Source organism: Hyperoodon ampullatus (assembly GCF_949752795.1).
Source record: "Hyperoodon ampullatus genome assembly, chromosome: 4".
Taxonomy (NCBI): domain Eukaryota; kingdom Metazoa; phylum Chordata; class Mammalia; order Artiodactyla; family Ziphiidae; genus Hyperoodon; species Hyperoodon ampullatus.
The window spans coordinates 9,592,532-9,664,620 of NC_136917.1; positions in this window are offsets into that span (position 1 = coordinate 9,592,532).

The window sequence follows — 72,089 nt, forward strand, 5'->3', positions numbered from 1 at the left end:
GTGCTTCCACCTTGGTCTTTGGGAGCGCTTTCATTTGGCTCCTGTGTACTATGACATACCCCTCCCTATTATGGTGGTCTGTTTGTCTGCCTACCTGCCTTCCTCCTTATGTTCCACTATGATATATGGCAAATTTTCTGATGCAGTCCTAGAATCAGCCATTTCTTTAAGGATCCCTGGTTCCTTTTGTTGGACAATGGTATCTGGAGCCAAGATTTGGGCAATAGGTGTACTTGTTGCTGCTGAGGTGTCATTACATCTATACCCGCTTGTCTGACAGAACAAGGAACTATATCAATATGTGTGTATACAAACCTGTGTGTGTGTGTGTGTGTATATATATATGTGTGTGTGTGTGTGCATGTATAAATATTTCCATGTATAACCAGCTTTATCTATAGTAAGCTAGACATGAGTTAGTGTGGCTGTTTCGAACTCTGTCACCACATGAATCTTTCTTTTTCCCCTTGCTTATTTGTAAATTCTTAGTTCAGTAATAGGAAACCTGGCTTCCACCGTCTGCCATCCATTTACCTAAGTGTTTCACTCTAGAATACATACATAGGAGTATCAGAATTGTAACCCTAGTAGAAACAACATCATCAATTCTACTTAATGTACTTTTTTTTTTTTTTTTTTGCCTTTAGTTTTACAGGTTCTACTTTTTTCAAAGTTACTTGGGTCAGCACCTTTCCCCCACCTAGTCCAGTGAGATGGTTTCATAAAATGTTAATAGAATTAGCTTCTTTCGTTATAGTCTACATTACCTCCTGGGAACCCTTGATATCCTAAATGGCTTTTTGAATGTTGCACATATTAAGGTTCGATCTTTGTGCTGTAAAGTTCAATGTATTTTGACAAATGTGTAGTATCCACCATCATAGTCTCATACAAAACAGTTTCACTGCCCTAAAAAATCCCGTTCTTCACCTATTCAACCCTCCTCTCTTGTTCCATCTTCTATCAACCACTAATCTTTTTTACTGCCTCTGTAATCTTGCCTCTCCCATAATGTAGTATAATTGGAATAATACAGTATGTAGCCATTTCAAACTAGCTTCTTTCACTTAGCAGTAAGCATTTAAAATTTATTCATATCATTTGTGGCTTGATAGCTCACTCTGGCAATCTCTGTCTTTAATTAGCGTATGTGAACCATTCACATTTAAAGTAATTCTTGATATATTTGTAACTATTTTCTACTCACCCTGCTTGTCCTTTGTTTCCTGCCTCCCCTTTTATCCTTTCTCAGGTTTTAACTAAGCATTTTATATAATTCAGTTTACATAAAGCTCACTTATTCTCCTTCTGCCATGTCCAGTTATACTGATAAGCCCAACAAAGGCATACTTTCTTTTTGTTGCAGTGTTTGAAATTTCTACATTACCTTTTGATACTTTCTTAGAGTTTTTATATCTGTTTATTTTACACATCTGTTCTTATATGTCATATACTTTTTCCCATTAGAGCCCTTAACATAGTAATCATAGTTATTTTAAGTTACCTATTTAAGAATTTCAACATCCATGTCATATCTGACTCTGGTTCTGATGCTTATTTTGTATTTTCAAACCATTTTTTCCCTTGCCTTTATCATAACATATTTTGTTGAAATCCTGACATAATGTATGACATACAGGAACTGAGGTAAATAGGTCTTTTGTGTGAGGTTTTAGATTAGTCTGACTAGGAGTTGTGTTGTGTTTAATGTTTACTGTAGCTGTTGGTATCAAAAGCTTCAAATTCCTCTAGTGTTGTTGATATTTTGTTTCTCCTATTTTCTTCCAGTTTCCATAAGAACTCTGTTCCAGTCAGTATCTTGCAGATCTCTCAGCTTTAATCCACTGTTATTGATCTGGAGCTCTTTTGTTTTAATTGAAAAGAGTAGAGGAGGGGATTCATTTTATAATTTTATGATTAAATCTCAGCCTTTTAATAGGCCTGTGTTCCTTGTCTGTGTGTGACCTGCACAGGTGTTTCTTAGTTTTTTTCCCACCTAGGTGAAGGACTGTGAGGCCTAGTTTGGGGGAAGTCCCTTCCCCGAGCTCAGACCACAACCTGGTAAAACCTTTTCCAGTGAAGATTAAGCCTTATTTTATGAAATGCTCTGCATATATTTCTAAATGGTTACTTTTCCTCTCCACCCTCCAAAGCCCCAAAGTCTTTTTTTCTTGGCTTTTTACTATGAGAACCTGGTGGGATTCTTTGAGGTAAACTCTTGAATTTGTGGGGATCCCCTAAAATTGTGCCCCCTCAGACTCTATCTTATACTATTTCATACTTAGCCTGCAGCAGTTTATCAAAATTACTATTTAAGTTTATGTTTCCAGCAGCCTCTGCTCCAGGTAACCAGATCTTGGCTATGATACTTTGGACTCACCTGCCATTCTAGATTTCAGGATAAAGATTTGCTGTCTGCCTTCTCGTCTCCAATGGGCCTGAGAAAAGTCATTGATTTCAGTTTATTCAACATTTTCCTTGTTGTAAGAGTGGAAGTGATGACTTCTAAATCTTTACATGGAAATCATTCACTTCTTTTTTACTATCAAATATTGATTCAAGGCGAACAGTATTAGCTTGAGTATATAAAGGCCTAACACAATGCTAGGCACAGAGTAGTTAATCATTAAATGTTAATTCCCTCTTCCTTCCATTTTCTCCTATGTAGGTTATGAGGTAAGGTTCAATTTGTGATGTAGTAATATAGTATATTCTGTTCTCTCTCTCTCCCACCCCTGGTCTTTCTCCCTCTCTCTTTCTCTGAATAATTATTATAGTATTTTGTAATATTATTGCTGTAAAAGTCTCCCAAGCCCAATATTTAAGTATTAGTCATAATGTATAGGTACTGTTAAGAGCTATTGCCACAATAAGTGATTTTAGGTGCTAAAAAGTGTCAAAATTAAATTGCAGTAATAGGAAAGCTTTATTCCAGACTGAAGAAACAAAGTAATAAAATCTAGATTCCTAAAAATGATATCTCCATTTTTTTTCCTGCTCATCTGTGATTACAGGTGAATTTCCAATTCTTTTAACTATTTTTCCCACAATAAACATTGGTTCTCAAATAATAATCTAACCTATTCAGTAGTAATTGAGAGGCAGAAATACTCTAGAGATTCCCAGCTCCAAAGCTGGGATCCTTTATGAAGCTGCAATCAAGTTGTAGGCTTTGGCTGTAGGATTGACTGGGGAAGGATCCACTTCCAAGCTCTTTCAGACTGTTGGCAGAATGTATCTCTTTTTAGCTTTAGGACTAAAGGCAACTTGATTCTTTGAAAGCAGCTACAGAGAGTGAGAGAAATTCTAGTAATACAAGACTTCGATGGCTTAACATGATCACGGGAATGACGCCCCATCACCTTTGCTGCATTCCAATGATTAGAAACAAGTTATAGGTTCCACCCACACTCAAGGGGAGAGTTTTATGCAAAGCATGAACAAAGGGACACAGAAATCATTGGGAGATACCTTAATGTTGTCCACCACAGAGTGCTAGTCATAACCCGGTTAACATTCAGAATATATAAAGTCTAGAAATTGCCATTACAATTGGAGAAAAGTCAAAATTGTGCAGAAAAATATGATCTTTAATTACATAATTTTATTTTCTTTAATTTATATAACTATTGTAAAATTAATAACATATTGAATATTAAATAAAGGAAAATTTATTTACAATTCTGGATATTTGCTTGATGAAAAATTCTCATACAGGTAATTATTACATGAGAGAAAAATTATAAAGTGAAAATAGTTAAACTATTTTACTATTCAGAGACCTCACAGATTAGGCATTATAATACACCATAAGCCATAAAATAAGTTAAACAAATTATTTGTAGAATTAAGTAAATGCACATGTACGTTGGTTAACAAAAATGTATTATTGTGCAAAATTATACCAGTATTATCTTAATCATAAAATATTAAATACCCAAGATAATATCATGAATCAATATATATTTTAATACCATTGAGGATGTCCATAACAGCTTCAGTGATCCTTCAAGACTCTTGGACAGTTGTCTATTATGCTAAAAAAAGAAACTTCTGGAATCTCCTAAGCAGGGTGTGGTACAAAGAATTTCAGAAGAGGAAATCAGAGACATGGGCCCTGCTGAGAACTGACTCAAATTTTAGATATATCATTCAAGTCTTCATTTTGCAAAAGGAGCTGGTTGGAAGTTATGGTTTTTAACTGAACTGTAGAAGTCATTTCTACTTCTACTTTCTGTTTCTAAACCTAAATCAAGTACCGATTAGGCTTCTCAAATGGGATCATTAGAAAATGAACAAATGATCAGGACTTCGTTGTAAGAGGTGAAAAACACCTTCTTGGAAAGGTTCAAAAAACTCATGCAAGGTTAGGCAGGAAAAGAGAGTTAAAGGAAAAGAATCACCCTTTAGATAAAACACAATACATTGAAAAACAAAACATACATACTTTTGTGAAAAAGTAATCCATAGTTTTATTTAATTCACTGTGTATTCAAATGTTAAACCCTTATTAAATTTAGAAGCAGATAAAGATACTTACAATAGAGGTCAATGTGTATGATATTTAATTCAAATATAGATTCCCTTTCCCTTATTTCTACCTATGTATCATTTGCATTTTCTACTTTTTAAGAAAAAAAATTCTCCTTATATTTATTGTTACTGAGTAATGATCATTTCATTTGTGAAGGTGCAGGTCAGCATGCAAAACAGGTTTAAAAATTTGTTTCAGGTCCCGTCTGACTTGGTATTCTAGATAGGTGACATTGATATTTATATATAGAGGATCATGGAGATCTGTACTACAAATAGAAAGCAAAGCTTTATTATTGTCAACTCATTCGCAATCAGTATTAAAGATTGTTAAATACAGAATGAGCCTGATCTTTGCATTCAGAGCCGTTTGGTTTAGAATCCCGGTTGTCACCAACAGTGCAAAGTCATGGACAAGTTATCTCTCATACTGTACCTTCATTTTTCAATTGTATGTTACCATTCCAACATCAGCAACTGGTTGTAATGATTAAATAAGATAACTTAAGTAAATAAGCCACCTACAGTGGTTTTGGCACTCAGGAATGAATAATACATGACTCATATTATTTTAATGGCAATAATTATAATTATGATACCTTTCACTCTACAGTTGAAAATTGTATAATCGATGCATTAAACTATTTCTGCTCCTGTCTCAGTAGAGTGGACACACTCACATAAATCTTCTCATGAAATTCAAAATATGGTTTCAGAGAAAGAATGAAAGAGCATAGAACAATTCAGTTTTTCTTACGTGTGCATCGTTGGTGAAACATTTAAAATATTATGCTATTATAATATTTTGCAACACTGGAGCTGAGAGATTATTTACTCTATCTCCACCATTCAAAAGATGAAAAAAATGAGGTCATTCACCATTAGTTTAAAAAATATTATTGAGCACTCAGTGAGATGCTTGGGATTCATTGGAGATGAATGAATGAATGAATGTGTGCATGCTATGTAAATGAATAAAAGATTGAATACTAAATAAATGAATAAACAAACAGATGACTCTACTCTTACACTCAAATAGCTTCTACACCGGTGAAATAGAGATTAATCAATACAGTCTACAAATAACTAGTTCATGGAAGTTGTGATATTTTTCATGGTTGTAAAGTTTGAAGACTAAAACCCAGTGTTTCTCACTTTAAGGCAATGCCCAGAAATAATTTATTGCACAGAGCATATGTTCTAAATTTTTTTTTTCCTGATAAGAGTTTGACATTTTCCCCTATAATTTAAATTTTATAGCTTAAATACATTATGCTAATCAAATGATATGTCACTACCATTTATCATATTTGCTGGATTCTATCACATGATGAATTATGTACCCTAAAATTTTTCAACATAATTATTGGTGCATTTGCAATTGAATCATTACAGTAATCCAGATGACATCTTTTGCAGCTTTGGTGTTTAGCAAAGCTTGCATGAACATATAACTTTGTTTAGTATGTTGTGTGTATTGTTAGTTTACATGATACATAAAAATCAGAGACTTGTTCTGACATAAATCAAGAGTTAAATAGGGAGGGGATATGGGGATATATGTATACATATAGCTGATTCATTTTGTTGTACAGCAGAAACTAACACAACATTGTAAAGCAATTATACTCCAATAAAGATGAAAAAAAAGTTAAATAGTACATTTACTCTTAAACACACTTTCTAATTCAAGTTAGTAGATAATCACATGGTTATTCTTGATACATTCTAACAAAATAGAATGCTCTAGAAAAAATGGTTACTGTCATAACATACCTTCATTCATTTATTCAGCAGTGTGTTTCTATGTGTCCAGCCCTAGCTTAGCACTTTACATTTATTACCTCATTTAATTTCCACCTCGGCATTTGAAGTATATACAATTATTAGTTTCATTTTACACATGAAGAAAATGAAACAGAGAGTGTAAATAACCTAGCCCAGATCATATTTCTAATCAGAATGCTATGCAAAATATATGATAGGTGATAGATCTATTATACAGATAGTAAGGGTTACAGGCATTCAGAAGGAGTGATCGTGGAAGTGGGAAGATGAAAAAAATTTTCATTGGGTCTTTGCCCTAGCATCACACCATGAAAAGCCCAGTGTTCAGATGAGGGTAGATTTGTGTTGCTGAACTATGAGTAAAATAAATGTTGGCAGACTATTATTTGTGTGAAACCATGAGGAGAAAATCAAGATGAAATCCATGATCCATAGGGTGATGGCTAGAAACGTTCCTGGAATGGTAGATTGGTTTAATTTCAAAGGATTTTAAAAGACATGGAAGAGAAAATGCAAAGAACTTTCTTTTTGTCTGTAAGAGATATTTGCAGCTCTCTATCTCAGCTTGTAAAGGAACTTTGCCTATGTTGGATACTGTTTGAAACTAGAAAATTGTCTCTTGGACTGGTGATCTGTACTGGAGCCTAGGAGAATATAGTCCAGTACTCTCTTATGACAGTGGGAAGAATGAGACTGCCTTGGTTACTGGTATGTGGTGGTACTCTCAGTGCTGGTATCACAGATCTACCTGAGGCTTAAAAATAAAATAACATTGATACGTATTGATGCTCCACAAAAGGTACAAATAGGGGAGCCGGAGGAAGATGGCGGAAGAGTAAGACGCGGAGATCACCTTCCTCCCCACAGATACATCAGAAATTCATCTACACGTGGAACAACTCCAACAGAACACCTACTGAACGCTGACAGAAGACCTCAGACCCCCCAAAAGGCAAGAAACTCCCCACATACCTGGGTAGGTCAAAAGAAAAAAAGAATAAACAGAGACAATAGGATATGGACGGGACCTGTACCAGTGGGAGGGAGCCGTGAAGGAGGGAAGGTTTCTACACACTACAAGCCCCTTCGAGGGCGGAGACTGCAGGTGGCGGAGGGGGAAAGCTTCGGAGTAGCGGAGGAGAGCACAGCAACAGGGGTGTGGAGGGCAAAGCAGAGAGATTTTGGCACAGAGGATCGGTGCCCTCAGGCACACACCAGCCCGAGAGACTTGTCTGCTCGGCCGCCAGAGCGGGCGGGGCTGGGAGCTGAGGCTCGGGTATCGGCTTTCAGTCGGAGCGCAGGGAGAGGTCTGGGGCTGGCGGCAGGAAGAGACCCTGAAGGGGTTAGTGCTAGCCCGGAGGGAGTCCGGGGAAAGGGTCTGGAGCTACCGGAGAGGCAAGAGACTTTTTTCCCTTTTGTTGCCTGGTGCGCGAGGAGAGGGCATTCCCCTCCCTCCCCTCTGCCTGAGTGAGCCAGAGCCCCCGAATCAGCGGCTCCTTTAAACCCGTCCTGTCTGAGCGAAGAACGGACGCCCTCCGGCGACCTACGCGCAGAGGCGGGGCCAGGTCCAAGGCTGAGACCCGGGAGCTGTGAGAGCAGAGACAGGGAAATCTCTCTGTGCAGCCTCCGAGGCAGCGGATTAAAGCTCCACGGTCCATTTGATGTGCCCTGCGTCTGTGGAGTGCATGAATGGACAGCGAATCATCCCAAATTGAGGAAGTGGACCTTGAGGACAAGATTTAAGACTTTCCCCCCCCCCTTTTTTTTCCCTCTTTTTACAACGAATTATCTCAAATTAAGGAGGTGGACTTAGCAAGATTTCAGACTTTTCGCCCTTTTCCTCTTTTTACAACGAATTATCCCAAATCGAGGAGGTGGACTTGGAGAGCAAGATTTTTGATTTTTTCCCCTGCTCTCTTTTTGTGAATGTGTATGTGTAATCTTCTGTGTAAGGTTCTCTCTGTATAGCTTTGCTTCCACCATATGTCCCAGGGTTCTTTCGGTCCGTGTTTTTTTTCAATAATTACTTTTTAATTTTAATAACGCTACTATATTTCATACTTTATTCTATTTTACTTTACCTGCTCTTTCTTTTTTTCCTCCCTTCCCTTCCTCCCTCCCTCCCTCCGCTCCTCCTTTCCTTCTTTCTTTTTCTTTCCTTCCTCCCTCCCTCCCTCCCTCCTGTCTTTCTTTCTTTCTTTCCTTCCTCCCTCCCTCCCTCTCTTCTTCCATTCACTCTTCCTTTTGCTTTCATTCCTCCCTCCCTCCCTCCTTTCTTTGCTTTCTTTCCATCCTTCCTCCCTCCCTCCTTTCTTTCTTTCTTCCTTCCTTCCTTCCTTACTTCCCTTCTTCCTTTCTTTCAATCTCTCTTTCTTTCTTCTACTAATTCTTTCTTTCTACTTTTTCTCACTGTTATTCTGAGCCGGGTGGATGAAAGGCTCTTGGTGCTGCAGCCAGGAGTTAGTGCTGTGCCTCTGAAGTGGGAGAGCCAACTTCAGGACACGGGTCCACAAGAGACCTCCCAGCTCCACATAATATCAAGCAGCGAAAATCTCCCAGGGATCTCCATCTCAACACCAGCACCCAGCTTCAGTCAACGACCAGCAAGCTACAGTGCTGGTCACCCTATGCCAAGCAACTAGCAAGGCAGGAACACAACCCCACCCATTAGCAGAGAGGATACCTAAAAACATAATAAGGCCACAGGCACCCCAAAACACACCACCAGACGTGGACCTGTCCACCAGAAAGACAAGATCGAGCTTCAACCACCAGAACACAGGCATTAGTCCCCCCCACCAGGAAGCCTACACAACCTACTGAAACAACCTTAGCCACGGGGGACAGACACCAAAAACAACGGGAACTACGAATCTGCAGCCTGCAAAAAGGAGACCCCAAACACAGTAACATAAGCAAAATGAAAAAGCAGAAAAACACACAGCAGGTGAAGGAGCAAGATAAAAACCTACCAGACCTAACAAATGAAGAGGTAATAGGCAGTCTACCTGAAAAAGAATTCAGAATAATGATAGTAAAGCTGATCCAAGATTCTATTTCCCAGATCCAAAATCTTGGAAATAGAATAGACAATATGCAAGAAACAGTTAACAAGGACCTAAAAGAACTAAAGATGAATCAAGCATCGATTAAAAACACAATAAATGAAATGAAAAATACTCTAGATGGGATCAATAGCAGAATAACTGAGGCAGAAGAACGGATAAGTGAGGTGGAAGATAAAATAGTGGAAATAACTGATGCAGAGCAAAATAAAGAAAAAAGAATGAAAAGAACAGAGGACAGTCTCAGAGACCTCTGGGACAACATTAAACGCACCAACATTCGAATTATAGGGGTTCCAGAAGAAGAAGAGAAAAAGAAAGGGACTGAGAAAATATTTGAAGAGATTATAGTTGAAAACTTCCCTAATATGGGAAAGGAAATAGTTAATCAAGTCCAGGAGGCACAGAGAGTCCCATACAGAATAAATCCAAGAAGAAATACGCCAAGACACATATTAATCAAACTGTCAAAAATTAAACACAAAGAAATCATATTAAAAGCAGCAAGGGAAAAACAACAAATAACACACAAGGGAATCCCCATCAGGTTAACAGCTGATCTCTCAGCAGAAACTCTACAAGCCAGAAGGGAGTGGCAGGACATAATTAAAGTGATGAAGGAGGGAAACCTGCAACCAAGATTACTCTACCCAGCAAGGATCTCATTCAGATTTGATGGAGAAATTAAAACCTTTACAGACAAGCAAAAGCTGAGAGAGTTCAGCACCACCAAACCAGCTTTACAACAAATGCTAAAGGAACTTCTCTAGGCAAGAAACACAACAGAAGGACTATACCTACAATAACGAACCCAAAGCCATTAAGGAAATGGGAATAGGAACATACATATCAATAATTACCTTAAATGTAAATGGACTAAATGCTCCCACCAAAAGACACAGAGTGGCTGAATGGATACAAAAACAAGACCCATATATATGCTGTCTACAAGAGACCCACTTCAGACCTAGAGACACATACAGATTGAAAGTAAGGGGATGGAAAAAGATATTCCATGCAAATGGAAATCAAAAGAAAGCTGGAGTAGCAATTCTTATATCAGACAAAATAGACTTTAAAATAAAGACTATTAGAAGAGACAAAGAAGGACACTACATAACGATAAAGGGATCGATCCAAGAAGAAGATATAACAATTGTAAATATTTATGCACCCAACATAGGAGCACCTCAATACATAAGGCAAATACTAACAGCCATAAAAGGGGAAATCGACAGTAACACAATCATAGTAGGGGACTTTAACACCCCACTTTCACCAATGGACAGATCATCCAAAATGAAAATAAATAAGGAAACACAAGCTTTAAATGATACATTAAACAAGATGGACTTAATTGATATTTATAGGACATTCCACCCAAAAACAACAGAATACACATTTTTCTCAAGTGCTCATGGAACATTCTCCAGGATAGATCATATCTTGGGTCACAAATCAAGCCTTGGTAAATTTAAGAAAATTGAAATTGTATCAAGTATCTTTTCCGACCACAATGCTATGAGACTAGACATCAATTACAGGAAAAGATCTGTAAAAAATACAAACACATGGAGGCTAAACAATACACTACTCAATAATGAAGTGATCACTGAAGAAATCAAAGAGGAAATTAAGAAATACTTAGAAACAAATGACAATGGAGACACGACGACCCAAAACCTATGGGACGCAGCAAAAGCAGTTCTAAGGGGGAAGTTTATAGCAATACAATCCCACCTTAAGAAACAGGAAACATTTCGAGTAAACAACCTGACCCTGCACCTAAAGCAATTAGAGAAAGAAGAACAAAAAACCCCCAAAGTTAGCAGAAGGAAAGAAATCATACAGATCAGATCAGAAATAAATGAAAAAGAAATGAAGGAAACGATAGCAAAGATCAACCAAACTAAAAGCTGGTTCTTTGAGAAGATAAACAAAATTGACAAACCATTAGCCAGACTCATCAAGAAAAGAAGGGAGAAGACTCAAATCAGTAGAATTAGAAATGAAAAAGGAGAAGTAACAACTGACACTGCAGAAATACAAAAGATCATGAGAGATTACGATAAGCAACTCTATGCCAATAAAATGGACAACCTGGAAGAAATGGACAAATTCTTAGAAATGCACAACCTACCAAGACTGACTCAGGAAGAAATAGAAAATATGAATAGACCAATCACAAGCACTGAAATTGAAACTGTGATTAAAAATCTTCCATCAAACAAAAGCCCAGGACCAGATGGCTTCACAGGCGAATTCTATCAAACATTTAGAGAAGAGCTAACACCCATCCTTCTCAAACTCTTCCAAACAATATCGGAGGAAGGAACACTCCCAAACTCATTCTACGAGGCCACCATCACCTTGATACCAAAACCAGGCAAGGATGTCACAAAGAAAGAAAACTACAGGCCAATATCACTGATGAACATAGATGCAAAAATCCTCAACAAAATACTAGCAAACAGAATCCAACAGCACATTAAAAGGATCATACACCATGATCAAGTGGGGTTTATTCCAGGAATGCAAGGATTCTTCAATATACGCAAATCAATCAATGTGATACACCATATTAACAAGTTGAAGGAGAAAAACCATATGATCATCTCAATAGATGCAGAGAAAGCTTTCGACAAAATTCAACACCCATTTATGATAAAAACCCTGCAGAAAGTAGGCATAGAGGGAACTTTCCTCAACATAATAAAGGCCATATATGACAAACCCACAGCCAACATTGTCCTCAATGGTGAAAAACTGAAACCATTTCCACTAAGATCAGGAACAAGACAAGGCTGCCCACTCTCACCACTCTTATTCAACCTAGTTTTGGAAGTTTTAGCCACAGCAATCAGAGAAGAAAAGGAAATAAAAGGAATCCAAATTGGAAAAGAAGAAGTAAAGCTGTCACTGTTTGCAGATGACATGATACTATACATAGAGAATCCTAAAGATGCTACCGAAAAACTACTAGAGCTAATCAATGAATTTGGTAAAGTAGCAGGATACAAAATTAATGCACAGAAATCTCTGGCATTCCTGTACACTAATGATGAAAAATCTGAAAATGAAATCAAGAAAACACTCCCATTTACCATTGCAACAAAAAGAATAAAATATCTAGGAATAAACCTACCTAAGGAGACAAAAGACCTGTATGCAGAAAATTATAAGACACTGATGAAAGAAATTAAAGATGATATAAATAGATGGAGAGATATACCATGCTCCTGGATTGGAAGAATCAATATTGTGAAAATGACTCTACTACCCAAAGCAATCTACAGATTCAATGCAATCCCTATCAAACTACCACTGGCATTTTTCACAGAAGTAGAACAAAAAATTTCAAAATTTGTTTGGAAAAACAAAAGACCCCGAATAGCCAAAGCAATCTTGAGAACGAAAAACGGAGCTGGAGGAATCAGGCTGCCTGACTTCAGACTATACTACAAAGCTACAGTAATTAAGACAGTGTGGTACTGGCATAAAAACAGAAAGATAGATCAGTGGATCAGGATAGAAAGCCCAGAGATAAACCCACGCACATATGGCCAACTTATCTTTGATAAAGGAGGCAGGAATGTACAGTGGAGAAAGGACAGCCTCTTCAATAAGTGGTGCTGGGAAAACTGGACAGGGACATGTAAAAGTATGAGATTAGATCATTCCCTAACACCATACACAAAAATAAGCTCAAAATGGATTAAAGACCTAAATGTAAGGCCAGAAACTATCAAACTCTTAGAGGAAAACATAGGTAGAACACTCTATGACATAAATCACAGCAAGATCCTTTTGGACCCACCTCCTAGAGAAATGGAAATAAAAACAAAGATAAACAAATGGGACCTAATGAAACTTCAAAGCTTTTGCACAGCAAAGGAAACCATAAACAAGACCAAAAGACAACCCTCAGAATGGGAGAAAATATTTGCAAATGAAGCAACTGACAAAGGATTAATCTCCAAAATTTATAAACAGCTCATGCAGCTCAATAGCAAAAAAACAAACAACCCAATCCAAAAATGGGCAGAAGACTTAAATAGGCATTTCTCCAAAGAAGATATACAGACTGCCAACAAACACATGAAAGAATGCTCAACATCATTAATCATTAGAGAAATGCAAATCAAAACTACAATGAGATATCATCTCACACCAGTCAGAATGGCCATCATCAAGAAATCTAGAAACAATAAATGCTGGAGAGGGTGTGGAGAAAAGGGAACACTCTTGCACTGCTGGTGGGAATGTGAATTGGTACAGCCACTATGGAGAACAGTATGGAGGTTCCTTAAAAAACTAAAAATAGAACTACCATATGACCCAGCAATCCCACTACTAGGCATATACCCTGAGAAAACCATAATTCAAAAAGAGACATGTACCAAAATGTTCATTGCAGCTCTATTCACAATAGCCCGGAGCTGGAAACAACCTAAGTGTCCATCATCGGATGAATGGATAAAGAAGATGTGGCACATATATACAATGGAATATTACTCAGCCATAAAAAGAAACGAAACTGAGCTATTTGTAATGAGGTGGATAGACCTAGAGTCTGTCATACAGAGTGAAGTAAGTCAGAAAGAGAAAGACAAATACCGTATGCTAATACATATATATGGAATTTAAAAAAAAAAAAATGTCATGAAGAACCTAGGGGTAAAACGGGAATAAAGACACAGACCTACTTGAGAATGGACTTGAGGATATGGGGAAGGGGAAGGGTAAGCTGTGACAAAGGGAAAGAGAGGCATGGACATATATACACTACCAAACGTAAGGTAGATAGATAGTGGGAAGCAGCCGCAGAGCACAGGGAGATCAGCTCGGTGCTTTGTGACCGCCTGGAGGGGTGGGATGGGGAGGGTGGGAGGGAGGGAGATGCATGAGGGAGGGGATGTGGGAACAGATGTATATGTATGACTGATTCACTTTGTTATAAAGCAGAAACTAATAATAAAAAAAAAAAAAAAAAAGGTACAAATAACATAGAGTAAATCAGAACTCTTTTTCATCTTAAGTTATTAAGACAGTTTCATAGATTTCATATTTGAGCTTACCTTCATTAACCTCAACAACAACAACAAAAATAGCCTGTGGTTTTGGGTTTCTGTTTTACCAGCAAAATGGGTTTATTCCGGAATAACAGCAAATTGCAAATTGGGACAGGCAAGCGAAGGTGAATTGTAGGCAAGTCCGAAGAGACAAAGGGAAGGGCAGGCTTTATTAGGTTTTAGGAAGAAACTGGGCAGGAGTGTTTTGAATAAAAGCTCACTGGAGAGGAACAAGAGTTTGAAATTGTGGCATTTTTTTTCTTGTTTGCCAGCACTGGTTAGTACATTGCTATTGCGGCAAGGAGGGATCTTCCATCCTTGTCTTAAAAGCAGGAGAAGGAATTCTCTGTGAAAAATGTCCTCCCTTGTACCAGAGAAAAGTAACTTATTATCATGGATAAGAAGTTGAGACTGAGAGAATTTTATACAAAGAATTCTATGTAAACAGACCTTAAAATAATTATTTTTTCTTCCTACTGGTTATGCAGACTGCAAGGAGAAGTACATGTGTGAAACCTCTCCCGTTAGGGCTTTCTGACTCCATTTTAATTGATGTTTTCCTTTATTTATTTTCATACCTTCAAGATAAATAAGTTACCAATACTTTCCACCCAGTCCAATATCAAGAACTTTACAAGTGTGATACAAAGGAAATGAGTAAAATAATGGAGAGATGGGACAAATAATTTGAATCCATATCCTTACCTTTATACTATATTCATTCGAAATTCTTCTGGCTATACCAAGTTGTGGATATTGAGAAAAAAACACTTACTGGTTTTCATTGATTTTGATTAATTCAATCAAATCTACTGTTACCTTAGCAAGATAAACTTTGTGTTAAGAGTGTCTCATCAAAAGTAAAAACTGCACAAATCCTTAATCATCTCATTTTCTGTGTTTTCTTAGTCCTTTACATTTTAACTCATTCCTTACCTTTTTACTGCAGGGCAATACAAACTGACATGCTTCTTTAGATGAAAGCAAGTATCCTATTCTATATGGTGGTCATACAGAAGCCAAAGTGTTGGTACTGTAACTTATCAGCCTCCTAATATTTCTTAGGTTTCTATTTTCCTTCTTCATTTGTTATTCAGTACATTTTCAGTGTGCTTCCTTGGATTCTTGTGCTTAATATAACTGGAAATTACTCTTATTCTTCCTAGGAATGTGAGATATAAAAGGATAGTTATGAAAACTGCAGAATATAAAGTGAAACTTAAATACTTAATAATTCTGTATCTCAGAGAAATAAAAGAGGACTTCAAGCACATACTTCCAAGTGAATTATCTTCTCTGTCTAGAGATTTCTAAATAGATGGCACCTTTGAATTCCTACTGAGCTGGAGAGAAACCAAACCATTACATAAAACATTAGTGTAGAAGTCATAGTATAAATAACAATAAAACAACAGCAACAAGAAAGCAAGAACAACAATAAAGCATCACTATCTAAGTTGAATGGAATTGTGAAATATTTAAATATATACAAAAAGCATTTTACTTTAAAAAGTTATTGTATTTACTTGACACATTTTCTTTGGAAAGTGAGAGCTATTATTCTGAGGAGACTTGACATTAATGTTTGAGAACAGTAATTTAGAAACATGTATAACATAAAGAAATATGATATGAAAAGCTAAAATAGCAGGCATGATTTTCCTAGCCTGTGAGAGTTGGTAACTGAAACTGGAGCACTGTGGGGCACTTCAGGAAGGAAGGAAGTTGAAGGAAGACAGGAGAAAAAAAAATAGCTTAAATGGTCACAAGATAAACAACAGCCATGCTAATTAAAAACAAAGCATAATTATTATAAGCCTTTTTGAACCTCCACGTACAATCTGATTTATAACATAGGAGCTATTTTATTGCTCTGTGATAAATTGTCAATATAGCAAAAATGCTAAGTTAATCTAGTCTATACTCTTATAAATAAACTTCTCAGGGAAGAAAAACATAATTTCTTTAGTAAAAAAATCTCTATTCTACTTTATTTCCTTTAATTTGAAGGAAAAATATAAACTTCCTGTCTTCCTTTTAAAATTCAATATTTTGTTAAGGAACATTTCATAAAATATCTTGCATAGTCCTTTGAACACTATAAATTCATTCTGCTGTTCTTATTTATACCACAGAAAAGGTATGAGTACATTGTGGTAGATCAGTAATTTGGCTAATGAGACAAAGAAAGGAAAATGCAAGCAATTAATACCTAATGGATGGTTTTAATAACAGCAGCTTTTAATAGTAAAGAAAAAATAGGATCATATTCTTGTACACTGACTACCATTCACACAAGTATTACTATGCTATCATTATATTTCATTAGAAATAATGTATGCTTTAATAGTCAGATGAAAATATCCTGTTTGATGTATTTACAAAAGGAAGCCAAATTATTGGACCCAGCAAAATAAACTGAGTACATTAAAATATTTCTTATTTCTCTAACATATATTGAAGTGATAAAAGAAGAGATTTAGAATCATAAAAGGAATAGTAATAAAGGTGAAGTCCTAATTTACTTCCCAGTTTTATTTCAACTTAGTTCTTCATTGCTGTAAGGCATAAAAGTTATTGAATTTTACCACATTCACCTCACACTGGTTTCCTATCAAACAGAATATCAGTGGAACACCTCCGCTGAGCTCCCTACATGAAATTGTCCTTTTGTACATCTCGTAATCGGTGGCGATGTGGCCAAGCATCTGGCGGTGACAAGCAGACGTCTTTGATTTATTGGCTAATATCACTGCTTGTTAGTGGATGGTTGAGCAGGAGACTAAAAGAGCATAAAATCAGAGAGAATAAATTATGAAGGCACCGAACTGTGCCATTATAAACCCTTCCTTGTCACAGCTGTGACATCTCTTAGGAAATGGAGGATGACAGCAGCGTTCATTCTTCAAAGGGCTAATACCGTCTACTTGTGATCCTGACCATAAATAAATAAATAAAGCAAACAAACCATATAAGCAAGACGGAGCTCAAACAGGAAATGCTTTCCCCTCAATAGAGCACTTGGGTTCCAGTTTTCTTCTTCTACTTGAAAGTTGAGCAGAACAAAGCTGACTTCGATTAGAAGCATACACTAGGAGAGCTCTAGGATATTAAGTACAATTCTCATGCACAGTAGAACCTGAAAACCCAAGAGGTTGACTTGCCCCACATTGCTCTTCTTTTTAGTCATCCTGAAAAGATTACTTTTATTTAAATTGGTTACTGAAATACTATATTAGTGAGTGAATTTAGCCAATCCATTCATGCTATAAACCTCTACCCAAGAAATGATTTTAAGGCTACCCAGCTTTAGTTAGTATTTGCTAAAACAATGTTCCAGAATAATTTAAAATTTGAATTGGCTTTTTAAGTTAGTTTAATCTGTCAAAATAATTAAAACACATGTGAGAATAAAGATTTGTTTAAAATACATGATAGTAAGAAAATATGCAGTAGTGGAGAGAATGTACATCTTGGAACTTGGAATCATTTCTTAGATATTTGTCTTCTAATATGCTACAATATCTTAAAATTTAATTGAGTTTCTTTGAAGTATAACATTTACTTTATTCATTGTTTTAATATCTTATAAATTTTTGAATTTAAGTAATATTAAATCAAAGAAAAGTACAGCTGCATATTTTCACTGATTCTTTCCTGGAGCCATGAAAGGATGATTTTTGAGATCAGTCCTAACCATGTGACTTACAGGGAAATGACAGTGGTAAAGTATTGTGAGATGAGGTTCAGCATTGTCAAAATTGTGAAGAACTATAAAAAAAGGGGAGATCTTCTGTGCTCATCAAGTTGTATTTATTTAATGTGGACAGTAATTTTATATGTCAATCATACCTCAATAAAGTAGTTTTTAAAAATCAGTGTGGGTAGAGAAAGAATGAATGAGAAGGAGTGGTGAGAGGAAGGCTAAAGAGAGAAGTTGGGGCCATACTGTGAAAGGATTTCTCTGCCATGAAATACATTAAATCATTTATTAATTCATAGTCTGCTTTACTTTAGAAAGAGTTTACTACTAATTACAAAGACACACAAAATACAGCAAAATACCCTAAATTAGGCTTAAAAATGATAATAAATATAAAAATGAAGCCAAGAATAAACCTAATACTAAAATATAAACCATAGGCCTCTTTAGTATTCTAAGGATGGTTCATAATTTTTGCTCAAAGCTTTTTATCAACCACCATGAAAAGAGAAATTGGGTCAATATCCTCTCAATACTGAAATAGAAAAAAAAAAGTCACATTTGTAGGACAATTTTGATATATTCTTATATCACACAAAAAAGTTGAATTGAGACAAAGCCATTCCATTGGAATAGGCTGCAGTGGATGATTAAAATATTGACTACATATGTAGAAAAGATGATTGTCCTACTGTAGTCAGCCCTATTTCCTTGAATAGAGCCAAGGTTTACTTCTAAGGAAGTCTAAGAATTTTTCAAAATATTTCCAAATTTATTTTACAAATTAATCTTTCTACCTATTTTAAATGTATTTTCCACATTTGTGCAATATAACTGGACAGGTTTTTACTCAAGTTGGAGGATACATTTGACACATAATGGCACAATGTAATAATGGATATACGATCATGTAGCAAATGAAAAACTCACTTTGGGGTGTACTATAGGATCCTTCTAAAAATGTTCATCTTCCATAGAAGCTGAAGCTGAAGTTAAATTATAGGCCACTGTAACTTCTGATTAAGAGGAAAGTGTGCATTAAAATCCTGTGGTTAAAAACACCACAAATGCTCCTAATCAAAGAGTGCAAGTGCTGATTCTCCTAATTGCAGGTATTGGTTTGGAATAAAACTGCTGCTCATATGGCAACACCTTGTAGCTTGATCCAGGGGCAGTGAGGAGCAGGACTTTTAGTTTCAGTGTGATGGATAATACTTCTATTATGTAAAGCCAGTAAGTGCAACTGTTCTATTATAGGTGCGAGTCTGAATCCTCAGAGTTCTGCTCTTAAAAAAAAGGAAGTTACACTCCTTAAAAGATCTTGGAAGATTTTGAAGATAAAACTTTCAAAGTATGTTATCTCTAACGTAAGGGAATCTTGAATTGATACATGGTTGACTTTGAGCTTGATGCAAGCACTGCCAGGATGTTTGCCATGGAATGCACACTTCGTGGCACACTCAAGTAAAAAGAATTCTGGAGAACCAAAAGGCAATAGGCTATGGTAAAGAAAAAATATAAGAACACAAAATACATTGGGAGCCACAATAGTTGGAATGGAGTCTTAGCTCCATCTTGAAATTGCCTTCTAAATTCAGGCAAGATTATTGAGCTGCATGAGCTGTTTGTAAATTTTTGAGACTAATTCCTTGTCGTTCGCTTCATTTGCAAATATTTTCTCCCATTCTGTGGGTTGTCTTTTGTTTTGTTTATGGTTTTCTTTGCTGTGCAAAAGCTTTTGAGTTTAATTAGGTCCCATTTGTTTAGTTTTGTTTTTATTTCAATTACTCTAGGAGACGGATCCAAAAAGATATTGCTGCAATTTATGTCAAAGAGTGTTCCGCCTATGTTTTCCTCTAAGACTTTTATAGTATCCGGTCTTATATTTAGGTCCTTAATCCATTTTGAATTTACTTTTGTGTATGATGTTAAAGAATATTCTAATTTAATTTTTTTTACATGTAGTTGTCCAGTTTCCCAATACAATTTATTGAAGAGACTGTCTTTTCTCCATTGTATATAGTCTTGCCTCCTTTGTCATAGATTAATTGACCATAGGAGCATGGGCTTATTTCTAGGATTTTTATCCTGTTCCATTGATCTATATTTCTGTTTTTGTCTCACTACCACACTGTTTTTATGACTGTAGCTTTGTAGTACAGTCTGAAGTCAGGGAGCCTCATTATCCAGCTCCATTTTTCTTTCTCAAGGTTGCTTTGGCTATATGAGGTCTTTTGTGTCTCCATACAAATTTTAAGGTTTTTTGTTCTAGTTCTGGGAAAAATGCCATTGGTAATTTGATAGGGATTGCGTTGAATCTGTAGATTGCCTTGGGTAGTATAGTCATTTTGAAAATTTTGATTCTTCTAATCTAAGAACATGGTATATCTTTCCATCTGTTTGTGTCATCTTCAATTTCTTTTATCATTATCATATAGTTTTCAGAGTACAGGTCTTCTGTCTCCGTAAGTAGGTTTATTCCTAGGTATTTTATTCTTTTTGATGCGATGGTAAATGGGATTGTTTCTTTAATTTCTTCTTCTGATCTTTCATTGTTAGTGTATAGAAATGCAACAGATTTCTGTGTATTAATTTTGTATTCTGCAACTTTACCAAATTCATTGATGAGCTCTTGTAGTTTTCTGGTGGCATCTTTAGGATTTTCTATGTATAGTATCATGTCATCTGCAAACAGTGACAGTTTTACTTCTTCTTTTCCAATTTGGATTCCTTTTATTTCTTTTTCTTCTTTGATTGCCATGGCTAGGACTTCCAAAACTATGTTGAATAGGAGTGGCGAGACTGGACATCCTTGTCTTGTTCTTGATCTTAGAGGAAATGCTTTCAGGTTTTCACCATTGTGTATGATGTTAGCTGTGGGTTTGTTGTATCTGGCCTTTATTATGTTCAGGTAGGTTCCCTCTATGCCCACTTTCTGGAGTGTTTTTATCATACATGGGTGTTGAATTTTGTCAAAAGCTTTTTCTGCATCTATTGCAATGATCATATGGATTTTATTCTTCAATTTGTTGATATGGTGTATCACACTGATTGATTTGTGGATATTGAAAAATCCTTGTATCCTTGGGATAAATCCCACTTGATCATGGTGTATGTTCCTTTTAATGTATTACAACCCAACCAAAAAATGGGCAGAAGACCTAAATAGACATCGCTCCACAGAAGATATACAGATTGCCAACAAATACATGAAAGGATGCACAACATCATTAATCATTAGGGAAATGCAAATCAAAACTACAATGAGATATCATCTCACACCAGTCAGAATGGCCATCATCGAAAAATCTACAAACAAAAACAAAACAAAAAAATCTACAAACAATAAATGCTGGAGAGGGTGTGGAGAAAAGGGAACCCTCTTGCACTGTTGGTGGGAATGTAAATTGATACAGTCACTATGCAGAACAGTATGGAGGTTCCTTAAAAAACTAAAAATAGAACTACCATACAACCCAGCAATCCCACTACTGGGCATATACCCTGAGAAAACCATAATTTGAAAAGAGTCATGTACCAAAATGTTCATTGCAACTCTATTTACAATAGCCAGGACATGGAAGCAACCTAAGTGTCCATTAACAACAGATGAATGGATAAAGAAGATGTGGCATATATACACAATGGAATATTACTCAGCCATAAAAAGGAACAAAACTGAGTTATTTGTAGTGAGGTGGATGGACCTAGAGACTGTCATACAGAGTGAAGTAAGTCAGAAAACGAAAAACAAATACTGTATGCTAACACATATGTATGGAATCTAAAAAAAAAAAAAAAGGTCAGAAGAACCTAGGGGCAAGATGGGAATAAAGATGCAGACCTACTAGAGAATGTACTTGAGGATATGGGGAGGGGGAAAGGTAAGCTGGGACAAAGTGAGAGAGTGGCATGGGCATATATACACTACCAAACGTAAAGTAGACAGCTAGTGGGAAGCAGCTGCATAGCACAGGGAGATCAGCTCGGTGCTTTGTGACCACCTAGAGGGGTGGGATAGGGAGGGTGGGAGGGAGGGAGTTGCAAGAGGGAAGAGATATGGGGACATATGTATATGTGTAACTGATTCACTTTGTTGCAAAGCAGAAACTGACACACAATTATAAAGCAATTATACTCCAATAAAGATGTTAAAATATATATATATGTATATATATACACCTTCAAATAACATGATGCTTTGCATTGAAGGAAACAGCAGTAATGACATGGACTACTTTCCTATCGGGCTTAACTTCTTTGGTTTGAGGTAGCACTGCAATTAAAACATTACTGAGATGAATTCTCAGTGGCACAGCACTAGACACTTCTTACACACTTGAGTGGGTACAAGTATAGCCACGTGCAGCCATGTGTGGTAAATCTGTCAGATCGAACAGCAGCAGCTCCGATAAGAGTCCTCTATCAGTAAGTCTGCTTGGTAGTTCAAGGTCTTTGAATTGTTATTATAACCAGTACCCAATAGTGAGGCCAGTATTAAGGGTCTGTTCATATTTCTCCAGTATGTATTTCTGAACTTTCCATAGGCTTATTCTATTTTGGACATTGAGATCATGTTGGAGTTTAAATTTAAGCATAGCCATGGTCAGAACTTAAGTACTTTTTTCCCCCTTGATGAGAGAGAGAGAGAGAGAGAGAGAGAGAGAGAAGGAGTGTACAGGAAACTGTTTTCCAAATAGAGTAGCATGTTTTGTGAGGATAAAAAACAATTAGGAGATTTTACTACATTCCCATTCGTGTTAGGTAGTCATAACACACAGGCTCATATTTTAGAAGAAGCATTTAAGTTACAAATTCCTGATGCTAAGGAACTGATTATTGATAGTTACTTATTCATAATTTTTATCATGGCCTGACATCATGGGCTGTTTTCTGCAATTTTGTGCAAAAGTGATGCATCTTTTCTCACTAGTTCCATGATTTTTTTAATTTATTTTTTTAGAAGATGTTGGGTGTAGGAGTTCATTAATTAATGAATTAATTTTTGCTGTGTTGGGTCTTCATTTCTGTGCGAGGGCTTTCTCTAGTTGTGGCAGGCGGGGGCCACTCTTCATCGTGGTGCGCGGGCCTCTCACTATCGCGGCCTCTCTTGTTGCGGAGCACAGGCTCCAGAAGCACAGGCTCAGTACTTGTGGCTCACGGGCCTAGTTGCTCCGCAGCACGTGGGATCCTCCCAGACCAGGGCTCGAACCCCTGTCCCCTGCATGAGCAGTCAGATTCTCAACCAGTGCGCCACCAGGGAAGCCCCTAGTTCCATGATTTTAAATAACTAGCATATTTTCAAATTAAGCTTGCACAGTACAGAGATTATTTTTAATGGTCATCCAATATGTCCATAGTTTGTTTCAAAAATAATTATTTAATCCAACTGTACCTAAGTGCATGATACATTATTTCAAAATCTGTGTGTGTATATGGTGGGTGAATTTATTGCAATATCTCACTTACGTAGTTTTGCAGTCAGAGCAATTATGCAAAAGCTTCCAGGGACCAGGTAGGTAAAATAAATGAGTGAAGCAGACCAAGTGTTCAAAAAGAAATAGTGCAAGCTTGAACTTAAGTGGCAACAGCTATAAGCTTTTATGTTGGGAAGTAATAGGGAGTGGAGGGGACTGTGGAGAATTGAAGAGTATATGCCCTATTCAAAGTGGCTCAGTGTTACTCAACTCTGAGGGTTTGTAGCCATGTGATGATGCACGCTCAGATCAGCCTTACCTTCCAGTGTTGTTTATAGAGAATGTGGAAATCTGGATTTACATGTGAAATTTCACAGTTTTTTTCTATGTTGGCAAATAATTCACTGCATAGAAAACATGCAACACATTTATTGTTGAACTCAGACTAGTTCTCAAGCTATTTGTAAATTCTAAGTATTTCATATATTTGAGGGGAGGTTCTGGAATTAAGGGGGTAATAAAAAAAGGAACGTTTTTAAAAGAATCTGGGAAATAGTTATCTACTGTTACTAATACCATCTTAGTTCATTAATATTAGACATAACTTAAAACATATGTAATAATATGCTATTTCAAGAATGTCCCAACTTGTAAGAAAGGAGTATAAAGGACATGAAGAAACATTTGAAGGAGATGAATACATTTATTATAATTATACTTAATTGTATATATTTATTGATTGTGATACGTCAAAGCTTATGAAATTGTACACTTTAAATACATACAGTTTATTGTATGTCACTTATACCTCAGTAAAGCTATTAAAAAACAGCAGTGGTATATCCCTCTTTAAATGAATCTAAGATAATATAAATACCACAGCATTTTCTTAATTGTGAGAAAATTTAAACTCATTGATATGTTTGAAATTTTGCCTCACAGTATGATGAGTTTTGATAAATGTACACACCAACATAACCAACATCCCATTCAAGATAGAGAACATACCGTCAACTGAAAAGATTTCCTCATGTTACTTTCCAGTCAAACCCAACCCACCATAGGCAGGCACTGGTTTGATTTCTATCACCTTAGATTAGTTTCTTCTGTGATAGAATATTATATAAATGAGTTCTCTGGTCTGTATTCTTTTGTGTCTGGCTTCTTTCAGTTGACAGTGTTTTCGGGATCATCAAGGTTGTTATGTATGTTAGTAGTTTTGTTCATATTTTTTTACTGAGTAGGGCTCCTTCATTTGTTTATGCTTTCACCTGTTGATGGACATTTGGGTTGTTTTCAGTTTTTGGCTGTTATGAATGAAGGGGCTATAAGCATTCATATACCAGAAAAAAAAATGCACCAATTTTTTGATGTCTGAATATAATGATCAAAGATTTCATAAATATTTCTCGTACTGTATTTGTTCTCCCAGTCTAAAAGGAGCACAAAGAATATTTGAGTAGAAAGTAAGGGGAAAGATTTGGGGGTAGAACATCTATACTGTATTTTTAGATCTATCACTTGTTAGTTATATAACGTTGCATAAGTCCAATGATCTTTCCAGACTTCAAGGTTTTTTGTTTTGTTTTATTTTGTGGTTGTTTTTTGCAATTGTGCGGCATTGGTTTAGATTGGTTATTTGGTAAAATAAGGACATTGCATTAGATGGATTATAGAGTCCCTTAAAAGAGTGGAATGTTAACATTGTAGGTGAAATGATGACAACATCATTTGGAAAATTATGTGACCTTCACAATTCACTTACTGTTTATGGAATGTTTTAAATAGAGGGGGTTGAATTAAACCTCCCAAAGCTCTGATATTATGTGGCCTTATGAGTTAATAGGAATAAATTGGGTTTTTTATGTTATATCACTTTAGAGTCATAATGAGAAAGAAGCTTCACTTTTGAAATCAACAGATGATTTCAGTTGTTTCCCCTATGCATAGCATTATTTGGTTTCCATCTTTAAAATGTGGTATGGGCAATGCATAGTAGATGGAGTGTCTCCAGTTTTAATCATTTCACTTTTCATTTGAAAAGTAATTCATCATGAGAAGTCAGTGGGGTATAGAGAGCACTAATTGCAGCAAAATGTAAAGGACAGTTTTCCCTTGTCTTAATTAAACATTAATGAGTAAAGTTATTTGCAAATGCATGCTTCAGGGATGGACTTGTCTATCTACGTTTGGTAAACACTGACACTAGGTGTCAAAATAAAGCATCTTAATTGATTTATACAGGAATAGTTTAAAAAGATTGAACCTCTTGTGACATTTCCTTAGGTTTTTATAGAGTAGTTTCTGATAAATTATTTATAAAGAATTTTTTTCTGACCTATCCTAAAAACAGGCGTGATTTTTTTTTCAAACTCATCAATTTTGTATAAATTTCACTTTTCTTCTCGGTTTTGCTATCAACTACAGGAATTCCATAGTAGATGATATGGAATCAGGTTGCTTTATACTTCAGAAGGAATATGCAAGCAAGTCACTTTTCCCCTGATTATTGGAAGTGTATAGTAAGATTTTAGATAACTTAATTTTTTGAATTAATATTTATATATGAATGTATTCATTTTATTTCATATATTTTTGAACAACAGCAAAACACTTGCTTTTACTGCATTTGTCTTATTTACAAAATAGTTGTAAACATTTCAAACACTACGGGGTTTTAGAAAGTAAAAGTGTGGTTTTCTTTTTTCTTTCTTTCCCAATCTTAGCAGTTTTGTTTTATACTTATATTCTTTTATTTATTTATTAATTTTTAACATCTTCATTGGAGTATAATTGCTTTACAATGGTGTGTTAGTTGCTGCTCTATAACAAAGTGAATCAGCTATGTGTATACATATATCCCCATATCCCCTCCCTCTTGCGTCTCCCTCCCACCCTCCATATCCCACCCCTCTAGGTGGTCACAAAGCATGGAGCTAATCTCCCTTTGCTATGCAGCTGCTTTCCACTAGCTATCTATTTTACATTTGGTAGTGTATGTATGTCAGTGCTACTCTCTCACTTCATCCCAACTTACCCTCCCCACCCACAGTGTCCTTAAGTCCATTCTCTATGTCTGCATCTTTATTCCCGTCCTGCCCCTACATTCATCAGAACCTTTTTTTTTTTTTTTGAATTCCATATATACATGTGTTAGCATATGGTATTTGTTTTTCTCTTTCTGACTTACTTCACTCTGTATGACAGACTCTAGGTCTATCCACCCCACTACAAATAACTCAGTTTCATTTCTTTTTATGGCTGAGTTAATATTCCATTGTATGTATCTGCCACATCTTCTTTATTCATTCATTTGTCAATGGACTCTTAGGTTGCTTCCATATCCTGACTATTTTAAATAGTGCTGCAATGAACATTGTGGTACATGACTCTTTGAATTATGGTTTTCTCAAGGTATATGCCCAGTAGTGGGACTGCTGGGTCATATGACGGTTCTATGTTTAGTTTTTTAAGGAACCTCCATACTGTTCTCCATAGTGGCTGTATCAATTTACATTCCCACCACCACTGCAGGAGGGTTCCCTTTTCTCCACACCCTCTCCAGCATTTGTTGTTTGTAGACAGATTTTTTGATGATGACTATTCTGACCAGTGTGAGGTGATACCTCATTGTCGTATTGATTTGCATTTCTCTCATGATTAGTGATGTTGAACATACTTTCATGTATTTGTTGGCAATCTGTATATCTTCTTTGGAGAAATGTCTATTTAGGTCTTCTGCCCATTTTTGCATTGGGTGGTTTGTTATTTTGATATTGAGCTGCATGAGCTGCTTGTATATTTTGTAGATTAATCCTTTGTCAGTTGGTGTGTTTGCAAATATGTTCTCCCATTCTGAAGGCTGTCTTTTAGTCTTGTTTATGGTTTCCGTTGCTGTGCAAAAGCTTTTAAGTTACATTAGGTCCCATTCATTTATTTTTGTTTTTATTTCCATTACTCTGGGAGGTGGGTCAAAAGGGTTTTGCTGTCATGTTTGTCATAGAGTGTTCTGCCTATAAGAGTTTTATAGTGTCTGGTCTTACATTTAGATCTTTAATCCATTTTAAGTTTATTTTTGTGTATGGTGTTAGGAAGTGTTCTAATTTCATTGTTTTACATGTAACTGTCCAGTTTTACCAGCACCACTTATGAAGAGACTGTCTCTTCTCCACTGTATATTCTTGCCTCCTTTGTCAAACATCAGGTGACCATATGTGCGTGGGTTTATCTCTGGGTTTTCTATCCTGTTCCATTGGTCTATATTGCCGTTTATGTGCCTGTACCATACTGGCTTGATTACTGTAGCTTTGTCGTATAGTCTAAAGTCAGGGAGCCTGATTCCTTCAGCTCTGTTTTTCTTTCTCAAGATTGCTTTGCCTATTCAGGGTCTTTTGTGTTTCCATACATATTGTAAAATTTTTTGTTCTAGTTCTGTGAAGAATGCCATTGGTAATTTGATAGGGATTGCACTGAATCTGTAGGTTGCTTTGGGTAGTATAGTCATTTTCACAATATTGATTCTTCCAATCCAAAAACATGCTGTATCTCTCCATCTGTTTGTATCATCTTTAATTTCTTTCATCAGTGTCTTATAGTTTTCTGCATACAGATCTTTTGTCTCCTTAGGTAGGTTTATTCCTCGGTATTTTATTCTTTTTGTTGCAGTGGTAAATGGGAGTGTTTCCTTAATTTCTCTTTCAGATTTTTTGTCATTAGTGTATAGGAATGCCAGAGATTTCTGTGCATTAATTTTGTATCATGCTACTTTACCAAATTCATTAATTAACTCTAGTAGTTTTCAAGTTGCATCTTTAGGATTCTCTAAGTATGTTATCATGTCATCTGCAAACAGTGACAGTATAACTTCTTTTCCAGTTGGATTCTTTTTATTTCTTTTTCTTCTCTGATTGCCATGACTCAACTTCCAAAACTAAGTTGAATAATAGTTGTGAGAGTGGGCAACCTTGTCTTGCTCCTGATCTTAGAGGAAATGGTTTCAGTTTTTCACCATTGAGAACGATATTGGCTGTGGGTTTGTCATATATGGCCTTTATGATATTGAGGTAGCTTCCCTCTATGCCCACTCTCTGTAGAGATTTTATCATAAATTGGTGTTGAATTTTGTCAAAAGCTTTCTCTGCATCTATTGAGATGATCATATGGTTTTTATCCTTCAATTTGTTAATATGGTGTATCACATTGATTGATTTGCATTTACTGAAGAATCTTTGCATTCCTGAGGTAAACCCCAGTTGATCAAGGTGTATGATCCTTTTAATGTGTGGTTGGATTCTGATTGCTAGTATTTTGTTGAGGATTTTTGCATCTATATTCATCAGTGATATTGGCCTGTAGTTTTCTTTTTTTGGAACATCTTTGTCTGGTTTTGGTATCAGGATGATAGTGGCCTCGGAGAATGAGTTTGGGAGTGTTCCTCCCTCTGCTATATTTTGGAAGAGTCTGAGAATGATAGGTGTTAGCTCTTCTCTAAATGTTTGGTAGAATTCACCTGTGATGCCATATGGTCCTGGGCTTTTGTTTGTTGGAAAATTTTTAATCAGTTTCAATTTCAGTGTTTGTGATTGGTTTGTTCATATTTTCTATTTCTTCCTGGTTCAGTCTTGGAAGGTTGTACTTTTCTAAGAATTTGTCCATTTCTTCCAGGTTTTCCATTTTATTGGCATATGGTTGCTCGTAGTAGTCTCTCATGATCCTATGTATTTCTGCAGTGTCAGTTGTTACTTCTCCTTTTTCATTTCTAATTCTGTTGATTTGACTCTTCTCCCTTTTTTTCTTGATGAGTCTGGCTAATGGTTTATCAATTTTATTTATCTTCTCAAAGAACCGGCTTTTAGTTTTATTGATCTTTGCTATTGTTTCCTTCATTTCTTTTTCATTGATTTCTGATCTCATCTTTATGATTTCTTTCCTTCTACTAACTTTGGGATTTTTTGTTCTTCTTCCTCTAACTGCATTAGGTGTAAATTTAAGTTGTTATTTGAGATTTTTCTTGTTTCTCTTGGTAGGATTGTATTTCCATAAACTTCCCTCCTAGAACTTCCTTCGCTGCATCCCATAGGTTGTGCATCATTGTGCTTTCACTGTCATGTGTTTTTAGGTGTTTTTTGATTTCCACTTTGACTTCTTCAGTGATCTCTTGTTTATTTAGTATTGTTTTACCTTCATGTGTTTGTATATTTTACAGTTTTTTTTTTTTATTTTTTTTTTACTGTAGTTGTTATCTATCCTCATAGCGTTGTGGTCGAAAAAGATACTTGATACGATTTCAATTTGCTTAAATTTACTGAGCCTTGGTTTGTGACCCAAGGTATGATCTACCCTGGAGGATGATCCATGACCACTTGAGAAGAAAGTGTATTCTGTTGTTTTTGGATGGTATGTCCTATAAATATCAATTTAGTCCATCTGGTCTGAGGTGTCATTTAAAGCTTGTATTTCCTTATTTATTTTCAATTTGGATGATCTGTCCATTGGTGAAAGTGGGGTGTTAAAGTCCCCTACTATTATTGTGTTACTGTCGATTCCCCCTTTTATGGCAGCTATCATTTGCCTTATGTATTGAGGTGCTCCTATGTTGGGTGCATAAATATTTACAATTGTTATGTCTTCTTCTTGGATTGATCCCTTGATCATTATGTAATTTCTTTCTTTGTCTCTTGTAATAGTCTTTATTTTAAAGTCTATTTTATCTGATATGAGAATTGTTACTCCAGCTTTCTTTTGATTTCCATTTGCATGGAATATCTGTTTTCCATCCTTTCACCTTCAGTCTGTATGTGTCCCTCAGTCTGAGTTGGGTCTCTTGTAGACAGCATATATACAGATCTTGTTTTTGTATCCATTCAGCCAGTCTGTGTCTTTTGGTTGGAGCATTTAACCCATTTACATTTAAGGTAATTATCGATATGTATTTTCCTATTACCATTTTCTTAATTGTTTTGGGTTTGTTTTTGTTGGTCTTTTCCTTCCCTTGTGCTTCCTGCCTAGAGAATTCCTTTAGCATTTGTTGTGGAGCTGGTTTGTTGGTTCTGAATTCTCTTGGCTTTTGCTTGTCTATGAAGGTTTTAATTTCCCTGTCGAATCTGAATGAGATCCTTGCTGGGTAGAGTCATCTTGGTTGTAGGTTTTTCCCTTTCATCACTTTAAATATGTCCTGCCACTCTCTTCTGGCTTGCAGAGTTTCTGCTGAAAGATCAGCTTTTAACCTTATGGGGATTCCCTTTTATGTTTTTAGTTGCTTTTACCTTACTGCTTTTAATATTTTTTCTTTGTATTTAATTTTTAATAGTTTGATTAATATATGTCTTGGTGTGTTTCTCCTTGGATTTATGTTGTATGTGTCTCTCCATTCTTACTGGACTTGATTGACTATTTCCTTTCCCGTGTTAGGGAAGTTTTCGACTATAATCTCTTCAAATATTTTCTGAAATCCTTTCTTTCTGTCTTCTTCTGGGACCCCTATAATTCAAATGTTGGTGCATTTAATATTGTCCCAGAGGTCTCGGAGGCTGTCCTCGATTCTTTTCATTCTTTTCTCTTTATTCTGCGCTGTGGCAGTTATTTCCACTATTGTATCTTCCAGGTCACTTATCTGTTCTTCTGCCTCAGTTATTCTGCTATTGATTCCTTCTAGAGTATTCTAAGTTTCATTTATTGTGTTGTTCATCATTGTTTGTTTGCTCTTTAGTTTTTCTAGGTTCCTGTTAAACGTTTCTTGCGTTTTCTCCATTCTTCTTCTGAGATTTTGGATCATTTTTACTATCATTAGTCTGAATTCTTTTTCAGGTAGACTGCATATTTCCTCTTCATTTGTTTGGTCTCGTGGGTTTTTACCTTGCTCTTTCATCTCCTGCATATTTCTCTTTCTTCTCATTTTGTTTAACTTACTGTGTTTGGGGTTTCCTTTTCCCAGGCTGCAGGTTTGTAGTTCCTATTATCTTTGGTGTCTGCCCCCAGTGGGTGAGGTTGGTTCGGTGGCTTGTGTAGGCTTCCTGGTGCGGGGAACTGGTGCCTGTGTTCTGGTGAATTAGACTGGATCTTGTCCTTCTAGTGGGCAGGGCCTTGTCTGGTGGTGTGTTTTGTGGTGGCTGTGAACTTAGTATCACTTTAGGCAGCCTCTCTGCTAATGGGTGGGGTTGTGTTCTGTTCTTGCTAGTTTTTTGGTGTGAGGGTCCAGAACTGGAGCTTGCTGGCTGTTGGGTGGAGCTGGGTCTTAGTGTTGTGATGGAGATCTCTTGGAGACCTTTCACTGTTTCTTATTACGTGGGGCTGGGAGGTCTCTGGTGGTCCAGTGTCCTGGATTCAGCTCTCCAACCTCGGAGGCTCAAGCCCAACACTCTGCCACCCACACGGCTCAGTAGAAAAGAAAGGAAGGAAATAAAAAACGAACAGATAGAACCCCAAAACATATGGTAAAAGCAAAAGTAAACAGACAATATCACACAAAGAAACATACACACAATCATAAAAAGAAAAAAACAAACAAAAAACCCCCAAAAAGCTAAAAGAACAAAAAACAAAAAACAGAAGCCTAGGACAAATGGTAAAGGCAAACCTAAATAGAAAAAATCACACATACACACACACTCAGAAAAAGAGAAAAAAGGAAAAATCAAAGGAATAAAGCAACCAACACAATAAACAATTCCACCAATGATAACCAGCACTAAAAATTAAACTAAGATAAACATAAGAGCAAAAACAAATCATATGCAGAAAGCAAACCCCAAGTCTACAGTTGCTCCCAAAGTCCACTGCCTCAATTTTGGGAACATTCGTTGTCTATTCAGGTATTACACAGATGCAGGGTTTATCAAGTTGATTGCCGAGATTTAATCTGCTGGGCCTGATGCTGCACAGAGAAATTTCCCGTTCTCTTCTTTGTTTGCACAGCTCCTGGGGTTCAGCTTTGAATTTGGCCCTGCCTCTGCGTATAGGCCACCCTTAGGCATCTATTCCCCACCCAGACAGGAGGGGCTTACAGCAGCAGCTGATTAGGGCTTTCTTGCTCCCTCAGGCTTGGGATAGGGAGCGGTATGGTAGTAGTAATTGGAATGTGGGGCGAGCCTGAGGAGGCAGAGGCCGGCGTGACGTTGCACCAGCCTGATGCGTGCCGTGTGTTCTCCTGGGGAAGTTGTCCCTGGATCATGGGACCCTAGCAGTGGTGCGCTGCACAGGCTCCCGGGGGAGTGTGGGTAGTGACTGGTACTTGCACACAGTTTTTTGGGGGGCGGCAGCAGCAGCATTAGCATTCCATGTCTGTCTCTGGGGTCCAAGCTGATAGCTGCAGCTCGCGCCTGTCTCTGGAACTCATTTAGGCAGTGCTCTGCCTTCTGTGGGCAGACAGGGAAGGAATCCCCCCTCCTCGTGCACCCGGAAACAATGGTCTCTTGCCTCTTAGGCAGGTGCAGACTTTTTCCTGGACTCCCTACAGCCTAGCTGTGGCGCACTAGCCCGCTTCAGGCTCTATTCATGCAGGCAACCCCAGTCCTCTCCCTGAAATCTGACCTCCGAAGCCCGAGCCTCAGCTCCCAGCCCCTACCCACCCCAGTGGGTGAGCAGACAAATGTCTCAGGCTGGTGAGTGCTGGTCGGCACCGATCCTCTGTGCGGGAATCTCTGCTTTGCCCTCTGTACCCCTGTGGCTGTGCTCTCCTCTGTGGCTCCAAAGCTTACCCCGCCCCCCATCCCCGCTAGTGAAGGGCCTTCCTAGTGTGTGGAAACTTTTCCTCCTTCACAGCTCCCTCCCAGAGTTACAGGTCCCATTCCTATTCTTTTGTCTCTGTATTTTCTTTTTTCTTTTGCCCTACCAGATATGTGGGGATTTTCTTGCCTTTTGGGAAGTCTGAGGTCTTCTGCCAGTGTTCAGTAGGTGTTCTGTAGGAGTTGTTCCACATGTAGATGTATTTTGGGAAAGGAAGATGATCTCCACGTCTTACTCCTCCGCCATCTTGAAGGTCTGAGCTTATTTCATATATTTATTAATTTAAATACTTTACTTGAGTTATATTCCAAAAACCTTAAATAAAATTAAAAGCCTAAGGAGTGCATTTAACTCCAACTTCAAATCTTAAAATACTGTTCTAAGTAACATTGCCTTGGATACTTCAGAGTGCACATAATAAGTTAATACACTAAGAAAAGGCATAAAATAGGGCTTCCCTGGTGGCGCAGTGGTTGAGAGTCCGCCTGCCGATGCAGGGGACACGGGTTCGTGCCCCGGTCCGGGAAGATCCCACATGCCGCGGAGCAGCTGGGCCCGTGAGCCATGGCCGCTGAGCCTGCGCGTCCGGAGCCTGTGCTCCGCAACGGGAGAGGCCACAACAGTGAGAGGCCCGCACACCGCAAAAAAAAAAAAAAAAAAAAGAAAAGGCATAAAATAAAACTTTTTGGCTCTCATATTAAGTTCATCTGTAGATATCAAACAAGAATTTCCCTAGATAACCTTTAGATTAGTTGATATGTAATTTTTCCTTGATTTCCTCTTACTCCTCTCTGAATGATTCCCCAGTATGTTTGTTTTGATATGTAAAATTGAGTAATAATTCTGAAACCTTAAAAGTTACAATGAACATTTTAAAATAATTAACTATACATTCCATTAAGTGCTTCTAGTTTCTTACATAGGAAGTTACCCATAATGCAGTCTAAACCTTACAACAAAATTTTCTGTAGATAAACGTAGCAATGGAGCAATTTTCCCTAAATGACAGAAACACTGTGGGTACAGTTTTAAAGTGTCAGTATGATAGTATATTTTTAAGGGGATTAAAAAAAAAATAAAATCCTGCTGTATCTTATAATGCCTTATAAACTCCTCAGTTTACTCTGTTTTCAGATAGTACTGTTAAATTTCACTCTGGATTCTCATGAAACTCCCCGTTTCCCAAACCATATGGCTCGATGCAGATAAAACTGGCTTATGGCAAGTAGTGTAAACACACTTCACATTTTTCCACCTGTGAAAGTACTGAAGTGTTATGGTGTACATTTTTAAGGTTATTAGTACCAGATTTTCAGTGGGTCTTTATTTTCAGACTCTTTTTGTCCTTCTGGACAACTTCATTGCCATATTTGAAAACAACAAATTGGCCCTTGCCTTCATCTTATGAAGCTCAGACCTAAGAATAATTTTATTTTCAATTTGAGATTAAAATCAATATAAGGGACATTTTATAAGTGTTTTTAAAAACCTTTAGAGTAGGAATTCCTATTTTTTAAATGTAAATTAAATACACATATTCTCTTTCACCCAAAAGTAAGGAAAAACAAGAGATATCTGAAAGCATGAAACAGAAAACAGGAGTCAGGTCTTACAAAAGCAATGATGGTCAGTAATGATGATGATGTTTTGATATGTTCTAGCTAAAGGACACTCTTGTCTGCAGTTATCCAAAAAAAGCCACACAAACACAAATTTAAATCCTGACAGACCCTGTAATAGAGAACCAATTATTTATTTGCAACATTGGCATTGGGGTTCTAAGGTTAATGGTAGGAGTTTGACTGGATTTGTTTTAATTCCAAGCACAAGCACAGAGGCAGGGCACTGAACAAGGAATCACAAAGATAAGACTTATTTGTAAAAAAAAAAATCTATTGATGGTAGAAGCGAGGAAAGAAACATTGTGAACAGACAGGTGAGAGGAGACCTTACACTCATTATTGTTAATAATAAAACTTTCTACTTGTTTGGGGTATGGACATAGCTCATCCCTCACATGTAAAAGATGAGTAATGAAAAAGCAGCACACATGAATAGTTCACAAATATAGTGCATATATATTGAGAAAGAGAGAGAGAGAAGGAGAGAGAGAGAAAAGAAAAAAGAATAAAAAAGGAAAAGAAGAAGGAAGGGAAGGAGGAAGGAGGGAGGGAGGGGAAGGGAGGGGAGAGGAGAGGAGGGGGAGGGGAGGAGAGGGGAGGGGAGGGGAGGGGAGGGGAGGAAAATGACCTATAAAAACACTAACCAGAAAAATGTTCTCGTGGAAAAAATAAATATTGTAACCACATTAATTTCAGTGAATTAAAACAAAACAAAGCCACTTTCAATGCATAATGGCTTCACTGGTTTGATGTCTCATAATGATGCAGTTATGTACCGTATTTCCATATGCATTGGGTCTCTGTCTAAATTTCCTGTTTTGTTCCATTAGACTGTTATCCAGTTCAAGTACCTCTCCAGTACTAATCTCACAAGGATTTAATTATAGAGTCTTTAAAGTAGATACATTGGAATATTTGTGTGATTACTCCCTACCAAATACACACACACACAGAGTACTCTTCTTTTTGAGAGTTTTATTAGCTATTCTTGCTAGCTTATTCTTTCATTTGAGATTTATAATCAGTGTTTTAAGCTCTGAAAAAACCCAAATGGCGTTATTGTTTGGATCATGTTGAAGCTATAAACTAACTTAGGGAGAAATGACATTTGTTCACATCTACCTTTTATGACTTTCAGGACTGTATTGCAAGTTTCTTGATAGAGTTTATGCCTGCGCATTCTTTTTCTATTGAAATGTGACTTAAAAATTTTTTTATTATTAACTTTCTGTTTGAAATTTCTTTACATTGTGTGTCTTTCTATTTTACAAAATTTTTAAAAAATGTTAGTTTTGGGTTTTCCAAGTATACAATCAGGTCATCTGCAAATATAGTTGTCTCTCAGTATTCAAGGAGGAGTGGTTCCAGAATAACTTCTCCTCCCTTCAGCCACCATAACAAAATCCACAGATGCTCAAGTACCTTATATAAAATGGCATAGTATTTGCATATAACCTACACACATCATCCTGTATGATCATCCTAGATTACTTATAATGCCAAATACAATATAATGCTATGTAAATAGTTGCCAGCCTCAGGCAAATCAAGTTCTGCTTTTTAGAACTTTATGTAATTTATTTTTCAAATATTTTCGATCTGCAGTTGGTTGAATTTTCAGATGTGGAACCCACAGATACAGAGGGCTGACTGTAGAGTACTTTGGCTAATCCTTCCAAAGCAGTGTTAAATAGTGGTGAAGACAGTGGTTACCCACATCTTGTACATGGCTTTATTAGAATGCTTTAAATATTTTTCCAAAAAGTAAAATACTTGCTTTGGAGCTGAGATAAACACATTTTATTATGTTAATTATTTCTTCTTTTATTTAGTGTTTTAATCATGAGAATATCTTGTTAAGTGTTTTCCTTTGTTTTTTATGTAGAAAATCATATGGTTTCCTTCTTTTTATTTATTAATTTGCTAAGTTAAATCAACATATTTCCTAATATTAAGTTACCTCAACATTCCTACCAAACACTTAAGTGGATCACAATGATTATTTAGTTAACATTTCATTGGATCTTATTTCCTAATATTTTATGTTTTTTTTGCTTTAGTATTCATAATGGAGATTTGTCTGTAGTGCTTCCTTCTTGCATTGTTTTTGAATGTTTTGAAATCATATTATTTTGACCTAATATGAAAACATTTGGAATGTTTGCTTCTTCTTCATTGCTCTGGAATTATGTAGCCATATATTATTTGATATTTATAAGTTTTGTAGAATAACCCTACAAAAGCATCTGGGTCTGGTTCTTTTAATGTGGGTGAGATACTTGGAAATTTTTGTTTTTCTTCCATAAAAACTGGAGAGTTTAGAATTTTTATATCAAATATAGTCCATTTTTATTAAGTCATATTTTCAGAAGCTTATCCATTTTATTATGTTTTCAAATATATTTACATAGAGTTTCTTCTAGTAATCATTTATAATTTTTTTTTTTTAAGATTTTCGAGGCTGTGACAAGTTTTCCCCCTTCTCTTTCTATATCTGTGCTTCCTCTCTTTTTTTAAAATGAGGTTGCCTAGTAGTTTGACTTTTTTGGTGATTCCTTTTTCAAAGAATGTTTTTGATTTATTTATTAGTTCCAATACTTTCTTCTTTCTAACATTAATGATTGATTTCACTGTAGTTAATTATTTTACCTTCCTTTCTTTTTGGTTTAGTTTACTGATCTTTTTTTTTTTTTTCTTTTTTGGCTATGTGAGTTGCCTTTGTAGGTCATTTTTCTAGTCTACTGTTTTAATGATTTCATGTCATGAAATGTTCTTGGCTTGCTGCTTTAACTGCCTTCCATAGATCAAATATGTTGTATTTTATCATCATTATTTTGAAGAGATTATGCAATTTCATTTTGTATTACTTTTCTTTCCCATGAACATGTTTCCAAAATTTCCATGTGGAAGACCTTGTATTTTTTTTCAGTTGCTTTTTATGTTTTGCTATATTTTAATTTTTAAATTTAGTTCATTATAATCAGAGTACAGCTTATGTTATCTCTTTTTTTCTGAAATTAGTGATGTTTTGTGGTCTAATATAATGTTAGTTTGTGAAAATGTTTCATATGCATATGAAAAGAAAAATATTTTTAGATTTTCATGTTAAATACTGTTATAAAAATAACCCTATTAATAGTGGTGTTTAGGTCTTCTATAGTCCATAAAATTTTTCCATTGGATCTGTTTTAAATTACATAGTATTCATTAATATCTCTAATTATTAACATACTTCTCTTTCAACTTGAATCTTTGGTAGTTTCAGCATTAGGACAGTTGTACCTATATTGGTGTTATTTTTAATGTAATCATTTTAAACTTTCTTTTGGTTTTAGAAAAAATATATACATAGTTGGTGTTAGTGTTTAGTTAAAAACTCCTTTTTCTTTAATGGCTACTTTGAGCCCATTTGCATTTATTGATATAAGCAGTATATTTGATCTTACTTTTGCCATGTTATTTTATAACATCTTTTATTTATTTTATGTTTATTTTAAAATATCTTGTGGTATTAGAAATTCTTATATTTTTATTCTAGTGGTTATTATTATAATAATGCATTTAATCTCCTGTTTTTAAGATGCTGTTGATTCGTTTCCTACTGTGGGCAATTGTGGAATTAGTAACACTCTCTTTTAATTTCTAAATTAACATCTAATTTTCAGTGACATTATTTATTTCCACTTAACACTGCATATTGTTCAACAAGCTTATTTTGAATTAGAAATTTCTCTACATTGTTTCCTCATATGTGATTGTTGTTTTTTATCTCTTTTTTCAGAATATCTAACATTTAACTAATATTCTGTCACCGTTATCCCTATAACCTAGTCATAGTGCTACAGTTAAGTATATCAGCGCTCACCAATACACCTTAGAGAGAAGTTTCCCTCAATAACCCTTGGTTATCTGAAGCTCATTCTTGAAAGATTTCTTCAGTAAATGCTTATGAGTACAAAATTCCCTGACACCTTGCAGACTTATAATTGTTTACAACTATTATACATGAAAAGTACTGTTGCCTGGACTTAGTATGCTTGTAGCCATTTTTTTTCTTTGAACATCTTAAATATATAGGTCAATTGTATTAAGAATTGCTGCTGCTGCTGCTAAGTCTGATAGAAATATTTTGTTTAAACTTTTCTTGGTACTTTGTAATATTTTTATATGGATATCCAAGGATTTTAAAAATTTCCTTTATATTTAAAGTACAGTAGTTGTCCCTAGAATATGTTTTGGTTTTGACCTTCTTGGTTGATTTTTCCTGTAACACCGTTTTTACTTCCTAAATATAAAGTAAAGTCCTCCTTAATTTGGAAAATGTTTTCTTAAATTATATATTTGCTATTTGTTTTGTTCTGTTAATTTGTTTTCGTCTCTGTGACCTCCAATTATATCTATGTTGGATCTGCTTTGCCTTCTAAATTGATCACCTCTAATTCTTCATTGTATTGTTTCCTTTTATTTTCATTTTTCTCATTTTCTTTCTTTCTATTACTGTAATTTCAAATGTGCCTATCCTTATGCTGCTGATTTTTTTACTCCCTATTTCTAAAATATTGTCTTTATTTTCTATTTCCTGAGCTCTATTAATTCTTTCTATATCCAGCCATATCATCTTGACCTTTATTATTTCTAATTTATTCCTTTTTTCATTTTTTTATAGTTTTAAAATCTTGTTTAGCTAATTTTGTATTGTTAAATTAGAATTTGCATGTATTTTATGGCTCTATTTTTCTATCATGACTTAGTTAACTATTAGTACATAATTCAGATTATTTTTCATTTTATTCTTACAATCTTTTTATGTGTGATTCACTTGCATCTTGTTTCTCTTTTTCATGTTTAAGTAAGATACACTTTTCTATAATTAAATGCTGTTCATATAAAAGGAGTAGTAGAGACCAAGGTAGTTTTCATAGTTTCACATCTCTAGATCCTCAGTTCCTACTGTATCAGGAAGCACTGGATTCCTTGGTTTCAAACTGCTGTCCTTTTTTAACCATGATGACCATTTCATCACCACCTCTGGTAATAAAAGCGCCGTGTCCTCTGGATTCTGGATATGAAATCTCTAGGCATGCCACAAGGTCTAGGACTCTTTCACAATGAATAGAGGCTGTCTACCCTAGGGACTTTTCAAGTGGCAGATTCACCCATGGCTTTCACACAAACTAAATGATTTAAGGATCAAATTGAAGTAATAATGAAAAGAATGATGCAGAGGAAAGGAGAAGTTAGAATAGTAAAGATAAAAAGAGATTAATATATTTGCAAAAATAATAGAAGTAATAAATAAATTTAATTGATATATGGTTCTTAAAACTAAGAAACTAGTAGCTTAATCAAGAAAAAAAGGATAAAGCAAACATACAAAACAGTCATCATTTGGAAACAATCCCTTATGAGAAGAAAATTTTAAATTATGTGTTAATTCAACTGCCTATATATTCATATGAAAATCTGGAAAGATGGCTATTTTATAGAATAAATAAATTGTAGAAACTTATCATAAAATTGAGAGAAAATCTAAATGACCAATTTCCATAAGAAAAAAAGTAAAGTTTTGAAAATACCTTAACAACCACTCATTCTCAGTAAAACTTTGTGAAGCTCAGTTGATATGGCAAGTTAATTCTATAAAACATTAGAAGTTAGAAACACAAGGAAAGAACAAAATAAAGGAGGCTTCTAAATGATTGTTAATGAAACAAGTAAAACATTGATACTAACCCAAACAGAGATAAAACATAAGGCAATACATAGGGATGGCTCTCATTTCTGGAGACAGCTGCAACATGTCTAGAAAAATTGCAATTAAAATGAAATGTCATTGAAAGAATGACAAACTATGAGCAACTGAGGTGCTCTGCAGGAATGCAAGTGTTGGGAAATGGTGTTAGAACCATGTTAATCGAGCAAGAAAGAAAAGTAGTTTTCTCCATACATGCTGTAGGTGTGTTCAGTAAAATTCAGAAATTGTTATGGTTAAGAATTTTTAAAAAACTAGGAAATTAAGAGTAGACAGATGGACAGCTAAATATATCTTTTTTCAAAACAAAGCAGTCAATTCTCTGATAAATGGAGAAACATTAAAAGCAAATAAGCAACAAAGGATGGGTTATCCAGTTTTGGAATTATTATTAAAACATTTTGAAAATATGAACCAATTCATTTTGACAAGAGAAAGAAATGAAGTATAAAATTGGATAGAAAAATGTAAATTATTCATTATTTACAGATTATATGACTATATACTTTGAAGACTCCATTTAATTAAGTAAAAAACCTAACAGTTGTAGATAATAAAGACTTCAGTAGTTGGCTGAGTAGTCTAATTTACAAATTTAAAAATAAAACTTTGGTATTATAAAATATTTAATATTATAGTTTTATAATATATTTTAGTATTTGGTAGGGAAATTATGTAATCACTAATCTCTATTTTCTCCATATTTTATGCCAGTTCTCAAATCTTTACATTTTTAGAGTAACTGTAGAATTATTTTGTGATGGAGATTTTGACTGGGATGTTGTTGAATTTTAATGAAAGTTTGAATTAAGAGAATTAACCTCCTTACATGCTTGAGTCTCTTGTAATAGTCTCTTATTTTATATTCCTTAGTGAAGAATTCTAGTTTTCTTTTTATAAATCTTGCTCATTTCTAGTTTATTGATTAGCATCCATTACGTCTTAAAAAAACACTAGTAGAAGTTCAGAAAAGTTTTGATGTTTGTTGACTCCGTTTTAAAAGATCATCTTCCTAGAAATCTTTTGAATGATACTGTTGGCTTTTTAAGTAAATTATATCTTCAAACAGCAAAAATTAAATAAATACACAGGTGTAGGTGTGTGTGTGTGTGTGTGTGTGTGTGTACATGTGTGCACATGAGCATGCACAATTTAATTGGCTGGCGCTTCCATGGTAATTTATAATAATAGTGGTGATGGTGTACTTTTTGTTTTATTTTTACTTTGTTAGGAGTGTTTCTAAGGTTTTATCATTAAGCACAAAGCTGGCTAGTGTTAAATGCATGTTTATGTGTTTCTGTATCATGAAGTCATGAATGAGGTGATGATTGAGCAAAGACTTGATGTATGGAGTTGAGTTACCAGGCACATATTGAAGGGAAGAATATTCCAGGAAGAGGAACCATCATCAGAAGGACTCTAATGTCTGTGGGGCTGAAGGAACAGTAAAGAAGATGGTGGGACAGAAGACAAGGAAGAAGAAGGTGGTAGAAATTAGGTCTGAGGTAGGGAGGATCTGATCACATAGGGCTGAGGAGAATTGCAAGGACTTTGGCTTTGATTGTGGGTACAAAGGGGAGCCATTGAAGGATTTTCAATAGAGTCATGATATAATAAAATTTATATTTTTAGAAAAATCATTCTGGTAGTAGCATCTCTAACTCCATATTTTCTAAAACTTTACATTATTCTGCCTCCCATTCTTCTCAAACTCTCAATTCTCTTTTTCAAATAATAGCACATAGTAGATGATAGCAAATCAGGCAAAAGTGACACTTAAACAGTGTATACTTGGCTTCTGCTGTTGTTGTTGTCTTAATAAGAATGATTAGAGATTATACAGATTTTTTGATTGTTTATCTGCATACAACTCCAATTATTACTGGGTCTTTGAATGGGATTAAATTGAGTTATTTGTACACTCTTCCTTATTTGCCGCCCCAGTATTTAAGAGCACATATCTTAAATAGATTATCTGAAGTCTAAAGCTTTTACATGATACATTGAAACTGAGCCATAAGCTCTGAGTTATGAGGTGCAATAATTAATTTTCTCATTTTTTCACATTTGCATGTTGTTAAATGTAAATTGATTCCTGCTGTTTGGAGGTCAGAAATTTAAATGTTAGAAATAATACCCATAAGGATATACATTTATTGATATTTAAGTTACTGGAAACAAAAGGATACAGTGAGAAACATTTAACGTAGGACTAAATTAAATTTACTTGATATCCCCCAGTAAGTATGCATTTTATGACCACCATCACTATAAATACCACTTAGTATAGTAGAATATTTTTAGTTATATCATATTGCTTATTATAGGGTTTTCAGTGTTGGACAAGATGTATTTATAATTGCTCAATTTATAATACTTTGACACAGTTTTAAGCTCTATAGTGAGCTTCTAGTTCCTCCATTTATTCACTTAATTTAATTATCCTTTCATTCAATGATTATTTGAGTACCTGCTTTGTGCCACATGCTGTATTAGATGCTTCAGATGTACTAGAGAATAAACATCTCTGTCCTAGTGGTGCTTTCATGTTATTAGAGGAAGGAAAGCAAAACGCAAACCTAATAAATTATGTGGCATTTACAAGGTGATGAGAGCTATGTAAAAATAGAGCAGAGTAAGGGAGACTGAGTATGGGGAGATGAAGCCCAAGAAGTTGCTGCAGTTTTACTTGAGGGTAACAGGATCGGCCTCATTGAGAAGGTGAGATTTGACAAAACTCGGAAGGAGGTGAGGGGGTAATCACACAGATATCCTGGAAAAGTGTCTCTTGGGAGGGAAGCAAGGATGGGGGATAACTAGGGAGTAATAGGAGAAGATGTGAGAAAGTAGCAAGAGGTCAGATATCATAGAATTTTGAGGACATTTTAAGGATTTCATCTCTTCTTGTGAGATGACTGGGGGGCCATTTCAGGGCTTTGAGGAATGATTTCATCTGAGTTTGGCTTTAACAGAATTATTCTGGCTATTCTGTTGAGGATAGACTGAGGAGGCCAAAGGTAGGAGCAAGGAGCTCAGTTAACAAGCGATTGCAGTGATCCAGGAGCGAGATGATGGTGGCTCAGTATAGGGTGGAAATAGTGGGTATAGTAAGATAGGTTCAGATTCTGTGTGTATTTTGAAGTTAGAGCCTAGATGTCATAGATTAGAAATGGATGTAAAATGGAAAGAAATTTAAAAACAATTTCATTCACTCATTCATTGGCTGTGAGAAACTGGAAGATTGGGGATACAGTCAGTGAGATGTATAAGGCTATATAGGAGGAGCAGGTTTTGGGGAGAGATGAAAAGTTAGGACACAACTTTAAATATCTTTTAGACAGCCAGATGAAGAGGTAGATTGGGCAGTCAGATATATGGGTTTGGAGTCCTGGAGAAAAGCTTGGCCTGGAGATGAGACTTTGAGAATTGTTATATATTGCTGGTTCTAATGGCTATGAGACTAAAGAGTGCACCATGGAGTGAGGGTAGATAGTGAAAAAGGTAAAACCTCAGCTCCTAGGCACCTCACAGTAAAGAGATGGAGAAAGAGATGACCAGCAACAGAGACTATAAAGGAGTAATGGTGTGGTGGAATGAATTCCATGCAGGGCTGGCTTCATGGGCATACAGTCTGTTTGGAACCTTATGCGCAAAAGGACCCTGTGCTTGCTTTAATGTTCTGCTATCACTGTCTTGAAATTCTTAATAATGTTTTAACAAACATTAATGTGAGGGGCCTCACATTTTCATTTTGCAATGGACCTCACAGATTATGTAGTTGGTCCTGATTCCATGCCACACAAGTAGTATATCGACACAAATAAGAGCCCAAACAACTAGATAATTAGTTTTAAGAGAAAAATATTTTTAATATAATCACACATATGCCTAGGGAAACAAAGATATCTTCAAGCTACCGATCTTTTTCTTTTCCTCCTTCATGTAATATATACACATTTATTTAATATCTTTTCCTTCTATTCATTTCTTAACGCTTTCTTCTTTTCCATCATCTCTACTGCGACTTAAAAACCCTGAGTGCAAGAGTCATCTTTATTTATTATTACATTTTTAAAATTTCTCCCTACACTTATAACTTCAGACCCTAGTGCAATTTCTGGCACATAGAAAATGCTCAATTTTTATGTGCTATGAGATTTTTCAAATGTTGTTACCACCTAATTGATAAATATGATGGCTTTTACTCATAGCACAATCTCTATAATCTCTGCAGCTTTTGATAGATTTTCTTCTTCATTCGTCCTACATTTATTTCACTTTGGATTATTTTGAACTATAGCATGCTCATGCTTTTCTTCCCTAATGTTCCTTTTATATTCTTTTCTTCCTCTTTCTCTTTGTTCTAAATAGATACACTACTTAGAAAAAATAATTTAGATTGATAATTAGTCCTCATCTTTCTTCTTTTTTTGCATTATTTGCTGCTCCTTTCATATATTTCTATAACTATTACCTTTCAATTATAGCTATGCTTCTCTCTCCAGATTCAAAACTGAATGTTATCCTGGCAGTAGGCCATCTTGGTCTCTATATTATTATTCAGGTATCTAACCCTGGATATGTCCAACAGTCTGCTATTTCTAACTGCCTTATTTCTGTTGACTACCATGCTGTCAGTAACCTACCTACCCTCAGAATCTTCTTGTATCCTCACCTGTCATTAACGGACTGTTCCTGTACTTTCCATATACAGAGTCATATTTGTATATGTTCCTCTTTTCTAAATGCACTGCTGTCAGCCTGCTTCAGTCTTTTAGCCTCTCTATTTAGATTGCCAAACTCTCCTCAATCCAGTTCATTCCACACGAAGTCAAATTCACATATGCAAAGCACAGTTTCCATTGTTTTACTTAATCTTAGAAATAGTACAATCTACAGTTAGTCCTCATTGTCCCTGGTTCCCAGAACGTGTTCGGATACTCTGGCATACTATAACCAGTTGTGAAGTATGTCATCAATGATTAGCTATCAATTATAATTAACACCTTAAGTTTAATGATTTGCTTTTTAAAAAATTAAGTGTGGACTCATGCACATAACACATTTATTCCCGTGCTTTCCAAAATGCTTTTCTTGAGTAGAAAGGGAAGCAAAAAAGGACAAATAGTAATGAAAACACAAATAAAATTCAAGAATGGCACATAAGCAACAGGTTAAGTTGTCTATTTCACAACTCCAAGTGACAAACTGTTATTGACATACTATGAATAGTTATGGTACATAGTATTGATAGTTATTTTAATTCGTAGCACTGTTTGTCTTAAATCCTGGCCTTTTTTAATTTAATTTTTTTGTTTTCTTTTGCTTTTATCAAAATACATGGATTGTCTTATGCATACAATAATCATCTTTCTTGCCTACTCTCTCTCTCTCACACACACACACACACACACACACAAATACATACACACAGAACCACTCCAGGAATCCCAACTTTCCTTATTTTCCTAACCCTCCTGCTCTTCACTGCTTCCTTTCCCTATATCTTCACATGGCAAATGCTTATCTACCTTTGAAGGTTCACTTCAAATGGTGCCCTTCCATGAGCCTCACAAAATCTCTCCTTTCTTTGAACCCCAACACTCCTTGTACTCTCCTATAGACACGTTACCTGATCTGTCTCCTATATACACGTTACCTGTATATTTGTATTAACTTCCTGCAAAACTGTGTTTCATGTGTATTCACCCTGCACCCATAAGAATGTCTTGAAATGGAGCAAAAGAGACTTAAATACTAGGGAGATTTAAAACGCTTAGTGAAAGTGCCTAATAGTAAAGGTACAGTTATGGGAGACCAAGTAGCTGCTGCAATATGTGGATATCGTTGTAGTGAGAACCACGGGGACTGCAGGGCAGATTAGATATTTCTGAGGGCACTGGGGAGATTACAGAAAGAAATGATGAGCTCAGGGTTTAAAAATGTCTGCTTAAGCCATTCTCAGAAAACCAGAGTATTTCTGTGACTGCCCCCCCAAAAAACCCCCAAAAAACAAACAAAAAAAAACGCTTATTGATTTTTTCCTGAATGCAAGAGAAAATACAGCTCTTTTCTAACATTATGGTGAGATTTCTCATTGGTGTTCCTTGCACTATATTTTTCGAAAGAATCACATAAATCTAGTATTTTATGAAGTTTGACATTAGGTTCTCTACATTGATGCATTATGACCATAAATATGATAATTATTCACGTAGTAATTGTTAAAATAAAATAAGCAGAGCTTTGAGTTTCTATGGTATAGATCCTTATCAAAATGAAATGGACATATTTCCTACAGAATGAGCATGTGCTTCTAAATGTCCAAGCAAAGTAGACTTGAGCCATGTTATAATGTTGTTTAGTCTGTGGAATTACATTTTAAATAAAACCAACTTATAAAAACATCCTGTTGATGATTTAATATTCTTGCCATTAAAAAAATTCCCAAGCAGTGATATTTTAAGTTCTAGAATAGTAAATAATACAAAATAAAAATTTACTCTTGGATAAGTTGGAATTTATATTAGTTATAAGTATATGTCTTTAAACTCTCTCGTTGATTTGTGTTTTTGACAAAATGAGGCCAACCTTCAAATAAAGCATAGTCAAAAGGAGACAGTTAAGTAAACGTGTTATTGTAATAACAGGAGAAATACAGTTTGGGGAATTATATTTGAGGATTACTAATGTAAAGGCAGCGTAAAACAGAAGTATAAATGGGTGTTGAAGAAAAATATGATAATATTTACTATCTTTACCTTTTCCATTCCTTTAAACAGAATATATACACACCAATCCACAGAGAAAAATGAAATAAATCATGCAGAGATTTACAGACAATACCATGGGGATATTTAAGTTTGAACTATTGTAAAGTTTCATGGATTAGAGCTGCAATGACACGACAATTCAAGTAGATTATCCTTGTATTACAAATATAGTTTTATAGGTATTTTACTCCCCAAATTCTTGCCTGAATGTTCTGAAAAATTCTAGAATATGTGTCATGATAACTCTGTAATTCCCGTTTGACTTCATATTGTCCTGCATATATATATATTTCAGGACTAGCTAGTAAAATTTGCATTGAATATTCTGATTTCTGATGTACTTATTTGAAAATTTTCAATGAGTATTTCTTTTTATAGTTATAGAGTTGAAAAAGAAACATGTATATGTGTATATTATTTCAAAAGACATTAGGATATTACTTCTGTTCTTCCCAGCATTTATAAGAAAGAATAAAGTTATTTTATTTTCTAAAACCATTGTATACATTCTAATATGTTTGTTCTCTAGCAGTCTCTTCTTCTTGAGGAATACATTTTAAATGGGGAGACACTGTAAGTCAGACATACTGTGTGTATTAAAGTAAGGCAGAAACTTTGAAGATTATATGAGAAATATGTGACAAGTCAAACACTGAATTTCTTGCTTACTGAGAAGGAGCTGTATGGAATTCAACTGTTTGAAATAGTTTCACATTGGGAGAATTGCCAATTTTAGAATTCGGGATTTTTCCATATTATATTGTTTTTACACTTAGAAAAAGTATATTCCATTTATTAACAAATTTAAAATCCAGTAGAGCAATGGTTTTGTCATTAGGATCAAAGGAATTCAAGATATCTGATGAAACATTTAAAAATTAAATGCTATTGAATTTATATAAACAAATGACTTAATCCCTGTCTGTGTTTTAACTAACACACTAAGTAAACAATCATGAGAATTTATGTAACTAAAACTAGAATAAAGGTTAAAGGTGTAGAAAAAAATTGTAAAATGTGCCAGCAATTTGCTACCAGTGGAGCACCAAGGCAAGTGAAGGCAGTGGCAACAGTCTACCCCAGTAGGAATATTGTTTAGAGTTTCTGACACATGGTGATAATAAAAAGACAATATATTTTTACTTAGTGTTATTATCCTTTTAAATTCCCTATAGACAATGCTCTTCTTGATTACTTGCCCCTTGGAGTGGATGGCTCCCACTACTCTGCCCTCAACAGTGTTGTTACTAATAATTGTCACTTCTGCATTTGATATAACAAAATGGAAGAACAATGTCAGGTATCCTTTTAAAATGAATATTACATGTAGTCTTTCATATAGTAAATTTGTAAGAATGATAATCATACCAGTTTATTGCTCTAAATTCTTTATCATAAATGACCTTATTTAATTTTTACAACTGTTAGTGAGGTATGCATTGTGATTTCCATTTAAATGAGATGCATGGAGGTTAAGTAACTTTTCCATAACTACCCATATATGTGTGATGAACCTGAGACTCAACTCAAAATTCTGTGCTTTTTCTCTGTCTAGCTTACTTCACTTAGTATGATAATCTCTGGATCCATCCATGTTGCTGCAAATGGCATTATTTCCTTCTTTTTTATGGCTGAGTAATATTCCATTGTATATATATACCACATCTTCTTTATGCATTCATCTGAGGATGGACATTTAGGTTGTTTCCATGTCTTGAGTATTGTAAGTAGTGCTGGAATATCATATGGTATTGCTTATATAGAGAATCTAAAAAAAAAATTGATACAAATGAACTTATATATAAAGCAGAAATAGACCGACAGATATAGAAAACAAACTTACGGTTTCCAAAGGGGAAAGGAGGGGGGATAAATTAGGAGTTTGGAATTAATATATATACACACTACTATATATAAAATAGATAACCAACAAGGACCTACTGTATAACATAGGGAAATATACTCAGTATTTTGTAATAACCTATAAGGGAAAAGAATCTGAAAAAAATAGGTATATACGTATATGTATAACTGAATCACTTTGCTGTACACCTGAAACTAACACAACATTGTAAATCAACTACACATCAATTAAAAAAATTTTTTTAAATACTATCACATAATTCTTTAAAAGGGATATATGTGTATGTGTATAGCTGATACACTTTGCTGTACAGTAGAAACTAACACAACATTGTAAAGCAACTATACTCCAATAAAAATTTTAAGAAATAAAGCTGCGGTTTCAGCTGAAAAAAATAAAAAACAGACAAAAGTCTGTGCTCCTAACTGCCATGCTCACATGTCTCATTATATATCTGGTAAGGAAAAAGTCCTGACAAAGAAACTGCTACAATGCATAGATAAAATAATGAGGTAATCTACAGTGGAGCACTGATCTACGTATGTTTTCTAATTTAACATCAATATTAATATTATTTTGGTTAACTACCAATGATTGATTGCCTCTTATGTGCCAAATATAAGAACTTTCCCTCAAAGGTCTCATCTATTCTTCATAACAACTCTGTAAAGTGGATATTTTCACCACCTTTTAACGATGATGAAAAAATATCCACAGAGTTCCCAAACTTAAGTGAATGGAGGATCAGAAATTTGAGTTCAGGTCCTCCTGACTCCATGGCTCATGTCCTCAATTACTAAATTGAAGCCTACAAAATAAGAGCATAAGGAAAAAGAGGCAAAACCTACATAGTATTCCTTATTTTATCAATATATACAACCAATTATAGATTTACAACATTGAGAGTTTAATATTAATTAACTCATATGACTTAAATTATTAAGCTCAAGTCTGAATAGAGAATATCATGTTCAGGAGGACTGTACCGACTCACAAGGAGATGTCAAGGAATAAAAAAAATCACACTTGATATCACCTAGGAAAAATAAACATAAAAAATGTAAGTTTCAGAGGCAGTAATGTAGTGTTCAGTCTTCTTACTATGTTAGATAAATTTCCTCAGATAGTGCCAGTGCCATGTTTGTGACTAGAAGCAATGACTATAGAAGGGCAATTTCACAACCTGAGATTTTCTAGAGTTGAGGAAATGCAAAAATTTTCTACACACACACACACAAATAAATAACAAGCTTTTGTAATAGCCAGCATTTTAATTTCAGTTTTCAGTATCATCTCCTGTATTTTTTTTTCCTTCAGAATTTCTCTGTCATTGTGGAAATAAAGGGAAAAATGGATTCATTTTACAGCCCATCACTTTGGTAACATTTACTGTGTTGTTTTTAATAGTTACGTATTATCAGTTGAAGAAATATTTGATGTTGTAAAATGTCACAATTTTCAAAGAAACTAGAATTCAAGAAGTTAACACATTTAAAGTGTCTTTTTTTTCCACTTTTTTTTTGAGTGCAGAAAATCTGATTTTACACGACCTAAACTTTGTATTTTTAAGTTCTGCATTCTAAAGCCTCTTCTCTGCATGGTAACGTAAGGAACATAAGCAATACGTTTTTCATGAGAAGGAATGCCATAGACAAGTATACAAGGCTGAGAGCAATTATATGATCCATGGCCTTACAGTTGTTATTTCAATCTCTATTTGGTGATGAAGTTAACTATTAAGGATCTCATTTTCAATTACAAAATAAAATTTCCCTTTAATCATATCTTCCAGGGAAGTAACACAAAATCAATGTAAACTAAATGGAGGAAGGTATTTCAAAATTGTATTAACCAATATAAAGGCTCCAAGATGTATATTGACAGGGTTCTTCTTAGGTGCTTGAGTGAAACTTTCGAAGGGCTTAAGGCTAGAGAACTATTAATTGATTGTATACTGGATCACATAGCTTAGGGTTTATTAATATGAATGTAGTTTTCAATTCCTGGCCTTTCTCATTGGTGTGTGATCTTGTGCAATTCATTTAACCTTTGCGTTTCCCAAGTTGTTTATCATAAAATGGGGATAATACTATCTATCTTGTGGCATTATTGAAAAGTTTAAATGAGTTAATGTTTATGAGTTTGCTTAGGAAAGTGCCTAACACTACTGAATTCAGTACTAGTGTACCCAAACTCTTAAATTAAAAAATTTATGTTTTCTTCCAGTTTTATTGAGATAAAATTGACATATAGCTCTGTATAAATTTAAGCTGTACAGCATAATGATTTGACATCATCATGAAATGATTCCCACAATAAATTTAGTGAACGTCCATCAACTCGTATATACAACATTAAAGAAATAGAAAAAAAATGTTTCCCTTGTGATGAGAACTCTTAAGATTTACTGTCTTAACTTTCATACATAATGTACTGAGCGATAATTATATCATGTTGTACATTACATTCCTAGTACTCATCTTATAACTGGAAGTTTTACCTTTTGACCACCTTCATTCAATGCCATCTTCCCCCACCCTCCCTGCCCCTACCTCAGGTAACCACAGATCTAATCTATTTTTCTATGAGTTTGTTTGTTTTTGAAATATAATTGGCCTGTGAAACTATGTTAGTTCCTGGGGCCCAACATAGTGATTCGATATTTCTCTACATTTCAAAATGTTCACAAATAAATGATCACCACAATAAGTCCAGTTACCGTCTGTCATCATACAAAGATATTACATAATTATTGATTGTATTTCCCACGTCGTACATTTTATACCCATGACTCATTTATTTTGGAGCTGGAAGTTTGCACCTCCTAATCTCCCTCACCTAGTTCTCTTCTCCGTCCACCCCCAACCCCTCTGGCAACCACCTGTTTGTTCTCTGTATCTATGACTCTGTTTCTGTTTAATTATGTTGGTTCATTTGTTTAGACCTAAGTGAAATCATATAGTATTTGTCTTTGTCTGCCTCAGTGTCTTATTTCACTTAGCATAATACCTTCAGGCCTACCTGTGTTGTCGCAGATAGAAAGATTTCATTCTTTCTTAAGGCTGAGTAATATTCCATTGTGTGTGTGTGTGTGTGTGTGTGTGTGTGTGTGTGAGTGTGAGTGATGTCTTCTTCATTCATTCATCTATTGATGGGCACTCAGATTGCTTCCATGTCTTCGCTGTTGTAAATCATGCTATAATGAATATAGGTGTGCCTATGTCTTTTCGAATTAGAGTTCTTGTTTTCTTCAGATAAATACCCAACAGTAGGATAGCTGAATCATATGGTAGTTGCATTTTTAATTTTTTGAGGAATCTTCATACTGTTTTCCATATTGGCTACACCAGTCTACAGTCCCACTAACAGTGCACAAGGGTCCCCTTTTCTACACATCTGTCTGACACTTATTATTTGTTCTCTTTTTGATAATAGCCATTCTGACAGGTGTAAGGTAATATCTCATTGTAGTTTTGATTTGCATTTCCCTGATAATTAGTGATATTCGGCATCTTTTCATGTGCCTGTCGGCCATCTTCATGTCAGCCTTGGAAAAATGTCTATTCTTGTACTCTGGCCATTTTTAAATTTTTTTAAAATTTATTTTTGTTTTTGACATTGAGTTGTATTAGTTCTTTGGGTATTTTGGATATTAACCCCTTATAATATATATTGTTTGCAAGTATCATCTCCCATTCAATAGGCAGCCTTTTCATTTTGTCGATAATTTTCCTCATGGTGCAAATGTTTTAGTTTGATATAGTCCCATCTGTTTTGCTTGTGTTTCCCTTGCCTGAGGATACACCAAACTCTTATATTTTTGAGTGATGATGTCTCATTTAGGCAGCAGAGGTAAAATAAGCTCTGGATTACAGACTCCAGTGAAGCACCCTTAGTTTTTGGTAAGTCACTTTTCTGTAACTATCATTAATATGGGAATAAGTATTTTTTCATCAGTACAACCGTGCATCTTCTCTAGTTTATATCATAAAATTAATTATCATATAAACTTCAGTACTATACATACTAACAGAAACATATTATTTGCCATACATCTTAATATTCAGCTGAGACACTCTGATAGGGCAGCATTGCATCACAAGAGTTCTGTTGGAATTATTTTGTCAAATTGTCCAAGCTACTGATGTAATGATTAACACTTTTGACTCCTAAAGAGAAACATGTAGGTTCATTTGTTATTTTGCCACTGATTTTTTTGTCCACTTCTCTTTGGCTTGATCTCTAATCTTTCTGTGGCTTAAATTTCATTGTATGTGTGACTTTGATATCTTTTTAAATTTAAATAAGACCCAAAGGCCTCTAATTCTAGGAATAAAGGAATCACACAGGACCAGAAAAGGTGAAGAGAAAAAAGTGATTGATGTGAAATAGAAAAGGAATTTGACAAGAAGAGATACAAATCCTTTCTGTTTCCCAGTTACAGATTTGAACAAATTGAAGATTAAAAATCTTCTGTGCAATTTGCCTAAAGTCTCAATTCATCCTCAGATTTTTTAACACAACCAATTTAAACACTTTTTATTATCTCCTAGGATCAAAAGAATCAATCAACATCTTCTTCAGTCTTGTGAGTCCTCAATCATGCTTGCCCAAGGCAATGAATATCAAATCAAAAGCTGCCTCTATGGGTATGGGGTTATAACTCAGTATAACAGAAAATACCACAGTAGTAAAACCTTGCATAAAATGAAATCTGATTCATGGTCATTGAAAACTGTATCCTTTCAGAGATTATATGGAAATTTTCTCAATCTGTTTTTTCCCCTCAAAATGAGTTTTTAAAATGTCAACCTGTTATTCTTTCTGAGGCAAAAGATTAAATTTGTAATCAATCTAACTCCTATATTCCTAATTTTTTGGATTTATCTTCATTTTGATAACTTTAGATTATGACATTCAATTTAGATTTTTTTTGAGAAGTTCATTTAGAAAATAATAGTGATCATATATAAGTATACAAACCTGCATATTTACCAACATGATTATGATTATGTGTGTGTGTGTGTGTGTATCTGGGTGATAGATATCAAATTAATTTGGTACAATAATAGGTTTGGTCAAAAAGTAGGAATAAAAATGACAGAATCAGAACAGTCTTTCAATCTGTATTCTAAATGAAGCTAGTCTCATTATAGTAAGTGTCTCAAATGGTTTGTCTGGGAAATTTTATTGCACATAGATCTTAACTTGCTACCTTTATTATTGTTGTCTCAACTTTTAGCTGCTGTACATAAAATGTATGCTGGACACAACTCAATAAGGAAATTTGAGAGTCTGAATCTATCTGCTTTTGTGAAATGTAAGAAATCCCATGTTTTTAATTGGTTTAGATGAGAAAAAATTTGCTTCCCTCACCATCAATTCTGTTTTCGTTAGTTAGTTTTCTGTGCTTTGAAGTGGTGTGCACTAAAATATTATTACTGGGGCTTCCCTGGTGGCCCAGTGGTTGAGAGTCCGCCTGCCGATGCCAGGGGCGTGGGTTCGTGCCCCGGTCCAGGAGGATCCCACATGCCGCGGAGCAGCTGGGCCCATGAGCCATGGCCACTGAGCCTGCGTGTCCGGAGCCTGTGCTCCGCAATGGGAGAGGCCACAACAGTGAGAGGCCCGCGTACCGCAAAAAAAAAAAAAAAAAAAAAAAAAAAAATATATATATATATATATATATATATATAAAATTACTATCAAGATTACTTATTACTACTACTTATTATTACTTTACTATTTGATGAAGGAAATAGAACAAGTAAAATATTCACTTTTGATCACTTAGACAAATGTCTGTAATAATTATTTAAATTAGGATAGTGAAAATTATATTTATAGCTATGTCCATGGAGTGGGATGGGGATGGAGTGCTTCTTCACACTGTTTCCATACTTTGCAAAGGGAAAAAAAGAAGCATGCTGTCATCACATGTGTCTATATTACATGCACATGTTTTTTTATGTTTCACTCAAAATAAACTTTTTTTATGGGGATGCCACCATGGTTAAGCATGGACTTTTTAAGAGTTCTAGTGTCAATCATAACATTTGCAATCTGTGTATAATTAAAAAAAATCAAAATTATATTTATTTACAGTTTATACTCACCTCTAGAACTAAATTTTAAAATATTGAAATTGCTAAGTTGAAGAAAGTTTACCTTATGGGCTCACATATGTTAATAATGGCATGCATGGTTTCTATTAATAGAATTTGTTAATCATTTTCCAAAAGGCTATGTATTTTCTAAATTTTGTCTGTAATTAGTTGAGGCTTGTGTTGGATGAGGGGTGAGTAAGAAAGTGAAACAAATACATGTGATAAGGACAATACTAGATCTGAATGCACAGATGTAGATTATAATGGCTAGTCTACATTCTGTCTTGACATCTAGGATGTAAAAAATGCTTTCCTTGAAATAGAAATAAAAATTGCTTGAATGTGATTTATGGAACATCATCGAAGTCATAGTAGTTGTTACGATTTAAAATCTATATATAAAGCACTGCATGTTTACATCATGGGAAATCTTTGCTTCTCCTTTATGAATTTCACTTTTAGAGTTTTGCTCTGAATTGCAATATTTAAACAACAAAGTGAATCTCAAGTTGAATTGAATCTGGAATAATATAGAAATAATGCTGCTCAATTCCATTTAGTGTAATTCTGGAATGATAAGAGGCCTTCAGCATTTTAAAGGTTGGATTGGTTTTAAACAATTAGCTGAGCCATGCTTTAAACTTATCTAGTTATAGTTTGTGTTTCTTTATTGTTTCTAACATACTAAGACACCAATTATTTTATGGGGCATTTATATAATACTATTATAGTTTTTTATTTAATGTAGCTGATTTTTAGGTGAAATGTTTTTAAAGAGTATTTTCTGATTATTTCAGCTTTTTAAATCCTTTATTAAATATGCAAGATAGATCTAACTTTTCTCTTAATTCATTTTCATGGTAACTTATTTTTCTGAAATTGATATACAAAAGGAGAGACTCTAAAGACAAAGGCAACCAGTACTAGGGACTTGGTTTTACTTCACTTGCCAAAGACCATGCACGTATGTTACAGACAGAAAATGAGGGGCGAAGACTTAAAGTTACTTTTTCCAAGGTTAAGCAATTAGGAGTCTGTGGAATTGGGATTCATACCAGTAGTGTCTGATTCTTAGTTCTGTACTCTTTTCCTTATGCCATTCCATGATAGTCAAAATAATCCTGGAGGAACAGTGATTTGCCCCCACCTCTTTTCCTTTAATATCAGCTGAATACCACGTCAAATTTATACCCCTCTCTAATCTTCTTGCCTCTTCATTAAAAAGGAGTGTCAATAGCAACATCGTAAGCTAGAAAAGTAACCCCACCTTATCAGCATGCCATGTTTTTACTCTACCTTATTCCTGTCAGTATCTACTATGCATTTGTCAAACCCTATAGAACTTTACCAAAGTACTAAGAGTGAACCTTAATGTGTATGAAGTAAAAAATAATAATTTATGAGATTGAAGTATCCCTGGATGGAAGGCAAAATGTGACAAAACAGTCTAACTGTATTACACATGTATGAAACAACCTCACTGAAGGGGGTGAAGAAAAAGGCTAGCCTAAGTGACTGACAGTGAGTAGAGTCTGTAAAACTAAAGACAAAGAAACAATGCATAAGGACTCTACTCTTGCTGGTAAAGTTTCCCATGGGAGTATGGGTTAATAATTCTGATACTGCTATATACGTGTACGAGAAGTAAATAAGTAAATGGATGGCATATGGTAGAGACAGGTTGTCATTTTTAGTAGGAATTTACAGATAAGCAAAGGGAGAAAGTTTCAGTGATCTATGTGGTAGTGGAGTAGAATTGGAGATGTGAGTATAAACTGATGTTTTGCTTAATATAGATATATTTGGATATACAGAGGAATATTTATATATATAGGATATAATATAATATAATATAATATAATATAATATAATATAATATATAACATAACATTTACACATAATGTTTTTTGCCCTGTCACCTGAGAGGATCTAGAAGCAATGATACCCCAGTAGCAACAAGCATACCTAGCACACAAATTTTGGTTTCTAATACCATTCTCCAAAAAAAGGAACCCAGGACTTCTTGGAGAAATAGTTGATTCTAGGACTGGGGCAAGAAATTTAAAAGATGAGTCTGTAGCATCTTGTAGTTTCAGAATGTGATGTTCTCAAAACCACAGTGAAGGTTGGACGCAGGAGCCAAGTGAAAGAGATCCAAATGGCCAAAACTAGAACAATTTGAACAACAAAAAGTAATGTAGTATTGAATTATAACTAAAAGCATTAAATGCCCATGAATCCATGTTGATATTAAGTTAATTATAAAATAAATATATGTGAATGAGAGCTGTGAAATATGCGGGAAAATTCCAAATAATTGATGTAGATACTCTGCTCTCAAGGAGTCAGGGCCTTACTTTTTGCCCCCCTAAATGTGGGCTGTGCTGAGTAATTTCCTCCAAAGAGTGTAGTATGGAATGGGCAGGAAGAAAAAAGAGTAACTTTAGAGTGGAGAAACATGACGAACACTACCTCAGCCATGTGGTCAAGGTTAACATCAACAGTGATGTCATTTTGACGGCATGTATCCTTAGTAAGATGTGATGACGCGGCGCTTTACCTCTCTGGCCATCCTCTTCAAAATCCGTAACTCCAAGCTAATTATGAGAATTACATTAAACAAATTGCAATTGAAAAATACTCTTAAAACTAACCAGTACTCCTCAAAATGCTCAACCAATACTCCTCAAAACTGTCAGGATCGTCAAAAATAAGGGAAGTCTGAGAAAATGTCACAGCTAAAAGAAGCCTAAGGAGACATGATGACTAAGTGTAGTGTGGCATCCTGGATAGGATACTGGAACAGGAAAAGGCATTAGTTAAAATGACTGAATAAACTATGAACTCTAATTAATTATTGTGTACTAATAACTCATTTATTCATTATAACAAATGTACCATAAAAATATATGGTGTTGCTCCTAGAAGAAATTGGGTGTAGGGTATATTGGAACTCTCTGTAGTATCTTTGTGATTTTTCTGTGAATCTAAAACTGTTCTAAAAAATAAAGTTTTTTCTTTAATTTTAAAAATAGATGTGGTAAGGCCTAATCACTGGAATTGTGATTCAACAGGGTTGGCTTAAGGCTCTACGGGTATCTTTTTTTTATAGCTCCTGAGACACTAGGAAACACAGTCAGAATTAAGAGGCAAGGGCTAGGTTGTAAGTTCAGTGAAGACAGCAATCTTTTAAATGAAGCTCACGACTTTATCCATACAGCCTACGACAATGCCTGGCACCAAGTAGACAAAAAAGTAAATATTTCCCGAATGCATGAATTATAAAATTCTGTAGTGAGAAATGGAAGTAGTTATTATTTAACAGCAAAAAACACATTTTTAACTTACTTCTGAAGATTTTGATGTAAGCACATTTGTTCAAAACCCAAATACATAATGAAAACATTTGTATTCCACATAACATCTCTGTTGTTATGTGCAAAATGTGTATTGGCCATATTGCACAAATAATTAAGCAATTATAATCTTTTCTGTGTCACAATATTAGAATCTCTTTTGTGTTGATGAGAAAAGATTAAATTTCAAAACAATATTGAAAATATAAATGGAAGTAGTATGCTAACAAAGATATTTTAATTTCATGATACTTGCACTATGCAACAGATACTACTTTGAAAACATTTAATGTGTGTTTATACACATACATGTAAATAAACCCTCATCTTTTTTTATGTGCTGACTTACAAATACCAGTGCTTAGCACAGTACACAGTGCAAAAATGAAACCTTTGGAAAAAATAGATAATATGTAAATAAGTGCATGCACTGAAGGTCTAAAAGGTATTTGTATGCCTGAAATGTTCCTGCTGAATTCTGATTCAGTACGGTTATTATCTCAGTTTAGTATCTTCATTCACCTTCATTGTATGTGTGTGTGTATGTGTGTGTATATATGTACTATATACATATGTATATATTGTTATTTACAAAGGAACCAGTGAAGTATGGGAATAATTTTAAGCGCTCTCCAGTTACAGAATCAAATATACTCTAACTCTTAGAAACTAACTGGCCAGTTTTTTAAAGTAGTTGACCATAATATTTTCCTTCTTCAAATTCTGATTTGGTCATTTTCTTCCTATTAATGTTTCTATCAGGGGGTGCATAAGGGAACAAATTAAGATTTATCTCATATTTTGTACTAAAAACTAATAAAGAAGAAAATTTGAAGCTATTAGCTAAAATGATTTTTACATTTCTAAAAATCATGAAATGTAATTGGTTCATTTAGAGTATGAAAGTAGTTTATATCCAATTTGAGGAGGCAAAACTGTATAGTGAAATGGTTAAAGATGGTCAGAGGAAAAGCTACATTTGTATTTGGCTTTGACACTGTTGGGTTTTCATATTGGGCAAGTGCCTTAGGCCTCTCCAAGCCTATCTCCAGGCCTGTCTCTTAGGCCTCTCTGTTTCCTATCTCTAAAATGTCTCAGGCACCCACCCGAATTTCATATTCTTTTCTTCACCATGTGGGATATTATTTTCCATTGGAGGATAATTCTTAAGCACATCTACATTTTTAGTTTATAGTTAAGTGAGATTTGAATGAGACACAATTTTTGGAAACATTTATTTCAGCCATTCCCATAAGTGGGAAATAAAGAGTAGCTGGTGTTGCCTCTGTTTTGCCTCCCACATTCTCTTCTTTCCTTTCTTCCTCCTTTTTCTTCTTTATAGTGATATTATCCATTCAAATGGACATGACCTCCATTAAAATATCTTCAAGGAGATTGATGACATATAACATGAGTGTTACAACCAGAGTAGCAAGAAAATGAAGGAATCTAGCTGTGAAGTGAAATCAGATAAAGTTTATAAGGTATAAGAGACACAATAGCACTACATTAGTTAGTGTATTAGTTGAGTTTCAGGTTAGTGCCTGAAACTCAAAGGCAAACAGTGTTGGGGCACATGCCCATTTCAGGTGGGAACTGAGGGGTAGTGGTGCAACAAGTTAAAACGCAGGGCAAAACCACACAAGTTTATCTGTTGTGAATAGCTTCTAAATAGCTTCTAAATGAGCTGTTATTGAACTTACTAAGATTGTCATCTCCTCCCTTTCGGAGTTGGTTATAAATCAGTCTCTCATCTCTCTCCTGACAGTATAAACAAAGTACCCTCTAGACCTGTACTCAGAAAGATACTAGGCATGTCCACTTACACTCACTCCCTTCATAGAACTGCTGGTGCATTAGATAGTAGGGGCCAGGAAGAAGCCTTTGTCAAGTTGCCACTAGAAAATAATCACCTTATATATGGTACCTCTGAACTCCCAAATATTTAGTAGGTTTCTTCACAGACACCCACTGTAAATCCCAGGTACTTTTCTGCACCATCCTAGGTGTTATTTCCAATATTCAGCAGACCTACAATTTTAACTTGTGGTTCACAAACATTCAGATCAAATTCTTAAACCTTTTATAATTATCCCTAATACTCTTTCAAATGTATTTAATGGCCTTTGTCATCAAAAATTTACTGGAAGACATGATGTAAACCCTTTGAAAAGATATTAATAATTAATAGAGTAATCTTTAACTTTCTCTCCATGAATCATGATGCTTTCTTTTCTCATGTCCCAGATGGGCTGAAGTCAAGAGGAAAACAGATATGGCTTCTGATGGCTCTGTGAAATTTATATGATGTTCAGTGGACTCTGTGCTTATAACTCCTTTATTTCATGCATGTAAACTTCCTATCTGGTATCTGGAAGGATCCGCCCATACTCAGTAATTAATGCAACTAATTCTTATTTTAAAGAATATTTAACAATGTGCTAACCATCTAAGTGGAAATTCTCAATGACTGGAATCTACCTGATCTTTCAAATGCGATGTTGGCCCTAGATTCTCAGGGTTAGTGGCCACGGATGAGCTAATGCCAGAGTTTCTAGTGCCCCATGAACTATCCTTCTACTGCCCTTAGTAAAACATAATCTGTATAAAGATGGAAAACCTGCTATGGAACATGGTGGATGTCAGTCATTCCACAATATTAAGAAATCAAGGCATCACCTCTCTAGTGGCACAGTGTCATTTAGATAGGCTCCCAACACATAGCTACAATCAGGCACTATATTTTGTTTAATGTTTGATCTATGATTAAGAGCAAGACAGATCCATGTATACTTAAGCTTATCTCAACAAAGGATATTTAGTTGCCCTTTTGCTCCTACTCAGTACAGAGCCAACTCTTTGCCAATCTGTCAGTCATCAGTCATGTTAAAACAAAATCCTCCCATTTTATGTTATAGATATGGTGGATTTTCCAAAGTCTAAAGAGGGTAGGACCTTCATAAAGAGATTTTAAAAAACACGATGCGTTCATAAACATTTTCAAAATTTCTTCCACTCCAGATCATAATTTTGTAAACAGTGTTGTCTATGGAAATAAAACATAATGAAAAGTACAACAAGATGTACTATGTAACTATCTGGATAGTAACCTAAAGGTTAAGAACTAGAACAACTTTATTATTCTTTGTAGTAAATAATACTTGTTCTCTACAGTTTATACAAGTGCCATTGTCTTCTATAGAAGTCACAAGAATGGGAGTATCAGCAAATGAGAAGATATAATGATGTATTCAGGCCAAAGTTACCTATAGTTATAGAGATTAAAATCTATTTTTTTAGCGATTGAAATACTACAGAATATAACAGTACTAAGTTAGACTATACAAACTGCTTTATGCTCCTGAGTAGCAAGGATATTAACTTAACTAATGATCCTTTAAATGGGTATGTAAAATATAATTTAAGCTACTTGCAACATGCAAAAGAGAGGCATCGTTTGTTACTGCCAAAAATCACTGACATGTGGAAATCAGAAAATCATTAGCCTTGATAGGAATAGCTTAATACAACAGGGAAGACAACACATTATTTAGAGCAGTTAAATGACAATTGATGCAACCACTGGTGAAATGCATTAAAAAAGTGGATATGATTTAGTGAATGATAAATTCTACACTTAGTATTCATGCATACAAAGGAATAGAAATCTTTGCTCATTAACCATTGCACTTAGTTTGTGAGCCAAAATGCTTCAGGCTGTAGCCCTAATTGTCATAAATGTTTATCTCTGTGCAAGTTTAATTTAGTCTTAAGAAAAAAATGTTATCCTGAGTGATGAATGATTCTACATATCTTTCATTTTCTTCATCAGCCTAAGTTGGTTTACTTAAATCCCTGTTCACACCCGTCCTCTTCTCGAGGTCTCCATAATACCCCCAGCTATAATTAATCTCTCTTAATCTCTCTCTCTTTTCCCCCATTATGCCCCACTCTTTTCACGTCTATTTTAGCAGTGTGCTTAATGGCATATTTACGGGCATACCTCATTTAGCTTTGCCTTCTAGAACACCAGTTTTTCATAGCTGTTTAGTAGAGTGTAATACTGTGCTTTCCTCAGTTTAAATGGCACTTGCCAATCTGTTTTGCTTATGCTCTTGAATCTCTTTGCCATTGACAAACTTTTTTAGCTGATGATGATTTCTATTTGATTTTGAGCAAATATGTTGAAAATATCTCAAAGTATGAACAAACATGGGCCGTTTTAATGTCCCTTAAACACAAGGATGACATGCAGCATCACACGTGTGAAACTCTGATGGATATGAGACCTGCTCGCTCCACCATTTGAACATGTGTAAAGAGTAAGGGGGAGTCAGTTATCTCATACCCTTATGTTAATTTAGATTTTAGTCATTTTTTAGGGAATGCATCTCCAAAGGGGCTGTCGTGACTTTGATTTATTTATTATTCACATTTATGGAACCCTCTTACACTCCATTTTAAAATAAAGTAAATGGGATATGCCTTTACTTTTGAATGTACCTATACAACTTTTATCATTGAGAGTACCCCAAAGCAGGGATCATACCTCAGTGGTAAAATCTAAACTGAGTATAAAGGCCAACTAAGCAGAATAAATGTGTGGAGAGGACAAAGTTAGCATTATAAACAGAAAATCACATTAAGTATTAGCACCTGAAGAGTGCCTACCTGCCTAAAGAGGGCAATAGCTATTAAAAAAAATACATGTTTCCAAGAAATAATGTAAATATACTTTTCTATACCTTTCAGTTTTTCAAGTTAAACCAAACCTGATTTTGTGAGATTTTTTTAATGTTGGCCATTTAATTTAAACTATAGTTATTTTCTATGTTGTGCAAGTTCAAATAAAACACTTCAGATGAGAGCCAGCTCATAGGCTACCTGTCTATGATGTCTGCCATAACCATTTCATGACAATATGAAAGAAAGAATAAATTAGGAGCATTGACTAATGTCTTGGCCTGATCATAGAGTTAGTTTTAAAATTTCCATTGATAAATCAAAAAGACACATATGACCAGTTATAATATTTACCATCAACATCACACACACACACACACACACACACACACATACAACTTTTTAAAAATCCTACCAATTTCAGAGGGGGAAGCATGAATTTTCTGAGTACTGAATTCTGGGATAAAATAAAATTTCCTGGGCAATATCATACATAATGTCCTCAAGAACATCTCTACAATAAATATGAGTTTTGTAGGATCACTTTTTGTTGTGTTCCTTTATGTAAGACAAGTCATATTAAATACCAAACTTAATTTTTGCCGTGGTTTCAGTGAAGTCACAAAATGATGAAAGTCAGGCACAGACCTGTTAACTGGATTTGGCAGAGAAATGGATAGAGTACATATAACTCTAAACACATTTTATTCAGTTTTGAATCCTTAGAGCTCTTAACAAAGTTTTCTGCATGTAGAAGATGCTCTTTGAAAGTATGAAGTGAAAACATGAATTGAATTAACTACACATTTGATAGTAGATAAAAAGCATCTCAAATACAAAGCCCTGGGTTTAAGAAAATAGCATTTACACTCTACTAGTCACAGTACAACTAAAAATTAAAAGGTGTTTTGATGTCTCCTGGACTTCTCGTTTACATGATTAGAAAAAGAGGCCCACTACATATGCCAACAGTTAACGGTTGTGACTTTAAACAATGATCGTATTTAGTGGCAGAATTCATAAGATAAATTTTTGTCGTATGTTTTTAGTTTACGTTCTTGGGGTAACAAACCATCCTACACTCGGGTCTCTGGACATGGCCCAATCATAGCACCTGTTGCAGGACAGACACAGGTGGTTATATTTACAATTATACAGTCTCAACTGGCCTAAGGAATTGAAGGTAGTTACTTGCCAAAGAAGGAAATAGTCCATTCACTGACTAGCTATCCAATGATGCAGTGGATTTTTCCTCTCTCAAGTGTATAAACTAATAATCAGAAGGACATTTAAGCTAGAAACTCCCGTTTTCAAGAATGCAGTGCTAATGTGTAACCAAGGAAAGTTAATTTTCAGAGCGAAGCAAGAGAATGGAGCAAATGGTATAAAATGGTATAGAGAAAGAGGAGTGAGGGACTAAGAAACTGGAAAAATGGGAAAAAGTAATTCCTGCCTTTAGCAGCTCAAAGCCAATAGCTTTGTCTAGAAAATTGTCTGGGAACAATAGCCCCTTCCCCCCCTCCCCACCCCACCCCCCCGCTGCCACACACCACATATACACTCCCTCACACAACTGCTGAGGCAAGCTTGAGTGGATATCACTTTCTTGTTATTAATTAAATTATGAGGAGGATGAACTTAATGCAACTATTTAAAAGATGTGAAAAGAAAAAAAAAGATGTGATATATAAAGTAGGAGAATAAAAATAGATGTGTTTGTGTGCATGTGTTTTTCAGACCAATAATTATGATTAATGTCAAGTTATTAAAATAGGCAGTATGTGAATCATTAGTGCTCAAGGAAGTTGATTATAAGATCATAGTATTCTGCCTGAGATTAGAGAATGGATATATTTATACTTAGCTTGCTCAGGATCTGTTCTCTCAGAATACAGAAGTCCTTATTCATATAATATTTTTCAAGACTCTTGTTTTCTAATGTCTTCTGTTTCATAGTCTACCTCTTTGTCTTCAGGAAGTTGAGCAAGACAGCAATACCTTTGTTTAACCATCTTCAGGACTATTTCCTCATTCCCAGCTTATTTTGATATAATATCCTTGGATATAAATATGTATATCCTATCTAACTAGTCCTAACACTTTCTGTTCAGAACAATTTTGGATAGCTCTAAATTGCATGCAGCAACTTGGCATAAGCAAAGTGCTATTAAAGAAATAAGGTATAGAGATGAGAGGGTACCAAACAAGTCTTTCTGCTGGATAAAGTCTCTTTCATAGGACAGATAGTAATTTTTCTCCATCTCATTGATGAACAACCGATATCTTCCAAGTAGGTTCCATAATGGGAGTGGCAAAATATAATTTTCATATGGTCTTTTATGTTCATTGTCCCTGTCACCCTTTCTCAGGGATTCTTTTGAGCTCTGTATGTTAACATTTTTTCTCATGTATTGCATATTTTTAGATTTCAGCAAAATTTCAATTCAGTCTGTCATTTTATAATTCTAAGAGTGACATATGGGAAGGTGCTAGAATGTGGCTAGGTGTGTGTTAACTTAATCCACACTCATTTTTTTCTTAATACAAAAATAATACAAATGGTTGATAATGTAGATAATATACTCCTGAAAAATAAAATATCACTAAAAATTGAGAGTTCTAAACATTTCAATGAGTTGTAAAAATATTTCATGAAAGTATCACTTGCAAGTATATTTAGGCTAGCAAAATTTAAAGAAAATTTAAATTGGTATTGATATTTTCTGCTCCTTTGTCACTGTTGGTGAGAGTTACATACATTTAAAACATTGTGTTAAAATAGCATGTCCTTGCTTTGCAAAAATAAGACATAGAGGTTATATAATGAATCCCATTCCTAGTTTATATTCTTATCCTATCTAAACATTAGTTATAACAAATAAAATCATTTATTAAAAAGGATTAATATTTTAATTTCAGACCTGCAAGTTTATGTTTATTGTTCTAGGTAACCCTACATATTTAATAGTTACTGATTTTTGGATTCCTCATGGCAATGGTGGGTTAAGGAGACTATTTTCCCTGAAGTCCAGTTTTTCCATAGTCACTCGTTATTATGCCCCTGTAGGTCAGTAAATATGTATAGGAGAGATACAGAACAAGATTATGAAAGTGATGTCTTACTAATTTCCAATTCAACTTCAAATCAAACTTCAAATCAAGTTCAAATCAAACTTCCTCCCACTTTTGCATTGTATAGTTTAGGAAGCTACAGATGGAATTTCAGTATCCACCTGCAAAATCTACTCTATTAATTAGGACTCTTATTTGATTGACACAGAAACAAGATTCAAATCAGCTTATTCTACAAGGTAAACATAGCATAAGACCTCTGGATCTGTTGTGAAAATCAAGGATAGCAATGTTGCTGTGCCATGAAATGAGAGAATGAAAACTTTTCTTTGACTCTCAACTTTGCTAGTCTGGGTAAGTTTTATTTCTAATCTCTGGCTTTAGATTACACTGCAGATGCTTTCAATATCATCTGAGATTTTGATCCTACACGTCAAGTTTTTAGGAAGAGACCGACTTGTTCTGAGTCTCAAGTACAAAAATATGAGCAAAGAGAATCTTTGGTCCAGCTTAGATATACTGTTGACACCTGAATCAATCAAAAGCTATCAGGGATAGATTACACTGCTAAATAATGACTTCCACTGAAGCCGTGGTTGGTATCAGAAGCAGCAGTTCACAAAGGAAGGATAGGGTAAATCTGAAGAAAGGGAAGGTACTATTGGGTAGAATGATGTGCCATCATATTATTCTATATATTTAATGTGATGGAGACATCTAGTATTAGCAAAAAGTAAAGCAGGCAATAATCTACTTACTTTGATTTGAAGGAGACTGAGAGTTGTTCCCATACAATTATATTCCTTGATAGCTGGAGAAAACTACTAGTGCTCTTAGGAGACCCCAAATTCAAAACATCCTTAGACCCCATATAGTTGAATACCCAAACTTTTATATGAGAAAGTTGAGAACCAAGGTAATTGATTTTTCAAGATCACATTATCTCTAAGTGCCAGAAACCCCAAAGTTATCTAACATTAAACCCACATATTTAATCCTTCTTTTTTGGTCCTAGAGACTTTTACTCACTCAAGTATTCCCCATGACAGGGTTTTCAAAGTTCTGTAGATTACCTGCATGAGAATAATTGAAAGTACAGGTTCTTGGGCCCCTCCTCTGCCCCCCAAAACTGAGTCACAAACTCCATCGATTATAATCTGTAAAACTGCATTCTTAACCAAATTTTGGTGTGGTTTTTATGCATGCTGAAGTTTGGAAACTACTGAAGCTTGGTATTCCTAAGTCGTTGAAGGAAAGAGTTAGTAACTAACCACTGAAAGTACTATGAGCCCAGGAAGGACTAAAAAGACAACAGAGAATACCTAAGAAGTTATTGATAAAGTAGAAAGGACCTTCTTGACTTACTACAGATTTTCCTCATGAACTACCCTCATAATTGTTATTTCCCTAATGAATTCTAGTTCCCTATTGAAAATTACTCTTTCTACACACTGAAGAAGGTGGTGTTAATTTTGAAAGACACCATTTTAAATGGGAGCTTCAAGTATTAGTCAATGAATCAGGTCCTCACATTACCATTTAGATATCAGTGTTATTTACAGAATGCTTTTCCACAAGCATGTTTTTCCTAACTGCTACTGCATGCATTTGAGTCATCCCATTGGACTATGTTTATATGCATCTTAACTTTTTATGAATATACTTTAACATTACTGAAAATAAAAATACATAAACTCATATAAATCCTGTAGATGACTTTCTTTCCAAGTTTTAAATGATTGGTCTTTGCTGTCTGATTACAGAGGTATAAAAATTTAATAGCAATTCATATGCACATTATTGTGGTATTACTTGCATTTCCATATCTCATTCTTTCCGGAGGAGTTTAAAGATTAACTTGATAGTTTAAATTTTATTGATAGATTTCCTTAGGCTATAAAGGCAGTGCTTTGTGTGTTTATGCTTTGATGCAATCTGGAATAAAATTAAGTAATTTTCAGCTCCCAAAATATAAAAAATAAAGTACATGAATTACTGAATTTTCAGGGTGTTTTACATCTAAAAATTACATTTTAATTTGTTCTTTACTGGTACCGTGCAGCTTTCTATATCTATACATCTTTAAGGCTTATAAATATAGTAAGGTAAAAAAAGTATATTTCAAATTTGATGCATAATAAAATATTTAAAAACATTAATAATACATTATACCAAAATGCCTTGATTGTTTTGTGTATGTAGCAATTCAATTTTTAAAAAGTTTTATAATACTGATTTGTGGTATTAAATACACCTTTTTCGTGCTTTAAAAAATACTTGTCTATTCACACACATATGAATCCAGCTTTGTGAATATATACATAATCAATCTTTGAAATCCACATCATTGCAGTTGGAAAATAGATTGACTAACTCACATCTCTGCTTACATTTAATATTCCATTAGTTTGGGAAGGATCATAAAGTGTTTTAGTCTCCAGAGTATCTCAAAGTCTAAAAGTAAATAAGCAGTTGTCAACTGTATCATCAAATGACTCTTACCTATTTTGTTTAATTATACCAAAGAGAACTCAAAAATAAAATTTGTGTAGTAAAAACTTGCCTAGGCAGTCCAGGTTCTTAAGATGCAGGATATAATCAAAGTGATTTATATCAATACTTAAATGCTGTGACATGTGAAAGACTAAATGTAAATTCTATAGGTTGCTTTATGTTTGAAATTATATTTCTAGAGTAGTTAAGCCTACTATGGTGGATGAGTAAAGGTTTGGGGATATGTCCTTTAGAAGAGGATAGATTGATTTTTGGAAAAGATGGCAGAGAAACTGGGACTGATTGACTGAGAATATACCACACACATACTACTTTGTTTAATCCTCCTTTTATAAGTTCATATGTGAGAGAATTTTTTTTTTTGCTTCTTTTACGGCTTTTCGATATAATCTAAAAGGCACACCCACATACCTGTATCACATTGGAGCTTTAGAATGTCTTTATTGGACTCCAGAAAAATGCACATATGATTATTAATATCATGGATTATGGATAGCATATTAATTTTTTAATGTTCAGGTTAATACTCATTTGCATTTCAGAAATAATGTAAATATTTTGACCTTTGCAAATTCATAGTCAAATAGCATTGCAGAGCATTTTCTAATCTGTTTCAAATCATCTCCTGGTTAAAAACCATTTTTCTGAAGAATTTGAACCTTTTTACCTACTCTGTTACAAGATAGGAATTTTAAGATTATATTCAGATGCATGTTGGAGATCTCTTGGAGAAAGCCATATCAGAGTAAAAAAGAAGTAGCCACCTTTCATAGAACATCTGTCCTATCATAAAACATCTTTTCCTCATGATTGTATTCCCCATCAATTGTATCCTATTAGGAGACTATGCTAAATATAGGAAAGTTTCCAAACATACCCCATCTTTAGAATGTGATTCACACTCTCTCTGCCTCCCATTGGCTCATCCAGGCAGGTGTGCTTTTCCCTATAACAATGCAATCAGCAGTCCAGTAGGCACTCCTATATATGTGGACTATCCTAGACAACTCCAGTAGAGATGGGTTTTGAAAGAGCTATCCACAGCCAGTAACTCAGTTTCCAAGACAGATTATAGATGTATATATGAATACACACACAGAGTCTTTGACACCATTCATCACTGAAATCTTCTTCTCCTAGTACAAGTAGATTGATTTTCTTCGATAATCACACTCTGATGTGAAGTATTGAGAATAAGTTGGAACCGTAAATATATTACGTGGCATGGAAATTGATACCTGTGTACTAACTAGTTTTGCTGCTGCTGTTGCTAAAAATCAGGCTATCTTAGTATATTTGTTCCTGTTTAACCATGCTATCTGTTCCTTTTACCTTTCAAGGAAGATAGTATAGAATTGATACCTGTTTAGAAGTGGTACTTAAAATTTTTTCACCTAATTTTACTTGTGGTGGGGTGGTACAGGTTCAGAATAGAGATCACCATATCTGAATAAAAAGCAGAAAGTGTTGGAGTCAAGCTGAAGAGTGTTAATATCCCAGCAATGACCCTAACAAGCTATGTGAAATTGGTTGATTCAGCTAAACTTTTTCACCCAAATAATAATATGCAGTAAGAGGTGTACTTTGAAAATGTTGTACATAAAGTGCTGAGCATGGTGTTGGCTAGTGGTTTGTATCTCCTTACGAGTAAAGTTTCTTTCCCCATCTTTCCCTCAAAATAATGTGTTGCAAGAATGGAGATGCTTGGCATGTCATAAATTCCTGGCATTAAATGTATATTGCCTTGGAATAATTAGCACCTTTTCACTCTTCAAGGTATGAATCTAAACCTAATGAGGTGAGTTTTACCTTGCAAAAGAAAAATCTGAAATTTTCTCAGTTTAGTTGCCACATTAATTGTCTAAGATTGAAGTGCTAGGTTTCTCCAAATTCCTACAAAATTATTCTGGTATAGAATTTATGATTATCAACTTTAAATGATCATTCCCTCTCCATAAAATGATAACGGAACTAGATGCCATAATGTGAGAATTAGAGGAAAGCATATTTGGTTTTTTTGGTACTGTCTTTTTAGAGTAAAGTCCTAATTTCTCCCAGATATATGTTGAAATGCTAACACAGTCAAATTTCTTTTTTTTTTTTTTTTTTTGGTTTGCCAATCTCTCAAACACACTGGCTCTCATTTTTTTTTTTTTATTAGTTTCTGCTTTATAACAAAGTGAATCAGTCATACATATACATCTGTTCCCACATCCCCTCCCTCATGCATCTCCCTCCCTCCCACCCTCCCCATCCCACCCCTCCAGGCGGTCACAAAGCACCGAGCTGATCTCCCTGTGCTCTGCGGCTGCTTCCCACTATCTATCTACCTTACGTTTGGTAGTGTATATATGTCCATGCCTCTCTTTCCCTTTGTCACAGCTTCCCCTTCCCCTTCCCCATATCCTCAAGTCCATTCTCAAGTAGGTCTGTGTCTTTATTCCCGTTTTACCCCTAGGTTCTTCATGACATTTTTTTTTTTTTTAAATTCCATATATATGTGTTAGCATACGGTATTTGTCTTTCTCTTTCTGACTTACTTCACTCTGTATGACAGACTCTAGGTCTATCCACCTCATTACAAATAGCTCAGTTTCGTTTCTTTTTATGGCTGAGTAATATTCCATTGTATATATGTGCCACATCTTCTTTATCCATTCATCCGATGATGGACACTTAGGTTGTTTCCAGCTCCGGGCTATTGTGAATAGAGCTGCAATGAACATTTTGGTACATGTCTCTTTTTGAATTATGGTTTTCTCAGGGTATATGCCTAGTAGTGGGATTGCTGGGTCATATGGTAGTTCTATTTTTAGTTTTTTAAGGAACCTCCATACTGTTCTCCATAGTGGCTGTACCAATTCACATTCCCACCAGCAGTGCAAGAGTGTTCCCTTTTCTCCACACCCTCTCCAGCATTTATTGTTTCTAGATTTCTTGATGATGGCCATTCTGACTGGTGTGAGATGATATCTCATTGTAGTTTTGATTTGCATTTCTCTAATGATTAATGATGTTGAGCATTCTTTCATGTGTTTGTTGGCAGTC